This window comes from Coregonus lavaretus (genome assembly GCF_964263955.1).
Source record: "Coregonus lavaretus genome assembly, contig: HAP1_SCAFFOLD_250, whole genome shotgun sequence".
Taxonomy (NCBI): domain Eukaryota; kingdom Metazoa; phylum Chordata; class Actinopteri; order Salmoniformes; family Salmonidae; genus Coregonus; species Coregonus lavaretus.
In genome coordinates, this window is record NW_028161097.1 from 471,232 (window position 1) to 543,320 (window position 72,089).

The 72,089-nt window shown below is 45.9% G+C and overlaps 2 protein-coding genes across 2 annotated transcripts; one reads left to right on the forward strand and one right to left on the reverse strand.

Annotated features, from left to right (window-relative positions):
• Positions 1-1,513: 1,513 nt before the first annotated feature.
• On the reverse strand, positions 1,514-33,391 carry LOC311121107 (3-hydroxyacyl-CoA dehydrogenase type-2-like). Its single transcript, XM_084195638.1, has 7 exons — positions 33,312-33,391; positions 25,531-25,695; positions 11,288-11,452; positions 9,364-9,492; positions 8,814-8,922; positions 2,390-2,430; positions 1,514-2,014 (listed from the first exon to the last, which is right to left on the reverse strand). Exons 1-7 carry the CDS (start codon positions 33,333-33,335, stop codon positions 1,865-1,867), a joined length of 783 nt encoding a protein of 260 aa, XP_084051764.1. The 5' UTR covers positions 33,336-33,391; the 3' UTR covers positions 1,514-1,864.
• Positions 33,392-56,963: 23,572 nt separating this feature from the next.
• Positions 56,964-69,004, forward strand: LOC311121099 (V-type proton ATPase subunit S1-like; the record flags this gene model as incomplete). The annotated part of the gene is made up of 6 exons (XM_084195628.1): positions 56,964-57,106; positions 65,289-65,415; positions 65,512-65,780; positions 65,955-65,995; positions 68,794-68,879; positions 68,978-69,004. The coding sequence occupies 6 exons, from the start codon at positions 56,964-56,966 to the stop codon at positions 69,002-69,004; spliced, it is 693 nt and encodes a 230-aa protein (XP_084051754.1).
• Between the last annotated feature and the right edge of the window lie 3,085 nt (positions 69,005-72,089).

The following is a 72,089-nucleotide window of genomic DNA, read 5'->3' on the forward strand; positions in this document are numbered from 1 at the left end:
GACAACACGCACACAGACAACACGCACACAGAGACAACACGCACACAGAGAGACAACACGCACACAGACAACACGCACACAGAGAGACAACACGCACACAGACAACACGCACACAGAGACAACGTGCACACAGACAATGTGCACACAGAGACAACACGCACACAGAGAGAGAACGCGCACACAGAGAGACAACGCGCACACAGACAACACGCACACAGAAAGACAACACGCACACAGAGACAACACGCACACAGAGAGACAACACGCACACAGACAACACGCACACAGACAACACGCACACAGAGACAACGTGCACACAGAGACAACACGCACACAGAGACAACACGCACACAGACAACGTGCACACAGAGACAACACGCACACAGAGACAACACGCACACAGAGAGACAACACGCACACAGACAACACGCACACACAGAGACTCACATGGCCTCTCCTATCATTGCTACGCAGACGACACACAATTAATCTTCTCTCGCATCTCTGCATGTCTGGCAGACATATCAGTGTGGGTGTCGGATCACCACCTCAAGCTGAACCCTGGCAAGACGGAGCTGCTCTTCCTCCCGGGGAAGGACTGCCCGTTCCATGATCTCGCCATCACGGTTGACAACTCCGTTGTGTCCTCCTCCCAGAGTGCAAAGAACCTTGGCGTGACCCTGGACAACACCCTGTCGTTCTCCGCCAACATCAAGGCGGTGACCCGATCCTGTAGGTTCATGCTCTACAACATTCGGAGAGTACGACCCTGCCTTACACAGGAAGCGGCACAGGTCCTAATCCAGGCACTTGTCATCACCTGCCTGGATTACTGCAACTCGCTGTTGGCTGGGCTCCCTGCCTGTGCCATTAAACCCCTACAACTCATCCAGAATGCCGCAGCCCGTCTGGTGTTCAACCTTCCCAAGTTCTCTCGCGTCACCCCGCACCACCGCACACTCCACTGGCTTCCAGTTGAAGCTCGCATCTGCTACAAGACCATGGTGCTTGCCTACGGAGCTGTGAGGGGAACGGCACCTCCGTACCTTCGGGCTCTGATCAGTCCCTACACCCAAACGAGGGCATTGCGTTCATCCACCTCTGGCCTGCTGGCTCCCCTTCCTCTACGGAAGCATAGTTCCCGCTCAGCCCAGTCAAAACTGTTCGCTGCTCTGGCACCCCAATGGTGGAACAAGCTCCCTCACGACGCCAGGACAGCGGAGTCACTCACCACCTTCCGGAGACATTTGAAACCCCACCTCTTTAAGGAATACCTGGGATAGGATAAAGTAATCCTTCTACCCCCCCCCAAAAAAATATATATATATATTAAAGTGGTTATCCCACTGGCTATAAGGTGAATGCACTAATTTGTAATTCGCTCTGGATAAGAGCGTCTGCTAAATGACGAAAATGTAAAATGTAAAATGTTCTATTGTTGCAGTGGCATCATTTCAGCTAAAGCTGTGGGAAAAACGTAACATGTTTGTATTGTTGGAGAGAAAGTCTGAAAAACAGGATGAGGATTTTTATTAGTTACAAAACCACAGGGAGCGTAGCGTAGTACTTCAGTGCTTTGGGTATGAAGAACAGAAACATACATGCATTCATTTGAGCTATAGTAGGGATATACGGGTTACAGTTTTACATTCCAGTTGGTGTCAAATGTCCCGTGTGGCTCAGTTGGTAGAGCATGGCACTTGCAACGCCAGGGTTGTGGGTTCAATTCCCACAGGAGACCAGTACCAATGAAAATGTATGCACTCACTAAGTGGCTCTGGATAAGAGCGTCTGCTAAATGTACTCCCCACTCCAACTACACACTCCCCCACTCCCTCACGTCCTCAGGGTAGCCCGTCCGTCCTCAGGGTTGCATGCGGATGCCTCCGTCCAGCCTGATGACCTCTCCGTTGATCATGGGGTTCTCAGCCAGTGATGTCACCAGGTGGGCAAACTCCGCAGGGTCTCCCAGGCGGGACGGGAAAGGCACCTGACGGGCCAGGAACGACTGCACCTGGGAGGGAGAGAGAAAGAGAGAGGTGAGAGTGGGGGTTAGACTGGATAGAGAGAGGTGTGGGGGGGGTTAGTACGGTGTGGGGGGGGGGGGGGGTTAGTATAGAGCGAGAGGTGGGGGGTTACTATGGAGAGAAAGGTGTGGGGTTACTATGGAGAGAGGTGTGGGGGGGGTTAGTACGGAGAGAGAGGTGTGGGGGGGGTTAGTACGGAGAGAGAGGGGTGGGGGGGGTTAGTACGGAGAGAGAGGGGTGGGGGGGGTTAGTACGGAGAGGGGGGTGTGGGGGGGGTTAGTACGGAGAGAGAGGGGTGGGGGGGGTTAGTACGGTCTGACCCCTGGACACCATGTGTCCTGTGTCTGTGTGAGTGAACGTACCTTCTCAGGCAGACCAGCCAGGAGAGGAGTAGCAAACAGACCTGGGGGATAGAGTTAACGTCTTACTCGTTAAATACTAATAAAGCTTGTTTCAATTTCAATTTGAGACACAGAAGGAAAGAGTTGGTATATAGTGTACTGTATAAAGTACTGTGTCTGTATATAGTGTACTGTATATAGTGTACTGTGTCTGTATATAGTGTACTGTATATAGTGTACTGTCTGTATATAGTGTACTGTATATAGTGTACTGTGTCTGTATATAGTGTACTGTATATAGTGTACTGTATATAGTGTACTGTGTGTCTGTATATAGTGTACTGTATATAGTGTACTGTGTGTCTGTATATAGTGTACTGTGTGTCTGTATATAGTGTACTGTGTGTCTGTATATAGTGTACTGTGTGTCTGTATATAGTGTACTGTGTGTCTGTATATAGTGTACTGTATATAGTGTACTGTGTGTCTGTATATAGTGTACTGTGTGTCTGTATATAGTGTACTGTGTGTCTGTATATAGTGTACTGTATATAGTGTACTGTGTGTCTGTATATAGTGTACTGTGTGTCTGTATATAGTGTACTGTGTGTCTGTATATAGTGTACTGTGTGTCTGTATATAGTGTACTGTGTGTCTGTATATAGTGTACTGTGTGTCTGTATATAGTGTATTGTGTGTCTGTATATAGTGTACTGTGTGTCTGTATATAGTGTACTGTATGTCTGTATATAGTATAATGTATGTCTGTATATAGTGTACTGTATATAGTGTACTGTGTGTCTGTATATAGTGTACTGTATATAGTGTACTGTATGTCTGTATATAGTGTACTGTATATAGTGTACTGTATGTCTGTATATAGTGTACTGTATAGTGTACTGTGTGTCTGTATATAGTGTACTGTATATAGTGTACTGTATGTCTGTATATAGTGTACTGTGTGTCTGTATATAGTGTACTGTATATAGTGTACTGTATGTCTGTATATAGTGTACTGTGTGTCTGTATATAGTGTACTGTGTGTCTGTATATAGTGTACTGTGTGTCTGTATATAGTGTACTGTGTGTCTGTATATAGTGTACTGTGTGTCTGTATATAGTGTACTGTGTGTCTGTATATAGTGTACTGTGTGTCTGTATATAGTGTACTGTATATAGTGTACTGTGTGTCTGTATATAGTGTACTGTGTGTCTGTATATAGTGTACTGTGTGTCTGTATATAGTGTACTGTATATAGTGTACTGTGTGTCTGTATATAGTGTACTGTGTGTCTGTATATAGTGTACTGTGTGTCTGTATATAGTGTACTGTGTGTCTGTATATAGTGTACTGTGTGTCTGTATATAGTGTACTGTGTGTCTGTATATAGTGTATTGTGTGTCTGTATATAGTGTACTGTGTGTCTGTATATAGTGTACTGTATGTCTGTATATAGTATAATGTATGTCTGTATATAGTGTACTGTATATAGTGTACTGTGTGTCTGTATATAGTGTACTGTATATAGTGTACTGTATGTCTGTATATAGTGTACTGTATATAGTGTACTGTGTGTCTGTATATAGTGTACTGTGTGTCTGTATATAGTGTACTGTATGTCTGTATATAGTGTACTGTATATAGTGTACTGTGTGTCTGTATATAGTGTACTGTATGTCTGTATATAGTGTACTGTGTGTCTGTATATAGTGTACTGTGTGTCTGTATATAGTGTACTGTGTGTCTGTATATAGTGTACTGTATATAGTGTACTGTGTGTCTGTATATAGTGTACTGTATATAGTGTACTGTGTGTCTGTATATAGTGTACTGTGTGTCTGTATATAGTGTACTGTATATAGTGTACTGTGTGTCTGTATATAGTGTACTGTATATAGTGTACTGTGTGTCTGTATATAGTGTACTGTGTGTCTGTATATAGTGTACTGTGTGTCTGTATATAGTGTACTGTATATAGTGTACTGTGTGTCTGTATATAGTGTACTGTATGTCTGTATATAGTGTACTGTATGTCTGTATATAGTGTATTGTGTGTCTGTATATAGTGTACTGTGTGTCTGTATATAGTGTACTGTATGTCTGTATATAGTGTGCTGTATATAGTGTGCTGTGTGTCTGTATATAGTGTACTGTATATAGTGTACTGTATGTCTGTATATAGTGTACTGTATATAGTGTACTGTATGTCTGTATATAGTGTACTGTATATAGTGTACTGTATGTCTGTATATAGTGTACTGTATATAGTGTACTGTATGTCTGTATATAGTGTACTGTATATAGTGTACTGTGTGTCTGTATATAGTGTACTGTATGTCTGTATATAGTGTACTGTATGTCTGTATATAGTGTACTGTATGTCTGTATATAGTGTACTGTGTGTCTGTATATAGTGTACTGTATGTCTGTATATAGTGTACTGTATATAGTGTACTGTATGTCTGTATATAGTGTACTGTATATAGTGTACTGTATGTCTGTATATAGTGTACTGTATATAGTGTACTGTATGTCTGTATATAGTGTACTGTATATAGTGTACTGTATGTCTGTATATAGTGTACTGTATATAGTGTACTGTATGTCTGTATATAGTGTGCTGTATATAGTGTACTGTGTGTCTGTATATAGTGTACTGTATGTCTGTATATAGTGTACTGTATGTCTGTATATAGTGTACTGTATGTCTGTATATAGTGTACTGTGTGTCTGTATATAGTGTACTGTATGTCTGTATATAGTGTACTGTATATAGTGTACTGTGTGTCTGTATATCGTGTACTGTGTGTCTGTATATAGTGTATTGTGTGTCTGTATATAGTGTACTGTGTGTCTGTATATAGTGTACTGTGTATAGTGTACTGTGTGTCTGTATATAGTGTACTGTATATAGTGTACTGTATGTCTGTATATAGTATAATGTATGTCTGTATATAGTGTACTGTATATAGTGTACTGTGTGTCTGTATATAGTGTACTGTATATAGTGTACTGTATGTCTGTATATAGTGTACTGTATATAGTGTACTGTGTGTCTGTATATAGTGTACTGTGTGTCTGTATATAGTGTACTGTATATAGTGTACTGTGTGTCTGTATATAGTGTACTGTGTGTCTGTATATAGTGTACTGTGTGTCTGTATATAGTGTACTGTATGTCTGTATATAGTGTACTGTATGTCTGTATATAGTGTACTGTATATAGTGTACTGTATGTCTGTATATAGTGTACTGTATATAGTGTACTGTGTGTCTGTATATAGTGTACGGTGTCTGTATATAGTGTACTGTGTGTCTGTATATAGTGTACTGTGTGTCTGTATATCGTGTACTGTGTGTCTGTATATAGTGTACTGTGTGTCTGTATATAGTGTATTGTGTGTCTGTATATAGTGTACTGTGTGTCTGTATATAGTGTACTGTATGTCTGTATATAGTATAATGTATGTCTGTATATAGTGTACTGTATATAGTGTACTGTGTGTCTGTATATAGTGTACTGTATGTCTGTATATAGTGTACTGTGTGTCTGTATATAGTGTACTGTATATAGTGTACTGTGTGTCTGTATATAGTGTACTGTGTGTCTGTATATAGTGTACTGTATGTCTGTATATAGTGTACTGTGTGTCTGTATATAGTGTACTGTATATAGTGTACTGTGTGTCTGTATATAGTGTACTGTGTGTCTGTATATAGTGTACTGTGTGTCTGTATATAGTGTACTGCGTGTCTGTATATAGTGTACTGTGTGTCTGTATATAGTGTACTGTGTGTCTGTATATAGTGTACTGTGTGTCTGTATATAGTGTACTGCGTGTCTGTATATAGTGTACTGTGTGTCTGTATATAGTGTACTGTGTGTCTGTATATAGTGTACTGTATGTCTGTATATAGTGTACTGTATATAGTGTACTGTGTGTCTGTATATAGTGTACTGTGTGTCTGTATATAGTGTACTGTGTGTCTGTATATAGTGTACTGTGTGTCTGTATATAGTGTACTGTGTGTCTGTATATAGTGTACTGTATATAGTGTACTGTGTGTCTGTATATAGTGTACTGTATGTCTGTATATAGTGTACTGTGTGTCTGTATATAGTGTACTGTGTGTCTGTATATAGTGTACTGCGTGTCTGTATATAGTGTACTGTGTGTCTGTATATAGTGTACTGTGTGTCTGTATATAGTGTACTGTGTGTCTGTATATAGTGTACTGTATATAGTGTACTGTGTGTCTGTATATAGTGTACTGTGTGTCTGTATATAGTGTACTGTGTGTCTGTATATAGTGTACTGTGTGTCTGTATATAGTGTACTGTGTGTCTGTATATAGTGTACTGTATATAGTGTACTGTGTGTCTGTATATAGTGTACTGTGTGTCTGTATATAGTGTACTGTATATAGTGTACTGTGTGTCTGTATATAGTGTACTGTGTGTCTGTATATAGTGTACTGTGTGTCTGTATATAGTGTACTGTATATAGTGTACTGTATATAGTGTACTGTGTGTCTGTATATAGTGTACTGTGTGTCTGTATATAGTGTACTGTGTGTCTGTATATAGTATAATGTATGTCTGTATATAGTGTACTGTATATAGTGTACTGTGTGTCTGTATATAGTGTACTGTGTGTCTGTATATAGTGTACTGTGTGTCTGTATATAGTGTACTGTGTGTCTGTATATAGTGTACTGTATATAGTGTACTGTGTGTCTGTATATAGTGTACTGTGTGTCTGTATATAGTGTACTGTGTGTCTGTATATAGTGTACTGTGTGTCTGTATATAGTGTACTGTGTGTCTGTATATAGTGTACTGTATATAGTGTACTGTGTGTCTGTATATAGTGTACTGTGTGTCTGTATATAGTGTACTGTATATAGTGTACTGTGTGTCTGTATATAGTGTACTGTGTGTCTGTATATAGTGTACTGTGTGTCTGTATATAGTGTACTGTATATAGTGTACTGTATATAGTGTACTGTGTGTCTGTATATAGTGTACTGTGTGTCTGTATATAGTGTACTGTGTGTCTGTATATAGTATAATGTATGTCTGTATATAGTGTACTGTATATAGTGTACTGTATATAGTGTACTGTGTGTCTGTATATAGTATAATGTATGTCTGTATATAGTGTACTGTATATAGTGTACTGTATGTCTGTATATAGTGTACTGTATGTCTGTATATAGTGTACTGTGTGTCTGTATATAGTGTACTGTGTGTCTGTATATAGTGTACTGCGTGTCTGTATATAGTGTACTGTGTGTCTGTATATAGTGTACTGTGTGTCTGTATATAGTGTACTGTGTGTCTGTATATAGTGTACTGTATATAGTGTACTGTGTGTCTGTATATAGTGTACTGTGTGTCTGTATATAGTGTACTGTGTGTCTGTATATAGTGTACTGTGTGTCTGTATATAGTGTACTGTGTGTCTGTATATAGTGTACTGTATATAGTGTACTGTGTGTCTGTATATAGTGTACTGTGTGTCTGTATATAGTGTACTGTATATAGTGTACTGTATATAGTGTACTGTGTGTCTGTATATAGTGTACTGTGTGTCTGTATATAGTGTACTGTATATAGTGTACTGTGTGTCTGTATATAGTGTACTGTGTGTCTGTATATAGTGTACTGTGTGTCTGTATATAGTGTACTGTATGTATATAGTGTACTGTATATAGTGTACTGTATGTCTGTATATAGTGTACTGTGTGTCTGTATATAGTGTACTGTGTGTCTGTATATAGTGTACTGTATATAGTGTACTGTGTGTCTGTATATAGTGTACTGTATGTCTGTATATAGTGTACTGTATGTCTGTATATAGTGTACTGTATGTCTGTATATAGTGTACTGTGTGTCTGTATATAGTGTACTGTGTGTCTGTATATAGTGTACTGTATATAGTGTACTGTGTGTCTGTATATAGTGTACTGTGTGTCTGTATATAGTGTACTGTGTGTCTGTATATAGTGTACTGTATATAGTGTACTGTGTGTCTGTATATAGTGTACTGTGTGTCTGTATATAGTGTACTGTATGTATATAGTGTACTGTATATAGTGTACTGTGTGTATATAGTGTACTGTATATAGTGTACTGTGTGTCTGTATATAGTGTACTGTGTGTCTGTCTGTATACAGTGTGTGTGTGTGTCTGTGTGTCTGTATACAGTGTGTGTGTGTGTCTGTCTATATACAGTGTGTGTGTGTCTATGTCTGTATACAGTGTGTGTGTGTGTGTGTGTGTGTGTATGTCTATGTCTGTATACAGTGTGTGTGTGTGTGTGTGTGTGTGTGTGTGTGTGTATGTCTGTATACAGTGTGTGTGTGTGTGTGTGTGTGTGTGTGTGTGTGTGTGTGTGTATGTCTGTATACAGTGTGTGTGTAAACAGTGTGTGTACCGACCGGGTGCTATAGTAACCACTCTGATGCCCATGGGTGCCAGGTCTCTAGCGATGGGTAGAGTCATTCCTACGATGCCTCCTTTAGACGCAGAGTACGCTGCCTGGCCCACCTGGGGGGAGAATGGTCAATGCTGTCTAGCTTTCATGTCAGTGATTGTTAGCATGCTCATGTTGCTAGTACAGGTGTATCTACCTGTCCATCATAGGCTGTTAGCATGCTCATGTTGTTAGTACAGGTGTGTCTACCTGTCCATCATAGGCTGTTAGCATGCTCATGTTGCTAGTACAGGTGTATCTACCTGTCCATCATAGGCTGTTAGCATGCTCATGTTGTTAGTACAGGTGTGTCTACCTGTCCATCATAGGCTGTTAGCATGCTCATGTTGTTAGTACAGGTGTGTCTACCTGTCCATCATAGGCTGTTAGCATGCTCATGTTGCTAGTCCAGGTGTATCTACCTGTCCATCATGCTCATGTTGTTAGTACAGGTGTATCTACCTGTCCATCATAGGCTGCTAGCATGCTCATGTTGTTAGTACAGGTGTGTCTACCTGTCCATCATAGGCTGCTACACTAGCGGTGTTGATGATGCAGCCTCTGTGTCCGTCTGCGTCCGGTTCGTTCTTCCCCATCTCACCAACAGCCAATCGGATCACATTAAAGGTCCCCGCGATGTTCACCTACACACACACACAGAAAGTTTGTATGTGAAATTTAAAAAATGGGTATGCTTTTAAAATATATCTCTAAAGCTTTGTTCACACTGCAGGCCTTAATGCTCAAATCAGTTTGGTTTCTCAAATCCGTTGTGGAATACAGAATGCCCAAACAAGTTAGAAGTGAACAAAATCAGATGTGTGTGTTCAGACAGCAGTCATTTGCTGGCATGGCTAAGCTAGTTCTCATGGTAACGACGGGTGTGTGCGCAGTGGTAGGTTGATTGGTGGTGGTGCTCCTGCTTCCCGTCACTCAGAAGTTATGCAGCCAGCTAAGGTGACAATGCCTGCCATGGACGTTCCCCAGTTACTTTGAATGTTCTAAATCATAGTGTTAGAACTATTTTAAAGCCTCAAAGGATAAGATGATCCAACTTTCAGTTATTTTTGTCTAGCCACAGCAGTCAACTAGCTAGCGGTTTAGCTTACTAGCACATTCACCAATCAACAAGCTAGTTGGCTACCACATCCTCTTGTCAGACTGTCAGAGTCGCTAGCAAGCAACAAGATATGACAATAAAAACCACTTGAGGGCAAATCAATCAGATTTGACCGTTCAGACAAGTCACATGGAAAGGATTCAGATTTGTATCGGCTTTCAAACCACCTACGAAGGTCCTTTGAAATTTCTGATTCCATGTGCATTTTTTTTTTTTGGAGTCTCTTCAAACTGCCAATGTGAACAAGGCTTTAGATGTTAAGTCCCCTATTTGGATGGCTTTGAACGGTTCCGACTGTGAACGTCGTAGGGTCCCGTGTCTTATAGTGTCAGAAAGGCCAACCTGTCTGCTCTCCCCTGGAGAGGAGTGTCTGGTTTCACACGCCACATTTGCATAGGGAGTGACGTGTCACATTTTCTGGCCAATCCAGACAAAAGGAACAATTTTCTGTGTCTGTGAAACTCAGCTGCGCCTCAAATAGCGCATATGAAAACGGGAGAGTCCAGCGGATGCAACAATACTATACTGAACAAAAATATAAAACGCAACATGCAACAATTAACGATTTTACTAAGTTAGTTCATATGAGGAAAACAGTCATTTGAAATCAATTCATTAGGCCCTAATCTATGGATTTCACATGACTGGGCAGGGACGCAGCCATGGGTGGGCCTGGGAGGGCATCGGCCCACCCACTTGGGAGCCAGGCCCAGCCAATCAGAATGAGTTTTTCCCCACAAAAGGCTTAATTACAGACAGAAATACTCTGGAGTTTCATCAGCTGTCTGGGTGGCTGGTCTTAGACGATCCCGCAGGCGAAGAAGCCGGATGTGGATGTTCTGGACTGGCGTGGTTACACCTAGTCTGCGGTTGTGAGGCCGGTTGAACGTACTGCAAAATCCTCTTGCACAAAGCGAGGTCCATACAGAAACGGTTTGTCGAGATCGGTGTGATAGAACTTTACTGGCCTGCACAGATCCCTGACCTCAACCCCATCAAACACCTTTGGGATGAATTGGATCGCCGACTGCGAGCCAGGCCTAATCGCCCAACATCAGCGCCCGACCTCCCTAATGCTCCTGTGGCTGAATGGAAGCAAGTCCCCGCAGCAATGTTCCAACATCTAGTGGAAAGCCTTCCCAGAAGAGTGGAGGCTGTTATAGCAGCAAAGGGGGGGGGACCAACTCCATATTAATGCCCATGATTTTGGAATGAGATGTTGGACGAGCAGGTGTCCACATCCTTTTGGTCATGCAGTATATACTACATCATGTTTTAATAACCAGTCTAACTAGTAGGTGCAGCAGGCAGTGTCTTACAGTGATGACTCTAGTGAAGTCTTCTAGACTGTGGGGAACATCCTTTTTGAAGTTATAAGTCTTGACGGCAACGGCGATGCCAGCACAGTTCACCGCCAGGTCCAGCTTCCCAAACCGCTGCCGGGCCAGCTCCACCGCAGAACGCACATCTGCCTCTGACGTTACCTAGGCAACCAGGACACACAGAGGGGCGGGGTTTAGAAGTTTCCCAAACTGAGCAAAGTACTCCTGAAAGACGAGTAGGGGGTAAAGAGTACAGAGTAGGGGGTAAAGAGTAGGGGGTAAAGAGTAAAGAGTAGGGGGTAAAGAGTAGGGGGTAAAGAGTAGGGGGTAAAGAGTAGGGGGTAAAGAGTACAGAGTACGGGGTAAAGAGTAGGGGGTAAAGAGTACAGAGTAGGGGGTAAAGAGTACAGAGTAGGGGGTACAGAGTAGGGGGTAAAGAGTACAGAGTAGGGGGTAAAGAGTACAGAGTAGGGGGTAAAGAGTACAGAGTAGGGGGTAAAGAGTACAGAGTAGGGGGTAAAGAGTACAGAGTAGGGGGTAAAGAGTACAGAGTAGGGGGTAAAGAGTACAGAGTAGGGGGTAAAGAGTACAGAGTAGGGGGCAAAGAGTACAGAGTAGGGGGCAAAGAGTACAGAGTAGGGGGTAAAGAGTACAGAGTAGGGGGTAAAGAGTACAGAGTAGGGGGTAAAGAGTACAGAGTAGGGGGTAAAGAGTACAGAGTAGGGGGTACAGAGTAGGGGGTAAAGAGTACAGAGTAGGGGGTAAAGAGTACAGAGTAGGGGGTAAAGAGTAGGGGGTAAAGAGTACAGAGTAGGGGGTAAAGAGTACAGAGTAGGGGGTAAAGAGTACAGAGTAGGGGGTAAAGAGTACAGAGTAGGGGGTAAAGAGTACAGAGTAGGGGGTAAAGAGTACAGAGTAGGGGGCAAAGAGTACAGAGTAGGGGGCAAAGAGTACAGAGTAGGGGGTAAAGAGTACAGAGTAGGGGGTAAAGAGTACAGAGTAGGGGGTAAAGAGTACAGAGTAGGGGGTAAAGAGTACAGAGTAGGGGGTACAGAGTAGGGGGTAAAGAGTACAGAGTAGGGGGTAAAGAGTACAGAGTAGGGGGTAAAGAGTAGGGGGTAAAGAGTACAGAGTAGGGGGTAAAGAGTACAGAGTAGGGGGTAAAGAGTACAGAGTAGGGGGTAAAGAGTACAGAGTAGGGGGTAAAGAGTACAGAGTAGGGGGTAAAGAGTACAGAGTAGGGGGTAAAGAGTACCGAGTAGGGGGTAAAGAGTACAGAGTAGGGGGTAAAGAGTACAGAGTAGGGGGTAAAGAGTACAGAGTAGGGGGTAAAGAGTACAGAGTAGGGGGTAAAGAGTAGGGGGTAAAGAGTAAAGAGTAGGGGGTAAAGAGTAGGGGGTAAAGAGTAGGGGGTAAAGAGTACCGAGTAGGGGGTAAAGAGTACAGAGTAGGGGGTAAAGAGTACAGAGTAGGGGGTAAAGAGTACAGAGTAGGGGGTAAAGAGTACAGAGTAGGGGGTAAAGAGTACAGAGTAGGGGGTACAGAGTAGGGGGTAAAGAGTACAGAGTAGGGGGTAAAGAGTACAGAGTAGGGGGTAAAGAGTACAGAGTAGGGGGTAAAGAGTACCGAGTAGGGGGTAAAGAGTACCGAGTAGGGGGTAAAGAGTACCGAGTAGGGGGTAAAGAGTACCGAGTAGGGGGTAAAGAGTACAGAGTAGGGGGTAAAGAGTACAGAGTAGGGGGTAAAGAGTAGGGGGTAAAGAGTACAGAGTAGGGGGTAAAGAGTACAGTGTAGGGGGTAAAGAGTACAGAGTAGGGGGTAAAGAGTACCGAGTAGGGGGTAAAGAGTACCGAGTAGGGGGTAAAGAGTACCGAGTAGGGGGTAAAGAGTACCGAGTAGGGGGTAAAGAGTACCGAGTAGGGGGTAAAGAGTACCGAGTAGGGGGTAAAGAGTACCGAGTAGGGGGTAAAGAGTACCGAGTAGGGGGTAAAGAGTACCGAGTAGGGGGTAAAGAGTAGGGGGTAAAGAGTAGGGGGTAAAGAGTAGGGGGTAAAGAGTACCGAGTAGGGGGTAAAGAGTACCGAGTAGGGGGTAAAGAGTACCGAGTAGGGGGTAAAGAGTACCGAGTAGGGGGTAAAGAGTAGGGGGTAAAGAGTACAGAGTAGTGGGTAAAGAGTAGGGGGTACAGAGTAGGGATAAACAGTAGAGTAGGGGGCAGGGAATACAGAGTGGGGGGGGAGAATAAGGGGTGAAGAACAGGGGGTAAAGAGTAGGGGGTAAAGAGCAGGGGGTAAAGAGCAGGGGGTAAAGAGTAGGGGGTAAAGCGTACAGAGTAGGGGGTAAAGAGTACAGAGTAGGGGGTACAGAGTAGGGGGTAAAGAGTACAGAGTAGGGGGTAAAGAGTACAGAGTAGGGGGTAAAGAGTAGGGGGTACAGAGTACAGAGTAGGGGGTACAGAGTAGGGGGTAAAGAGTACAGAGTATGGGGTAAAGAGTACAGAGTAGGGGGTAAAGAGTACCGAGTAGGGGGTAAAGAGTACAGAGTAGGGGGTAAAGAGTACCGAGTAGGGGGTAAAGAGTACCGAGTAGGGGGTAAAGAGTACCGAGTAGGGGGTAAAGAGTACCGAGTAGGGGGTAAAGAGTACCGAGTAGGGGGTAAAGAGTACCGAGTAGGGGGTAAAGAGTACCGAGTAGGGGGTAAAGAGTACCGAGTAGGGGGTAAAGAGTAGGGGGTAAAGAGTACAGAGTAGGGGGTAAAGAGTAGGGGGTACAGAGTAGGGATAAACAGTAGAGTAGGGGGCAGGGAATACAGAGTGGGGGGGAGAATAAGGGGTGAAGAACAGGGGGTAAAGAGTAGGGGGTAAAGAGCAGGGGGTAAAGAGCAGGGGGTAAAGAGTAGGGGGTAAAGAGTAGGGGGTAAAGAGTAGGGGGTAAAGAGTACAGAGTAGGGGGTACAGAGTAGGGGGTAAAGAGTACAGAGTAGGGGGTAAAGAGTAGGGGGTACAGAGTACAGAGTAGGGGGTAAAGAGTACAGAGTAGGGGGTAAAGAGTACAGAGTAGGGGGTACAGAGTACAGAGTAGGGGGTAAAGAGTACCGAGTAGGGGGTAAAAGGTAAAGAGTAGGGGGTAAAGAGTACAGAGCAGGGGGTAAAGAGTAGGGGGTACAGAGTACAGAGCAGGGGGTAAAGAGTAGGGGGTACAGAGTAGGGGGTAAAAGGTAAAGAGTAGGGGGTACAGAGTACAGAGCAGGGGGTAAAGAGTAGGGGGTACAGAGTAGGGGGTAAAAGGTAAAGAGTAGGGGGTAAAGAGTAGGGGGTAAAAGGTAAAGAGCAGGGGGTACAGAGTAGGGGGTAAAAGGTAAAGAGCAGGGGGTAAAGAGTAGGGGGTAAAGAGTAGGGGGTAAAGAGCAGGGGGTAAAGAGCAGGGGGTAAAGAGCAGGGGGTAAAGAGCAGGGGGTAAAAGGTAAAGAGCAGGGGGTAAAGAGTAAAGAGCAGGGGGTAAAGAGCAGGGGGTAAAGAGCAGGGGGTAAAGAGCAGGGGGTAAAGGGTAAAGAATAGGGGGTAAAGAGTACAGAGTAGGGGGTAAAGAGTACAGAGTAGGGGGTAAAGAGTACAGAGTAGGGGGTAAAGAGTACAGAGTAGGGGGTAAAGAGTACAGAGTAGGGGGTAAAGAGTACAGAGTAGGGGGTAAAGAGTACAGAGTAGGGGGTAAAGAGTACAGAGTAGGGGGTAAAGAGTACCGAGTAGGGGGTAAAGAGTACAGAGTAGGGGGTAAAGAGTACAGAGTAGGGGGTAAAGAGTACAGAGTAGGGGATAAAGAGTACAGAGTAGGGGGTAAAGAGTACAGAGTAGGGGGTAAAGAGTACAGAGTAGGGGGTACAGAGTAGGGGGTAAAGAGTACAGAGTAGGGGGTAAAGAGTACAGAGTAGGGGGTAAAGAGTAGGGGGTACAGAGTACAGAGTAGGGGGTACAGAGTACAGAGTAGGGGGTAAAGAGTACAGAGTAGGGGGTAAAGAGTACCGAGTACGGGGTACAGAGTAGGGGGTAAAGAGTACAGAGTAGGGGGTAAAGAGTACAGAGTAGGGGGTAAAGAGTACCGAGTAGGGGGTAAAGAGTACAGAGTAGGGGGTAAAGAGTACAGAGTAGGGGGTAAAGAGTACAGAGTAGGGGGTAAAGAGTACAGAGTAGGGGGTAAAGAGTACAGAGTAGGGGGTAAAGAGTACAGAGTAGGGGGTAAAGAGTACAGAGTAGGGGGTACAGAGTAGGGGGTAAAGAGTACAGAGTAGGGGGTAAAGAGTACAGAGTAGGGGGTAAAGAGTAGGGGGTACAGAGTACAGAGTAGGGGGTACAGAGTACAGAGTAGGGGGTAAAGAGTACCGAGTAGGGGGTAAAGAGTACCGAGTAGGGGGTACAGAGTACAGAGTAGGGGGTACAGAGTACAGAGTAGGGGGTAAAAGGTAAAGAGTAGGGGGTAAAGAGTACAGAGCAGGGGGTAAAGAGTAGGGGGTACAGAGTACAGAGCAGGGGGTAAAGAGTAGGGGGTACAGAGTAGGGGGTAAAAGGTAAAGAGTAGGGGGTACAGAGTACAGAGCAGGGGGTAAAGAGTAGGGGGTACAGAGTAGGGGGTAAAAGGTAAAGAGTAGGGGGTAAAGAGTAGGGGGTAAAAGGTAAAGAGCAGGGGGTACAGAGTAGGGGGTAAAAGGTAAAGAGCAGGGGGTAAAGAGTAGGGGGTAAAGAGCAGGGGGTAAAGAGCAGGGGGTAAAGAGCAGGGGGTAAAGAGCAGGGGGTAAAGAGCAGGGGGTAAAGAGCAGGGGGTAAAGAGCAGGGGGTAAAAGGTAAATAGCAGGGGGTAAAGAGTAGGGGGTAAAGAGTACAGAGCAGGGGGTAAAGAGTAGGGGGTAAAGAGCAGGGGGTAAAGAGCAGGGGGTAAAGAGCAGGGGGTAAAAGGTAAATAGCAGGGGGTAAAGAGTAGGGGTAAAGAGCAGGGGGTAAAGGGTAAAGAATAGGGGGTAAAGAGCAGGGGGTAAAGAGCAGGGGGTAAAGAGCAGGGGGTAAAAGGTAAATAGCAGGGGGTAAAGAGTAGGGGGTAAAAGGTAAAGAGTAGGGGGTAAAGAGCAGGGGGTAAAGAGCAGGGGGTAAAGAGTAGGGGGTAAAGAGCAGGGGGTAAAGAGCAGGGGGTAAAGAGCAGGGGGTAAAGAGTAGGGGTTAAAGAGCAGGGGGTAAAAGGTAAAGAGTAGGGGGTAAAGAGCAGGGGTTAAAGAGCAGGGGGTAAAAGGTAAAGAGTAGGGGGTAAATAGTAGGGGGTAAAGAGTAGGGGTTAAAGAGCAGGGGGTAAAAGGTAAAGAGTAGGGGGTAAAGAGCAGGGGGTAAAGAGCAGGGGTTAGAGAGCAGGGGGTAAAGAGTAGGGGGTAAAGAGTAGGGGGTAAAAGGTAAAGAGTAGGGGGTAAAGAGTAGGGGGTAAAAGGTAAAGAGCAGGGGGTAAAAGGTAAAGAGTAGGGGGTAAAGAGTAGGGGGTAAAGAGCAGGGGTTAAAGAGCAGGGGTTAAAGAGCAGGGGGTAAAAGGTAAAGAGCAGGGGTTAAAGAGCAGGGGGTAAAAGGTAAAGAGCAGGGGGTAAAGAGCAGGGGGTAAAGAGTAGGGGTTAAAGAGCAGGGGGTAAAAGGTAAAGAGCAGGGGGTAAAGAGCAGGGGGTAAAGAGTAGGGGGTAAAGAGTAGGGGGTAAAGAGCAGGGGGTAAAGAGCAGGGGGTAAAGAGCAGGGGGTAAAAGGTAAAGAGCAGGGGGTAAAGAGTAGGGGGTAAAGAGCAGGGGTTAAAAGGTAAAGAGTAGGGGGTAAAGAGCAGGGGGTAAAGAGTAGGGGTTAAAGAGCAGGGGGTAAAGAGCAGGGGGTAAAGAGCAGGGGTTAAAGAGCAGGGGGTAAAGAGTAGGGGGTAAAAGGTAAAGAGCAGGGGGTAAAGAGTAGGGGGTAAAGAGCAGGGGGTAAAGAGCAGGGGGTAAAGAGTAGGGGGTAAAGAGTAGGGGGTAAAGAGCAGGGGTTAAAAGGTAAAGAGTAGGGGGTAAAGAGTAGGGGTTAAAGAGCAGGGGGTAAAAGGTAAAGAGCAGGGGGTAAAGAGTATGGGGTAAAGAGTAGGGGGTAAAGAGCAGGGGGTAAAGAGCAGGGGTTAAAGAGCAGGGGGTAAAAGGTAAAGAGTAGGGGGTAAAAGGTAAAGAGTAGGGGGTAAAGAGCAGGGGGTAAAAGGTAAAGAGTAGGGGGTAAAGAGTAGGGGGTAAAGAGCAGGGGGTAAAGAGTAGGGGGTAAAGAGTAGGGGGTAAAGAGCAGGGGGTAAAGAGCAGGGGGTAAAGAGCAGGGGGTAAAGAGCAGGGGTTAAAGAGCAGGGGTTAAAGAGCAGGGGGTAAAGAGTAGGGGGTAAAAGGTAAAGAGCAGGGGGTAAAAGGTAAAGAGTAGGGGGTAAAGAGTAGGGGGTAAAGAGTAGGGGGTAAAGAGCAGGGGTTAAAGAGCAGGGGGTAAAAGGTAAAGAGCAGGGGGTAAAGAGTATGGGGTAAAGAGTAGGGGTTAAAGAGCAGGGGGTAAAGAGTAGGGGGTAAAAGGTAAAGAGCAGGGGGTAAAAGGTAAAGAGCAGGGGGTAAAGAGCAGGGGGTAAAGAGTAGGGGTTAAAGAGCAGGGGGTAAAGAGTAGGGGGTAAAGAGTAGGGGGTAAAGAGCAGGGGGTAAAGAGCAGGGGGTAAAAGGTAAAGAGCAGGGGGTAAAGAGTAGGGGGTAAAGAGTAGGGGTTAAAGAGCAGGGGGTAAAGAGCAGGGGGTAAAGAGCAGGGGGTAAAGAGTAGGGGGTAAAGAGTAGGGGGTAAAGAGCAGGGGTTAAAAGGTAAAGAGTAGGGGGTAAAGAGCAGGGGGTAAAGAGTAGGGGTTAAAGAGCAGGGGGTAAAAGGTAAAGAGCAGGGGGTAAAGAGTATGGGGTAAAGAGTAGGGGGTAAAGAGCAGGGGGTAAAGAGTAGGGGGTAAAGAGCAGGGGTTAAAGAGCAGGGGTTAAAAGGTAAAGAGCAGGGGGTAAAGAGTAGGGGGTAAAGAGTAGGGGGTAAAGAGCAGGGGGTAAAGAGCAGGGGGTAAAGAGCAGGGGTTAAAAGGTAAAGAGTAGGGGGTAAAAGGTAAAGAGTAGGGGGTAAAGAGTAGGGGGTAAAGAGCAGGGGGTAAAAGGTAAAGAATAGGGGGTAAAGAGTAGGGGGTAAAGAGTAGGGGGTAAAGAGCAGGGGGTAAAGAGCAGGGGGTAAAAGGTAAAGAGCAGGGGGTAAAGAGTAGGGGGTAAAGAGCAGGGGTTAAAAGGTAAAGAGTAGGGGGTAAAGAGCAGGGGGTAAAGAGTAGGGGTTAAAGAGCAGGGGGTAAAGAGCAGGGGTTAAAGAGCAGGGGTTAAAGAGCAGGGGGTAAAAGGTAAAGAGCAGGGGGTAAAGAGTAGGGGGTAAAGAGCAGGGGGTAAAGAGCAGGGGGTAAAGAGCAGGGGTTAAAGAGCAGGGGGTAAAGAGTAGGGGGTAAAGAGCAGGGGGTAAAGAGCAGGGGGTAAAAGGTAAAGAGTAGGGGGTAAAGAGTAGGGGGTAAAGAGCAGGGGGTAAAGAGTAGGGGGTAAAGAGCAGGGGTTAAAGAGCAGGGGGTAAAGAGTAGGGGGTAAAGAGCAGGGGGTAAAAGGTAAAGAGTAGGGGGTAAAGAGCAGGGGGTAAAGAGCAGGGGTTAAAGAGCAGGGGGTAAAGAGTAGGGGGTAAAGAGCAGGGGTTAAAGAGCAGGGGGTAAAGAGCAGGGGGTAAAGAGCAGGGGGTAAAAGGTAAAGAGTAGGGGGTAAAGAGTAGGGGGTAAAGAGCAGGGGGTAAAGAGTAGGGGGTAAAGAGCAGGGGTTAAAGAGCAGGGGGTAAAGAGTAGGGGGTAAAGAGCAGGGGGTAAAAGGTAAAGAGTAGGGGGTAAAGAGTAGGGGGTAAAGAGCAGGGGGTAAAGAGTAGGGGGTAAAGAGCAGGGGGTAAAGAGCAGGGGTTAAAGAGCAGGGGTTAAAGAGCAGGGGTTAAAGAGCAGGGGTTAAAGAGCAGGGGGTAAAAGGTAAAGAGTACGGGGTAAAGAGCAGGGGGTAAAAGGTCAAGAGTAGGGGGTAAAAGGTAAAGAGTAGGGGGTAAAGAGCAGGGGTAAAAGGTAAAGAGTAGGGGGTAAAGAGCAGGGGGTAAAAGGTAAAGAGTAGGGGGTAAAATGTAAAGAGTAGGGGGTAAAAGGTCAAGAGTAGGGGGTAAAGAGTACAGAGTAGGGGTAAAGAGTAGGGGAGAGAAAGATTTGGGTTAGAGCTAGGGTTATGACAGGGCTAGGGTTATGACAAAGCTAGGGTTATGACAGGGCTAGGGTTATGACAGAGCTAGGGTTATGACAGGGCTAGGGTTATGACAGAGCTAGGGTTATGACAGGGCTAGGGTTATGACAGGGTTATGACAGAGCTAGGGTTATGACAGAGCTAGGGTTATGACAGGGCTAGGGTTATGACAGGGCTAGGGTTATGACAGGGCTAGGGTTATGACAGGGCTAGGGTTATGACAGGGCTAGGGTTATGACAGGGCTAGGGTTATGACAGGGCTAGGGTTATGACAGGGCTAGGGTTATGCTAGGGTTATGACAGGGCTAGGGTTATGGCAGGGCTAGGGTTATGACAGAGCTAGGGTTATGACAGGGCTAGGGTTATGACAGAGCTAGGGTTATGACAGGGCTAGGGTTATGACAGGGCTAGGGTTATGACAGGGCTAGGGTTATGACAGGGCTAGGGTTATGACAGGGCTAGGGTTATGACAGGGCTAGGGTTATGACAGAGCTAGGGTTATGACAGAGCCAGGGTTATGGCAGGGCTAGGGTTATGCTAGGGTTATGACAGAGCTAGGGTTATGACAGGGCTAGGGTTATGACAGGGCTAGGGTTATGACAGAGATTTGGGTTAGGAGCAATGTCCCTCTAATTTCTTGGGGCACTGAGCAAATTTTAAGTCTTGTGAGCGGAAACTTGAACATTGTGAGAATTTTGTGCAACTTCCAGCGCACGTTTTTCCAGTGAACACTGAGTCTGAACCCTGACAGTTTTAGACAGTAGCCAACAGGCTGTATCCTGACAGTTTTAGACAGTAGCCAACAGGCTGTACCCTGACAGTTTTAGACAGTAGCCAACAGGCTGTACCCTGACAGTTTTAGACAGTAGCCAACAGGCTGTATCCTGACAGTAGCCAACAGGCTGTATCCTGACAGTTTTAGACAGTAGCCAACAGGCTGTATCCTGACAGTTTTAGACAGTAGCCAACAGGCTGTACCCTGACAGTTATAGACAGTAGCCAACAGGCTGTATCCTGACAGTTTTAGACAGTAGCCAACAGGCTGTACCCTGACAGTTTTAGACAGTAGCCAACAGGCTGTACCCTGACAGTTTTAGACAGTAGCCAACAGGCTGTACCCTGACAGTAGCCAACAGGCTGTATCCTGACAGTTTTAGACAGTAGCCAACAGGCTGTACCCTGACAGTTTTAGACAGTAGCCAACAGGCTGTATCCTGACAGTTTTAGACAGTAGCCAACAGGCTGTATCCTGACAGTTTTAGACAGTATCCAACAGGCTGTATACTCCACAGAACAGCGCCGGGAAGATGGCTGCCGTTTTACAGCCCTCTAACCAATTGTACTATTATGTGTGTTTTTCCGCGTTATTTGTAATTTATTTTGTACATAATGTTTCTGCCATCGTCTCTTATAACCAAAAAGAGCTTCTGGATATCAGGACAGCGATTACTCACCTCGCATTGGACGAAGATTTTTTCTTCAACGAGGCGGTCGCGAAGGATATCCTACAGACACCCGACAAGGCCCAGATCCCCGTCATTCGCGTGAGGAAGAGACGGAGATATCGCGGACGCAGATCCGGGTGCCTTGTAAGGATCCGACGGCGAGCGAGTAAACTGCCTCTCCCATCAATCCTACTAGCCAACGTTCAATCTTTTGAGAATAAAATGGACGAGTTAAGATTACGGTTATCCTACCAACGGGACATTAAAAACTGTAATATGTTTCACGGAGTCGTGGCTGAACGACAACAATGATAACATTCAGCTAGCAGGCTATACGCTACATCGGCAGGACAGAACGTCTGACTCTGGTAAGACAAGGGGCGGCGGTCTGTGTATATTTGTAAACAACAGCTGGTGCACAAAATCAAATACTAAGGAAGTCTCGAGGTTTTGCTCGCCTGAGGTAGAGTATCTTATGATAAGCTGTAGACCACACTATTTACCAAGAGAGTTTTCATCTATATTTTTCATAGCTGTCTATTTACCACCACAAACCAATGCTGGCATTAAGATTGCACTGAATGAGTTGTACAAGGCCATTAATAAACAGGAAAACGCTCATCCAGATGCAGCGCTCCTAGTGGCCGGGGACTTTAATGCAGGGAAACTTAAATCCGTTCTACCTAATTTCTACCAGCATGTTAAATGTGCAACCAGAGGGAAAAAAACTCTAGACCACCTTTACTTCACACACAGAGACGCATACAAAGCTCTCCCTCGCCCTCCATTTGGAAAATCTGACCATAACTCTATCCTCCTGATTCCTGCTTATAAGCAAAAACTGAAGCAGGAAGCACCAGTGATTCGGTTAATAAAAAAGTGGTCAGATGACGCAGATGCTAAGCTACAGGACTGTTTTGCTAGCACAGACTGGAACATGTTCCGGGATTCTTCAGACAGCATTGAGGAGTACACCACATCAGTCACTGGCTTCATCAATAAGTGCATCGATGATGTCGTCCCCACAGTGACCGTACATACATACCCCAACCAGAAGCCATGGATTACAGGAAACATCCGCACTGAGCTAAAGGGTAGAGCTGCCGCTTTCAAGGAACGGGACTCTAACCCGGACGCTTATAAGAAATCCCGCTATGACCTCCGACGAACCATCAAACAGGCAAAGAGTCAATACAGGACTAAGATTGAATCATACTACACTGGCTCTGACGCTCGTCGGATGTGGCAGGGCTTGAAAACTATTACAGACTACAGAGGGAAGCACAGCCGCGAGCTGCCCAGTGACACAAGCCTACCAGACGAGCTAAACCACTTCTATGCTCGCTTCGAGGCAAGCAACACTGAAGCATGCATGAGAGCACCAGCTGTTCCGGATGACTATGTGATCACGCTCTCCGTAGCCGATGTGAGTAAGACTTTTAAGCAGGTCAACATTCACAAGGCCGCAGGGCCAGACGGATTACCAGGACGTGTACTCCGAGCATGTGCTGACCAACTGGCAAGTGTCTTCACTGACATTTTCAACATGTCCCTGACTGAGTCTGTAATACCAACATGTTTCAAGCAGACCACCATAGTCCCCGTGCCCAAGAACTCTAAGATAACCTGCCTAAATGATTACCGACCCGTAGCACTGACGTCTGTAGCCATGAAGTGCTTTGAAAGACTGGTCATGGCTCACATCAACAGCATAATCCCAGAAACCCTAGACCCACTCCAATTTGCATACCGCCCCAACAGATCTACAGATGATGCAATCTCTATCGCACTCCACACTGCCCTTTCCCACCTGGACAAGAGGAACACCTACGTGAGAATGCTATTCATTGACTACAGCTCAGCATTCAACACCATAGTGCCCTCTAAGCTCATCACTAAGCTAAGGATCCTGGGACTAAACACCTCCCTCTGCAACTGGATCCTGGACTTCCTGATGGGCCACCCCCAGGTGGTAAGGGTAGGTAACAACACATCTGCCACACTGATCCTCAACACGGGGGCCCCTCAGGGGTGCGTGCTCAGTCCCCTCCTGTACTCTCTGTTCACCCATGACTGCATGGCCAGGCACGACTCCAACACCATCATTAAGTTTGCCGACGACACAACAGTGGTAGGCCTGATCACCGACAACGATGAGACAGCCTATAGGGAGGAGGTCAGAGATCTGGCCGTGTGGTGCCAGGACAACAACCTCTCCCTCAACGTGACCAAGACAAAGGAGATGATTGTGGACTACAGGAAAAAAAAGAGGACTGAGCACGCCCCCATTCTCATCGACGGGGCTGTAGTGGAACAGGTTGAGAGCTTCAAGTTCCTTGGTGTCCACATCACCAACGAACTATCATGGTCCAAACACACCAAGACAGTCGTGAAGAGGGCACGACAAAGCCTATTCCCCCTCAGGAGACTAAAAAGATTTGGCATGGGTCCTCAGATCCTCAAAAAATTCTACAGCTGCACCATCGAGAGCATCCTGACTGGTTGCATCACCGCCTGGTATGGCAACTGCTTGGCCTCTGACCGCAAGGCACTACAGAGGGTAGTGCGTACGGCACAGTACATCACTGGGGCAAAGCTCCCTGCCATTCAGGACCTCTATACCAGGCGGTGTCAGAGGAAGGCCCTCAAAATTGTCAAAGACTCCAGCCACCCTAGTCATAGACTGTTCTCTCTGCTACCGCACGGCAAGCGGTACCGGAGTGCCAAGTCTAGGTCCAAAAGACTTCTCAACAGCTTCTACCCCCAAGCCATAAGACTCCTGAACAGCTAATTATGGCTACCCGGACTATTTGCACTGCCCCCCCACCCCATCCTTTTTACGTTGCTGCTACTCTGTTAAGTATTTATGCATAGTCACTTTAACTCTACCCACATGTACATATTACCTCAACTACCTCAACTAGCCGGTGCCCCCGCACATTGACTCTGCAACGGTACCCCCCTGTATATATAGCCTCCCTACTGTCACTTTATTTTACTGTATATATAGCCTCCCTACTGTCACTTTATTTTACTTCTGCTCTTTTTTTGTTGTTGTTTTATTCTTACTTTTTTTTGTTTTAAATAAATGCACTGTTGGTTAAGGGCTGTAAGTAAGCATTTCACTGTAATGTCTGCACCTGTTGTATTCGGCGCATGTGACCAATAAAATTTGATTTGATTTGATTTGACAGTTTTAGACAGTAGCCAACAGGCTGTACCCTGACAGTTTTAGACAGTAGCCAACAGGCTGTATCCTGACAGTTTTAGACAGTAGCCAACAGGCTGTATCCTGACAGTTTTAGACAGTAGCCAACAGGCTGTATCCTGACAGTTTTAGACAGTAGCCAACAGGCTGTATCCTGACAGTTTTAGACAGTAGCCAACAGGCTGTACCCTGACAGTTTTAGACAGTAGCCAACAGGCTGTATCCTGACAGTTTTAGACAGTAGCCAACAGGCTGTATCCTGACAGTTTTAGACAGTAGCCAACAGGAAGTACCCTGACAGTTTTAGACAGTAGCCAACAGGCTGTACCCTGACAGTAGCCAACAGGCTGTACCCTGACAGTTTTAGACAGTAGCCAACAGGCTGTATCCTGACAGTTTTAGACAGTAGCCAACAGGCTGTATCCTGACAGTTTTAGACAGTAGCCAACAGGCTGTACCCTGACAGTTTTAGACAGTAGCCAACAGGTTATTGTGGCTATCTGAGCATAATGTACACCTACCAACCAAACCAATGGAGCAAATCCCATTACATTTTCACATGGAAATAGCTTTTGATTTCTATGATCTAGCCGACAGTAGCCTATATGTGGTGTTCAGTGCAGGCCTATATTGCATGAGACTTCTTAAAATGATGAAGGGCTTGACATTAATTAACGCTTTTTACTTGGTCTGTAACAGCAGGGGCCAAATAGCTGACTGTATGATGCAAGAAACCACTTTACAAAATAAAGTTAATTATTACCATACAGAGAATTAGACCATGTAGGCTAACCCTCTGCCTATTGGCTTATTTGCATATTCAAGCCTTAATCAAAACACAACACTGCCCCTTTAATTAAGACATAAGCATTTTACCTGACTGGCTTTTCAAAGACAGCTTGAAATGTAGCCTCCACGTTTTGTTCTCTTGTAGGAAACAGTAACTCCCCATTGCTGACCTATACTTATCTACAGTATAATTGGGCTAATAACTCACTAACTAGTAAAGACTATCAACGAATGTGCACACGCGCGGCTCCGAACTGATCTGAAAAGCGCATTCACCCCCCCCCCCCCCCCGTCAATAGAATGATACTCTGTTGCGCTCTGGCTCTGCCTACAACACAATACCAGACTCAATCTTGTAAAGTTAGATTTGTTTTGGTTTGTTGCATTGAAAAGGGGCTGATATAATGTTGATTCCTGGAGGAGGTGCGCAACTTAAGAGTGAACATTGGTTAGGGGTGAAAGGTCAGACTCACGTCAGCGGGGGCGAAGGCGCAGCGTTCTCCGAGGCTGGCTGCAAGGTTGTGTCCGTCTGAAGAGGGAAGATCCAGAATCACAGCACACGCCCCCTGCTGCACCAACCGCTCCACGGTGGCCCGGCCCAGCCCTGACGCACCGCCTGTCACCAGGCCGACCATACCCTGGGGGTGACATGGTTTAGGTCAGGGGGACAGAGACGTAGACAGACACAAACACACAGGGTAGGGCGTCCAATCAAAACACACAGGGTAGGGCGTCCAATCAAAACACACAGGGTAGGGCGTCCAATCAAAACACACAGGGTAGGGCGTCCAATCAAAACACACAGGGTAGGGCGTCCAATCAAAACACACAGGGTAGGGCGTCCAATCAAAACACACAGGGTAGGGCGTCCAATCAAAACACACAGGGTAGGGCGTCCAATCAAAACACACAGGGTAGGGCGTCCAATCAAAACACACAGGGTAGGGCGTCCAATCAAAACACACAGGGTAGGGCGTCCAATCAAAACACACAGGGTAGGGCGTCCAATCAAAACACACAGGGTAGGGCGTCCAATCAAAACACACAGGGTAGGGCGTCCAATCAAAACACACAGGGTAGGGCGTCCAATCAAAACACACAGGGTAGGGCGTCCAATCAAAACACACAGGGTAGGGTGTCCAATCAAAAACACATATTTTGACCAATGGGTAAAATGTTATGTTGTGTAGATAATCCTCTAGGAAAACCAATGGTTAAAACCTCATGTCTCTTTCATCATCTGTTCAAAAGGGATTGGAGGTTCTACCCTTGTAGGATGGCAAGCATTATAGTGACTAGATCAATGGAGGCCAGAGGGAAAGAAAGTGGTAAGAAATCTGGAAAATAGCACCACGTCAGCTGGGCTGGGCTACTGGCTAACGGACCGGCTCACTTTCCCGATGAACTAGTCATCTTTCTTCTCCAATCCACAGGAAGATGTGATGGAAACCCATTTCACTTGTATTTTTTTATAACCGTAAAAGTTATTTTTATGTGCACCAAGTCATCAGACACAGCCTTTTATCCACAAGTCAATTTGATGGAAACATCTCTGGCGGGAAAATTATTTTATGAAGATTTTAGAATAGTCACATGAAAATCTGTAGCCAATTGGATGGAAACCTAGTTTATGACTGAGATCGGGAATAACAGATTACAAAAAAAACGAACTCATTCGTTACCAGCTAAAATATTGTAATCAGATTACAGATACTTTAGAAAAACGATATGATCCAATCCAGGAAGACTTTAGATTCAGATGTTCCTTTGTTCTTAATGACATTCAAATCAGAGCTGAAAAAATGGGCTATTTACATTTGTTCCACCTGAGGGAGTCTGACCACCAATCAGAGACCACTATGATGACTCACCAAATGATGACCACCAATCAGAGACCACTATGATGACTCACCAAATGATGACCACCAATCAGAGACCACTATGATGACTCACCAAATGATGACCACCAATCAGAGACCACTATGATGACTCACCAAATGATGACCACCAGTCAGAGACCGCTATGATGACTCACCAAATGACCACCAATCAGAGACCACTATGATGACTCACCAAATGATGACCACCAATCAGAGACCACTATGATGACTCACCAAATGATGACCACCAATCAGAGACCACTATGATGACTCACCAAATGATGACCACCAGTCAGAGACCGCTATGATGACTCACCAAATGATGACCACCAATCAGAGACCAATATGATGACTCACCAAATGATGGCCACCAGTCAGAGACCACTATGATGACTCAACAAATGATGGCCACCAATCAGAGACCACTATGATGACACACCAAATGATGGCCACCAGTCAGAGACCACTATGATGACTCACCAAATGATGGCCACCAGCCAGAGACCACTATGATGACACACCAAATGATGGCCACCAGCCAGAGACCACTATGATGACACACCAAATGATGGCCACCAATCAGAGACCACTATGATGACGCACCAAATGATGGCCACCAATCAGAGACCACTATGATGACACACCAAATGATGACCACCAGTCAGAGACCACTATGATGACTCACCAAATGATGACCACCAATCAGAGACCACTATGATGACTCACCAAATGATGACCACCAGTCAGAGACCACTATGATGACTCACCAAATGATGACCACCAGTCAGAGACCACTATGATGACTCACCAAATGATGGCCACCAGTCAGAGACCACTATGATGACACACCAAATGATGACCACCAATCAGAGACCACTATGATGACTCACCAAATGATGGCCACCAGTCAGAGACCACTATGATGACACACCAAATGCGTTTGATGGATCGTGGGAAAAGAGCAGTAATAGGCTTTTGCAGCCTACAGTCCAACCTGTCTTCCAATGGTGCGGCTGCTGTCGGGATACAAAGATTATCCAACTTCAATAAACGCTAGGAGGTTAAGGACATAGCTTACAGGCGATACGGATATCACTTACTATTGACATAGCACATTGATGTGAATCCCACCGCTGGTCTATCATTTAGATGTTATTATTGATATCTCCATTAATTTCTATGCCCCCAGCCTCTGGAATAGCCTGCCAGAGAACCTGAGGGGGGCTGAAACTGGGGACATATTTAAAAGAGATCTTAAAACACCTTCTTAGTTTTGCTTCTCCTCAGGAGGCTTTTTAGTCCTTCAGTTTTTATTCTTTTTCTTTTGTGTTTGTTGTGAAATTAATATTGTAGTTTTTATTTATTTTTATTTGTTTGTTTCCTGTGTAGCACATTGTGTTGCATTCCATGTCTGAAGTGTGCTGTATAAATAAAGCTTGATTTGATGCGTTGTTGCCTACCCCCACCCCCTGGGCCCCTCAGGGGTGCGTGCTCAGTCCCCTCCTGTCCTCCCTGTTCACCCATGACTGCGTGCTCAGTCCCCTCCTGTCCTCCCTGTTCACCCATGACTGCGTACTCAGTCCCCTCCTGTCCTCCCTCTTCACCCATGACTGCGTACTCAGTCCCCTCCTGTTCACCCATGACTGCGTACTCAGTCCCCTCCTGTCCTCCCTGTTCACCCATGACTGCGTACTCAGTCCCCTCCTGTCCTCCCTGTTCACCCATGACTGCGTACTCAGTCCCCTCCTGTTCACCCATGACTGCGTACTCAGTCCCCTCCTGTCCTCCCTGTTCACCCATGACTGCGTGCTCAGTCCCCTCCTGTCCTCCCTGTCCACCCATGACTGCGTACTCAGTCCCCTCCTGTTCACCCATGACTGCGTACTCAGTCCCCTCCTGTCCTCCCTGTTCACCCATGACTGCGTACTCAGTCCCCTCCTGTCCTCCCTGTTCACCCATGACTGCGTACTCAGTCCCCTCCTGTCCTCCCTGTTCACCCATGACTGCGTACTCAGTCCCCTCCTGTTCACCCATGACTGCGTACTCAGTCCCCTCCTGTCCTCCCTGTTCACCCATGACTGCGTGCTCAGTCCCCTCCTGTCCTCCCTGTCCACCCATGACTGCGTACTCAGTCCCCTCCTGTTCACCCATGACTGCGTACTCAGTCCCCTCCTGTCCTCCCTGTTCACCCATGACTGCGTACTCAGTCCCCTCCTGTCCTCCCTGTTCACCCATGACTGCGTGCTCAGTCCCCTCCTGTCCTCCCTGTTCACCCATGACTGCGTGCTCAGTCCCCTCCTGTCCTCCCTGTTCACCCATGACTGCGTGCTCAGTCCCCTCCTGTCCTCCCTGTTCACCCATGACTGCGTACTCAGTCCCCTCCTGTCCTCCCTGTTCACCCATGACTGCGTGGGGGTGCCAGGACAACAACCTCTCACTCAAAGTGGACAAGACAAAGGAGCTGATCGTAGACTACAGGAAATGGAGGGCCGAACACGCCCCCATTCACATCGACGGGGCCGTAGTAGAGCGGGTTGAGAGCTTCAAGTTCCTTGGTGTCCACATCACTAAGGACTTATCATGGTCCAAACACACCAACACAGTCGTGAAGAGGGCACGACAAAGCCTATTCCCCCTCAGGAGACTGAAAAGATTTGGCATGGGCCCTCAGATCCTCAAAAGGTTCTACAGCTGCACCATAGAGCGCTTCTTGACTGGATCACCGCTTGGTATGGCAACTGCTCGGCATCCGATCGCAAGGCACTACAGAGGGTAGTGTGTACGGCCCAGTACATCACTGGGATCAAACTACCTGCTATCCTCGACCTCTATACCAGGCGGTGCGAGTGGAAGGCCCTAAAAATAGTCAAAAGACTCCTGCCACCCAAGTCACAGACTCTCTGCTACCGCACGGCAAGCGGTACCGGAGCGCCAAGTCTGTGACCAGAATGCACATGAACAGCTTCTACCCCAAAGCCATAAGAGTGCTGAACAGTTAATCAGTTACCCTAACCCTAATCAGTTACCCTAACCCTAACCCTTTATAATGTACGGTCATGGTCAAAAGTTTAGAGAATGACACAAGTATTGGTCTTCACAAAGTTTGCTGCCTCAGTGTTTTTAGATATTTTTTGTCAGATGTTACTATGGTATACTGAAGTATAATTACAAGCATTCCATAAGTGTCAAAGGCTTTTATTGACAATTACATTAAGTTTATGCAAAGAGTCAATATTAGCAGTGTTGACCCTTCTTTTTCAAGACCTCTGCAATCCGCCCTGGCATGCTGTCAATTAACTTCTGGCCCACATCCTGACTGATGGCAGCCCATTCTTGCATAATCAATGCTTGGAGTTTGTCAGAATTTGTGGGGTTTTGTTTGTCCACCCGCCTCTTGAGGATTGACCACAAGTTCTCAATGAGATTAAGGTATGGGGAGTTTCCTGGCAATGGACCCATAATTTCGATGTTTTGTTCCCCGAGCCACTTAGTTATCACTTTTGTCTTATGGCAAGGTGCTCCATCATGCTGGAAGAGGCATTGTTCATCACCAAACTGTTCTTGGATGGTTGGGAGAAGTTGCTCTCGGAGGATGTGTTGGTACCATTCTTTATTCATGGCTGTGTTCTTAGGCAAAATTGTGAGTGAGCCCACTCCCTTGGCTGAGAAGCAACCCCACACAGGAATGGTCTCAGGATGCTTTACTGTTGGCATGACACAGGACTGATGGTAGCGCTCACCTTGTCTTCTCCTGACAAGCTTTTTTCTGGATGCCCCAAACAATCGGAAAGGGGATTCATCAGAGAAAATGACTTTACCCCAGTCCTCAGCAGTCCAATCCCTGTACCTTTTGCAGAATATCAGTCTGTCCCTGATGTTTTTCCTGGAGAGAAGTGGCTTCTTTGCTGCCCTTCTTGACACCAGGCCATCATCCAAAAGTCTTCGCTTCACTGTGTGTGCAGATGCACTCACACCTGCCTGCTGCCATTCCTGAGCAAGCTCTGCACTGGTGGTGCCCCGATCCCGCAGCTGAATCAACTTTAGGAGACGGTCCTGGCGATTGCTGGACTTTCTTGGGCGCCCTGAAGCCTTCTTCACAACAATTGAACCTCTCTCCTTGAAGTTCTTGATGATCCGATAAATGGTTGATTTAGGTGCAATCTTACTAGCAGCAATATCCTTGCTTGTGAAGCCCTTTTTGTGCAAAGCAATGATGACGGCACGTGTTTCCTTGCAGGTAACCATGGTTAACAGAGGAAGAACAATGATTTCAAGCACCACCCTCCTTTTAAAGCTTCCAGTCTGTTATTCTAACTCAATCAGCATGACAGAGTGATCTCCAGCCTTGTCCTCGTCAACACTCTCACCTGTGTTAATGAGAGAATCACTGACATGATGGCAGCTGGTCCTTTTGTGGCAGGGCTGAAATGCAGTGGAAATGTTTTGGGGGGGATTAAGTTCATATTCATGGCAAAGAGGGACTTTGCAATTAATTGCAATTCATCTGATCACTCTTCATAACATTCTGGAGTATATGCAAATTGCCATCATAAAAAATGAGGCAGCAGACTTTGTGAAAATTAATATTTGTGTCATTCTCAACTTTTGACCACGACTGTATTTATTTATCTTAATTGTTTTGCACTGACTCTATGCACACCCACTAGACTCTACCCACACACACACTACACTGACACTCCAACACACACGTTGCTGCTACTCTTTATTATCTATCCTGATTGCCTAGTCACTTTTACCCCTACACACATGTACATACTATATTACCTCTACCTCATACCCCTGCACATTGACTCAGTACAGGTATTCCTTGTATATAGCCTCATCGTTTTTATTGTGTTACTATTTTCTTTTTTATTTAGCAAATATTTGTCTTACTTTTTAACTCTGCACTGTTGGGAATGGGCTCGTAAGTCAGCATTTCACTGTATAGTCTACACCTGTTGTATTCGGCGCATGTTATCAATAAAATGTGATTATTATCTGTAGTAGCAAGCAATGGGTTGGTTAGAAGAAGCCTACATAACCAACCCATGAAGTAAAATGCAACATCCATTTATGGCCAGCTATGTAAACTCTAACATTGATTTATCCTGCAATAGGTGTTGTTCAATTGGAAATATTCATTTGTGTCTTCTTCTAATTCCTCTTAAGGGGAAAGTCATCTAAAAGTAACTGAAAGTAATCAGAATATGTTACTGAGTTTGGGTCATCCAAAAGTTATGTTACTGATTACAATTTTGGACAGGTAACTACACTGAACAAAAATATAAAAATGCAACATGTAAAGTGTTGGTCCCATGTTTCATGAGCTGAAATAAAAATAAAAATCCCATACATTTTCCATACGCACAAAATGCTTATTTCTCTCAATGTTGTGCACAAATGTGTTTTCATCCCTGTTAGCGAGCATTTCTCCTTTGCCAAGATCATCCATCCACCGGACAGGTGTGGCATATCAATAATCGGATTAAACAGAATGATCACTACACAGGTGCACCTTGTGCTGGGGACAATAAAAGGCCGCTTTAAAATATGCAGTCACACAAAACAAAAAAAGTGCACCGAACAGCCGAAAAACCCCTAACCAAAGTCCAAAACGAACAAACATCATCATAATATATGCAGGAACTCTTCCAAACTGTTTCGGCTGGGAAGCATGTGGACATCTTTATCCATAATAATCTCATGTAGACTAGCCTGTAGACATCTTTATCCATAATAATCTCATGTAGACTAGCCTGTGGACATCTTTATCCATAATAATCTCATGTAGACTAGCCTGTAGCCTATCTGCGAACTGTTGTCTAGAGCGCAAGTGCCAAGACCATTCCGTACATAAAAACTTAAGCGAAAATGTACTTTGTGCGCACTACGTCATCACGCACTGAAGTCCATTTAGTGAAAACATTCCACTGGTGTTAAAATGCCCACATTTTCTTTATGCGGATTCTAGAATATTCGCATAAAAATCTGTAGCCAATTGGATGGAAACCTAACTATAGCCTTCCATAACTGGGTAACTTGCTTTGCAACTCACTAGCTCACAACATGCAAACCTAACTTGCAATAAATAACCTTTATACAGAGTAGGACTGTACGTCAGTGTCAGCCAAGGCGGCAAGGGCAGCGACTGAGGGAGGGTGTTGTGCACGCTGGCGTTAACTAGCAACACAAAATAAACTTGTCAATGGAAGGACAATTAGTCCAACTGACAAACTTACAGTATCCTCCTCAATTCTACAACTAAACCCCCGCTAACATGTACCGCCTGATGTGACAGTTACACAGTGACAGAAGTTGAAAACACCAAATCATCGTAGTTAACAAGCTTTCTGCCATCGCTAGCTACTAACCTTGATACTTCGAATGTTCGCCATGTCTGCGAGCTCTGCACTGAAACTGGCCAACCCGGCCGCCGTTACCTTCTTCTTCTTCTTCTTCTTCAGTGGGGTTTATCGGCGGTTGGCATCCAACATTATGGCGCATTACCGCCACCTACCGTACTGGAATGTGGGCTAGAGACGGGGATAAACTAAATTCGACCTGCCAACCCCGTTTCTCTTAAAAAAGATAACAAAATATTTGAGACTATATCTAATGACGTTCTGCTCAATATACTCTTTAAACTAATTTCCTGTATCCCCTTCTACCTCATACTACATCTCATCCTCTCTCTTTCCCTCTGATACTGCCCACACTGTAGCAATACATGCTCCACGGTCTCTGTTTCCTGACAATAATCACACTTTCCTGATGGATGCTTTCCTATCACGTTTAATGTCTTATTCAACTGGCTGTGTCCCACCCTTAATCTTGTAAAAATAGCCTCCTCTCTTCTGTCCCTTCCTGCCGTCCTCCCCTCCCCGACTTTCCTCTGTACCTGAAATAAATGCCTTCCCTTATTATCTCTATTCCACTGCTCCTGCCATCTCTGCACCATCACTGTATATATCAATCTTTTTGCCTCTGCCTTGCTCATTGACACTTCAACATCAACATCCCCACTACTAAGTGCTTGTTTAGCCTGTTAATCTACCGCCTCGTTCCCCTCCACCCCCACATGGGCTGGGACCCAAGTAAATCTTATCTGAATACCCATCTGTTTAATCCTGCCATGGGTTTGTAGCACCTCATAAAGCAGGTCTTGTCTGCTACGTGAGCTAAAGGACTGGAGACTCATTAACACTGCACATGAATCAGAACAAATAACTACTCTGTCTGGCTTGACTTCCTCCACCCACTGCAAGGCCAACAGTATGGCCATCAGCTCCACCCACTGCAAGGCCAACAGTATGGCCATCAGCTCCACCCACTGCAAGGCCAACAGTATGGCCATCAGCTCCACCCACTGCAAGGCCAACAGTATGGCCATCAGCTCCGCCCACTGCAAGGCCAACAGTATGGCCATCAGCTCCACCCACTGCAAGGCCAACAGTATGGCCATCAGCTCCGCCCACTGCAAGGCCAACAGTATGGCCATCAGCTCCACCCACTGCAAGGCCAACAGTATGGCCATCAGCTCCACCCACTGCAAGGCCAACAGTATGGCCATCAGCTCCACCCACTGCAAGGCCAACAGTATGGCCATCAGCTCCACCCACTGCAAGGCCAACAGTATGGCCATCAGCTCCACCCACTGCAAGGCCAACAGTATGGCCATCAGCTCCACCCACTGCAAGGCCAACAGTATGGCCACCAGCTCCACCCACTGCAAGGCCAACAGTACGGCCATCAGCTCCACCCACTGCAAGGCCAACAGTATGGCCATCAGCTCCACCCACTGCAAGGCCAACAGTATGGCCATCAGCTCCACCCACTGCAAGGCCAACAGTATGGCCATCAGCTCCACCCACTGCAAGGCCAACAGTATGGCCATCAGCTCCACCCACTGCAAGGCCAACAGTATGGCCATCAGCTCCACCCACTGCAAGGCCAACAGTATGGCCATCAGCTCCACCCACTGCAAGGCCAACAGTATGGCCATCAGCTCCACGCACTGCAAGGCCAACAGTATGGCCATCAGCTCCACCCACTGCAAGGCCAACAGTATGGCCATCAGCTCCACCCACTGCAAGGCCAACAGTATGGCCATCAGCTCCACCCACTGCAAGGCCAACAGTATGGCCATCAGCTCCACCCACTGCAAGGCCAACAGTATGGCCATCAGCTCCACCCACTGCAAGGCCAACAGTATGGCCATCAGCTCCACCCACTGCAAGGCCAACAGTATGGCCATCAGCTCCACCCACTGCAAGGCCAACAGTATGGCCATCAGCTCCACCCACTGCAAGGCCAACAGTATGGCCATCAGCTCCACCCACTGCAAGGCCAACAGTATGGCCATCAGCTCCACCCACTGCAAGGCCAACAGTATGGCCATCAGCTCCACCCACTGCAAGGCCAACAGTATGGCCATCAGCTCCCCCCACTGCAAGGCCAACAGTATGGCCATCAGCTCCACCCACTGCAAGGCCAACAGTATGGCCATCAGCTCCACCCACTGCAAGGCCAACAGTATGGCCATCAGCTCCACCCACTGCAAGGCCAACAGTATGGCCATCAGCTCCACCCACTGCAAGGCCAACAGTATGGCCATCAGCTCCACCCACTGCAAGGCCAACAGTATGGCCATCAGCTCCGCCCACTGCAAGGCCAACAGTATGGCCATCAGCTCCACCCACTGCAAGGCCAACAGTATGGCCACCAGCTCCACCCACTGCAAGGCCAACAGTATGGCCATCAGCTCCGCCCACTGCAAGGCCAACAGTACGGCCATCAGCTCCACGCACTGCAAGGCCAACAGTATGGCCATCAGCTCCACCCACTGCAAGGCCAACAGTATGGCCATCAGCTCCACCCACTGCAAGGCCAACAGTATGGCCATCAGCTCCGCCCACTGCAAGGCCAACAGTATGGCCACCAGCTCCACCCACTGCAAGGCCAACAGTATGGCCATCAGCTCCACCCACTGCAAGGCCAACAGTATGGCCATCAGCTCCACCCACTGCAAGGCCAACAGTATGGCCATCAGCTCCACCCACTGCAAGGCCAACAGTATGGCCATCAGCTCCACCCACTGCAAGGCCAACAGTATGGCCACCAGCTCCGCCCACTGCAAGGCCAACAGTATGGCCATCAGCTCCGCCCACTGCAAGGCCAACAGTATGGCCACCAGCTCCACCCACTGCAAGGCCAACAGTATGGCCACCAGCTCCGCCCACTGCAAGGCCAACAGTATGGCCATCAGCTCCGCCCACTGCAAGGCCAACAGTATGGCCACCAGCTCCGCCGTATATACAGCCAGATGATCTGTAATACGTTTCCTGATGTCCACCACCCACTGCAAGGCCAACAGTATGGCCACCAGCTCCACCCACTGCAAGGCCAACAGTATGGCCATCAGCTCCGCCCACTGCAAGGCCAACAGTATGGCCACCAGCTCCACCCACTGCAAGGCCAACAGTATGGCCATCAGCTCCACCCACTGCAAGGCCAACAGTATGGCCATCAGCTCCACCCACTGCAAGGCCAACAGTATGGCCATCAGCTCCACCCACTGCAAGGCCAACAGGATGGCCACCAGCTCCACCCACTGCAAGGCCAACAGTATGGCCATCAGCTCCGCCCACTGCAAGGCCAACAGTATGGCCACCAGCTCCGCCCACTGCAAGGCCAACAGTATGGCCACCAGCTCCGCCCACTGCAAGGCCAACAGTACGGCCATCAGCTCCGCCCACTGCAAGGCCAACAGTATGGCCATCAGCTCTGCCGTATATACAGCCAGATGATCTGTAATACGTTTCCTGACTTCCACCCCACACTCCTGCACTACAAATGATGACCCAGTACGTCCTGTCCTTGGATCTTTTGAACCATCTGTGTAAATGGCCACAAAATCCTGATACACAGTATCCAGACGTCTCTTAAAGAAATCAGCTGGATCAACCCCCTCCCTATCTTTCTGTAGTCTCTCCAACACTTCTAGATCAACTACTGGAGGCGGGAGTAGCCATGGTGGATTTACAGGAATAACTACTGTTGGACTAAACTCCCTTCCATCCAGTCCCATCTCCTTCGCCTGGGTATTACCCACCCGCCCCTGTATGACATCTAGCCTTTCCAGTGAGGCCCGGTCTGCCGAACCATATGCTATACTGCCATAGTCTATTACAGATCGGATCAATGCAACATACATGGTCTTCAATGAGGAACGCCCAGCCCCCCACTCCTTCCCCGCCAGACAGCGCATCACATTTAGCACCTTCTTACACTTTCCCACCACTCTCTCAATGTGTTTTGCCCAGGTCAGTCTAGTATCAAAGTATACCCCAAGGAACCTGAAGGTCCCCACCCTCTCCAAGTTTCTCCCATATAACCTCAAACATACCTCATCTCCCACCTTCCTCCTGGTAAAGAACACTGTTTGCGTTTTCTCTACAGAGAACCTGAATCCCCACATTAATGCCCACCGCTCTACCTCATCAATTGCTTCCTGTACCTTCCTGACTATGTATGGCACATTTCTTCCCCTCTTCCATAAGGCACCATCATCTGCAAATAACGACCTCCCTATATCTGGCTGTACCTGTGAGTTAAACATCATTGATCATGATTGAGAACAGACCGCCGTAATCACTGTGTCATGAACAACATAAGCGTGAGCAAAGATAGTGTGATCGGCGGTTCACCTTCAAAATAAAAGTCACCCTTTGAAACTGTACATACAATAGACTGACTGGAAAGGTGATTTCCCACAGTCAGTCCTGCAATGAGAGCTAAGACGCTCATATTTGTGTAAACTCTACATACTGTAGTTCTATTCATTATCAACTCCAACTGTGGCATGTTTTTAACATTTGTATCCGTTTGCATCAGTTTCAATAGGTAACTTTTATTTTGAAGGCGAACCGCCGATTCCTATTGCTGCTCACGCTAATGTTGTTCACGACACACACGTCCACTGACGTGCCGCCATTATGTTCTTTTGCCGCGTTCAAAACAACTGGTAACTCGAAAAATCTCGAGCGTTCATGACAACTCAAGGGAAAAAATGGCGCTCCGACTGGGAAAAATCGTCTTGAAAGGTCATCCAACTCGGAATTCCAGATCGGAAACAAGGGCATCTTTCTAGAGCTTCGACTTTTATCAATGTCTCGTCAGCAACACTAAAAAATTACACGGAATATCGGCTATTTTCTAAATAAAAAGTAATAGTACAAACATTTCAATAGCCTGTTTATTAATGATATACAGTTTGAACACACCTATTCATTCCAGGATTTTTCTATATTTTATCTATTTTCCACATTGTAGAATAATCTTGAAGACATCAAAACTATGAAATAACACATATGGAAATCATGTAGTAACCAAAAAAGTGTTAAACAAATCAAAATATATTTTATATCACTGTCAGTGATTTATTTAGAATTCAAGGCACACTAAACCTGCATGGCTACCACAGCATTCTGCAGCGATACGCCATCCCATCTGGTTTGCGTTTACATTTTACATTTTTGTCATTTAGCAGACGCTCTTATCCATAGCGACTTACAGTTAGTGAGTGCATACATTTTTATTTTTCATACTGGCCCCCTGTGGGAATCGAACCCACAACCCTGGCGTTGCAAACGCCATGCTCTACCAACTGAGCTACATCCCTGCCGGCCATTCCCTCCCCTACCCTGGACGACGCTGGGCCAATTGTGCGCTGCCCCATGGGTCTCCCGGTCGCGGCCGGCTACGACAGGGCCTGGATTAGTGGGACTATCATTTGTTTTTCAACAGGACAATGACCCAACACACCTCCAGACTGTGTAAGGGCTATTTGACCAAGAAGGAGAGTGATGGAGTGCTGCATCAGATGACCTGGCCTCCACAATCCCCCGACCTCAACCCAATTGAGATGGTTTGGGATGAGTTGGACCGCAGAGTGAAGGAAAAGAAGCCAACAAGTGCTCAGCATATGTGGGAACTTCTTCAAGACCGTTGGAAAAGCATTCCAGGTGATGCTGGTTGACAGAATGCCAACAGTGTGCAAAGCTGTCATCAATGCAAAGGGTGGCTACTTTGATGAATCTCAAATGTAAAAATATATTTTGATTTGTTTAACACTTTTTTGGTTACTACATGATTCCATATGTGTTATTTCATAGTTTTGATGTCTTCACTATTATTCTACAATGTAGAAAATAGTTCAAATAAAGAAAAACCCTTGAATGAGTAGGCGTGTCCAAACGTTTGACTGGTGTCACTTGTTGGCTTATCCCTTTGTACTGGTACAGATCTACTACATTTACATACACATTTAAGTCATTTAGCAGACGCTCTTATCCAGAGCGACTTACAAATTGGTGCATTCAACTTAGGATAGCCAGTGGGACAACCACCACTGGGGGAGGGGGGGGGGGGGGGGTGTAGAAGGATTACTGTTATACTATTCCAGGTATTCCTTAAAGAGGTGGGGTTTCAAGTGTCTCCGGAAGGTGGTCAGTGACTCCGCTGTCCTGGCGTCATGGGGGAGCTTGTTCCACGATTGGGGTGCCAGAGCAGCGAATAGCTTTGACTGGGCTGAGCGGGAACTGTGCTTCCGTAGAGGTAGGGGAGCCAGCAGGCCAGAGGTGGATGAACGTTGTGCCCTCGTTTGGGTGTAGGGTCTGATCAGAGCCTGAAGGTACGGAGGTGCCGTTTCCCTCACAGCTCCGTAGGCAAGCACCATGGTCTTGTAGTAGATGCAAGCTTCAACTGGAAGCCAGTGGAGTGTGCGGAGGAGCGGGGTGACGTGAGAGAACTTGGGAAGGTTGAACACCAGACGGGCTGCAGCATTCTGGATAAGTTGTAGGGGTTTAATGGCACAGGCAGGGAGATCAGCCAACAGCGAATTGCAGTAATCCATACGGGAGATGACAAGTGCCTGGATTAGGACCTGTGCTGCTTTCTGTGTAAAGTAGGGTCGTACTCTGGGAATGTTGTAGAGCATGAACTTGCAGGATCGGGTCATCACTTTGATGTTAGTGGAGAACGACAGGGTGTTGTCCAGGGTCACGCCAAGGTTCTTTGCACTCTGGGAGGAGGACACAATGGAGTTGTCAACCGTGATGGCGAGATCATGGAGCGGGCAGTCCTTCCCCGGGAGGAAGAGCAGCTCCGTCTTGCCGAGGTTCAGCTTGAGGTGGTGATCTGACATCCACACTGATATGTCTGCCAGACAAGCAGAGATGCGATTCGCCACCTGGTTATCAGAAGGGGGAAAGGAGAAAATGAATTGTGTGTCGTCTGCATAGCAATGATAGGAGAGACCATGTGAGGATATGACAGAGCCAAGTGACTTGGTGTAGAGGGAGAATAGGAGAGGGCCTAGAACTGAGCCCTGGGGGACACCAGTGGTGAGAGCACGTGGTGCGGAGACAGATTCTCGCCACGCCACCTGGTAGGAGCGACCTGTCAGGTAGGATGCAATCCAAGAGTGAGCAGCGCCGGAGATGCCCAACTCGGAGAGGGTGGAGAGGAGGATGTGATGGTTCACAGTATCAAAGGCAGAAGATAGGTCTAGAAGGATAAGAGCAGAGGAGAGAGAGTTAGCTTTAGCAGTGCGGAGAGCCTCCGTGACACAGAGAAGAGCAGTCTCAGTTGAATGACCAGTCTTGAAACCTGACTGGTTTGGATCAAGAAGGAGTTGGCTAGAGACGGCACGCTCAAGAGTTTTGGAGAGAAAAGAAAGAAGGGATACTGGTCTGTAGTTGTTGACATCGGAGGGATCGAGTGTAGGTTTTTTGAGGAGGGGTGCAACTCTCGCTCTCTTGAAGACAGAAGGGACATAGCCAGCGGTCAAGGATGAGTTGATGAGCGAGGTGAGGTAAGGGAGAAGGTCTCCGTAAATGGTCTGGATAAGAGAGGAGGGGTTAGGGTCAAGCGGGCAGGTTGTTGGGCGGCTGGCCGTCACAAGTTGCAAGATTTCATCTGGAAAGAGAGGGGAGAAAGAAGTCAAAGCTTAGGGTAGGGCAGTGTGAGCAGGACCAGCGGTGTCATTTGACTTAATAAGTGAGGATCGGATGTCGTTAACCTTCTTTTCAAAATGGTTAACGAAGACATCCACAGAGAGGGAGGAGGGAGGGGGAGGAGGATTCAGCAGGGAGGAGAAGGTGGCAAAGAGCTTCCTAGGGTTAGAGGCAGAGGCTTGAAATTTAGAGTGGTAGAAAGTGGCCTTAGCAGCAGAAACAGAGGAAGAGTCTAGTTTTCCTCCATTTCCGCTTGGCTGCCCAGAGCCCTATTCTGTGAGCTCGCAATGAGTCGTCAAGTACTCCTGAGTGGCGCAGTGGTCTAAGGCACTGCATCGCAGTGCTAACTGTGCCACTAGAGATCCTGGTTTGAATCCAGGCTCTGTCGCAGCCGGCCGCGACCGGGAGACTCATGGGCGGCGCACAATTGGCCCAGCGTCGTCCAGGGTAGGGGAGGGAATGGCCGGCAGGGATGTAGCTCAGTTGATAGAGCATGGCGTTTGCAACGCCAGGGTTGTGGGTTCGATATAAAAAAATATGTATTCACTAACTGTAAGTCGCTCTGGATAAGAGCGTCTGCTAAATGACTAAAATGTAAAATGTAAATGTAAGCCACGGAGCAGGAGGGGAGGACCGAGCCGGCCGGGAGGATAGGGGACATATAGAGTCAAAAGATGCAGAAAGGGAGGAGAGGAGGGTTGAGGAGGCAGAATCAGAAGATCGGAGGGAGAAGGATTTAGCAGAGGGAAGAGATGATAGGATGGAAGAGGAGAGAGTAGCGGGAGAGAGAGCGAAGGTTGCAATGGCACATTACCATCTGAGTAGGGGCAGAGTGAGTAGTGTTGGAGGAGAGCGAGAGAGAAAAGGATACAAAGTAGTGGTCGGAGACTTGGAGGGGAGTTGCAGTGAGATTAGTAGAAGAGCAGCATCTAGTAAAGATGAGGTCAAGCGTATTGCCTGCCTTGTGAGTAGGGGGGGACGGTGAGAGGGTGAGGTCAAAAGAGGAAAGGAGTGGAAAGAAGGAGGCAGAGAGAAATTAGTCAAAGGCAGATGTAGGGAGGTTAAAGTCACCCAGAACTGTGAGGGGTGAGCCATCCTCAGGAAATGAACTTATCAAGGCGTCAAGCTCATTGATGAACTCTCCAAGGGAACCTGGAGCACGATAAATGATAAGAATGTTAAGCTTGAATGGGCTAGTGACTGTGACAGCATGGAATTCAAATGAGGAGATAGACAGATGGGTCAGGGGGAAAAGAGAGAATGTCCACTTGGGAGAGATGAGGATTCCTGTGCCACCGCCGCACTGACCAGATGCTCTCGGGGTATGCGAGAACACATGATCAGACGAGGAAAGAGCAGTAGGAGTAGCAGTGTTTTCTGTGGTAATCCATGTTTCCGTCAACGCCAAGAAGTCGGGGGACTGGAGGGTAGCATAGGCTGAGATGAACTCTGCCTTGTTGGCCACAGAACGGCAGTTCCAGAGGCTGCCGGAGACCTGGAACTACACGTGGGTCGTGCATGCAGGGACCACCAGGTTAGAGAGGCAGCAGCCACGCGGTGTGAAGCGTTTGAATGTTCTGTGCAGAGAGGAGAGAACAGGGATAGACAGACACATAGTTGACAGGCTACAGAAAAGGCTACAATAAAATTAACTAAACATCTGGGGAAGTGAGAGAGCGGGGCCTCCCTCACTTACCTTTCACTGAAACACTCAAATATAACTCTCCCAACTTCTACTTTAGAAATTATAATTGTTGTAAACTACAGCGGTTCAATGTTTCTAGGAATAGACTCTAACTTACTTTATTCAGCTAGCTAACTTGGTACAGTATTCTTCCATGAAAACCGCCCAGGGAACCGTATCCTATGACGCCATAGCTAACTAGCATGCTAGCATCCAATAACACACGGTTTAGCACCAATACTCGGTTACAACAAACTACCAATAGTGTGTTAACACACTAAACAGATCATTCGTGTCCGTGTCTAGTTCCTTTCATAATGCAGAAATAATTAAACGTTGGCTAGCTAGCACCAAATCAGTCATGCTAGCTACACAAGTGGACTACCCATCTCGAATGTTCAGAAAGTGAAGCTTTGCGTTGCAAAATTCTCATTGACTAAAATGATATTGTATTTAGTTGCCACAGTACTGCTAGCTGGTAGTGTTGGCTAAATAGCAATGACTGCGGTGTTGACTTTGTTTGAAAAAACGGCGTCGCTGCGAACGAATGTAGCTGGCTAAAATGATATTGTATTTAGTTGCTACAGTACTGCTAGTGTCACGGATTCTGCCGAGGCTGCTCCTCCTCCTTGCTCGGGCAGGCTTCGGCGTTCGTCGTCCCCGGAGTACTAGCTACCGCCGATCGATGTTTCGGTGTTTGTCTTGTTTTGTCTGGAGTAGTACACCTGTTGTCTATTATGTTTGATTGTTTAGCCTATAATTTCCCTTGTACATTTAGTAAAGTAGTCTACCTGAATCTCAGTGTCCTGCGTCTGACTTCACTCGCCGCGTACACATCACCATCTGACAGAATAACACACCACCATGGAGTCAGCAGGATCAGCGGTACCGACGGGGTCATTGGAGGAGCGCGTCAGCAGCCAAGACGCCATGATCCAGAGACTCGGCACCGCCATGCAGGATGTAATGGACACTTTGAGCCGATGGGAAAGAGGAGGTTTGCCCACACCTCCTCCAACAATACCACCACCATCGGCCAGACCCATCGTTCCATCTCCGGAGTCCAGTGGGATTCGGCTCTCGCTCCCGAGGGCTTATGATGGCACCGCGGCCGGGTGTCAGGGGTTCCTGCTCCAAGTAGAGCTCTACCTGGCAACCATTCACCCGGCGCCCTCGGGATACGAGAGCGTTTCCGCCCTCATCTCCTGTCTGTCCGGCAAGGCCTTGGAGTGGGCCAATGCCGAATGGAGGGGAATAGACGCCGCCACCGTCAGTTATGCGGAGTTCTCCCGCCGCTTCAGGGCGGTTTTTGATCATCCCCCAGAGGGGAAAGCGGCGGGGGAGCGTCTGTTCCACCTCAGACAGGGGAAGAGGAGCGCGCAGGAATTCGCACTGGATTTCCGGACTCTGGCGGCCAATGCGGGATGGAATGAGAGGGCCCTCATCGACCACTATAGGTGCAGCCTACGGGAGGACGTTCGCCAAGAGTTGGCCTGCAGGGACACCAACTTAAGCTTCGACCAGTTGGTGGACATGTCGATCCATCTGGATACCCTGCTGGCTACCCGCGGACGTCCGGAGCTGGGGCCGTCCATTCCATCCCCCAGCACCTCCGAGCCAAGCCCTATGGAGCTCGGAGGTGCTGGTGCTAGAGAGAGGAGGAGAGAGACCCGGAGAGAGGCCGTCCCCTGCACCAACTGTGGCCGTAGAGGACACACTGCGGTTCGGTGCTGGGGAGGGTCTCCTGAGAATCGAGGCAGCAGGTCACGCACTGATGAGTCATTCCAGGTGAGTACGCGCCCAACTCACCCAGAGCTCTCTGTTGTCCACTTGTGTATCCAAGTTGTGTTTCCCCAGGTGTCTTCTCACTCCCAGCATAAGGCGCTAGTCGATTCAGGCGCAGCTGGGAATTTTATTGATCATAGTTTCTGTTATAGATTAGGGATTCCCCTCATACCAGTTGATGTGCCCTTCCCTATCCATGCCCTAGATAGCCGCCCTTTGGGGTCGGGATTGATTAGGGAGGTCACGGCGCCACTTAAGATGAAGACGCAGGGGGGTCATGAGGAAATTATACAATTGTATTTGATCGACTCTCCTGCGTTTCCCGTGGTGTTGGGGCTTCCTTGGTTAACTTCTCATGACCCCAACATTTCGTGGCAACAGGGACTGATCAGTGTGTAGGGCGGTGTATAGGTGTTTCCGTAGGGGCGACAACGGTAGAAAAGTCCGAACCAAATGCCCGCACTGCACATTCCTCCTGAGTATAATGATTTGGCACTCGTCTTCAGTAAGAAGAGGGCGACTCAATTACCACCTCATAGACAGGGGGATTGTGCGATAGACCTCCAGGCAGGCGCTGCACTTCCGCGTAGTCATGTGTATCCTCTGTCTCAAGAGGAGACGGCAGCTATGGAGACATACATCGCCGAATCTCTGGGACAGGGATACATACGGCCCTCCACTTCTCCTGCGTCCTCGAGTTTCTTTTTTGTGAAGAAGAAAGATGGAGGTCTGCGCCCGTGTATTGATTACCGTAGTCTCAATCAGATTACCATTAAATACAGTTACCATCTCCCTCTGATTGCGAGTATGACGGAGTCATTACACGGAGCGCGCTTCTTCACAAAATTGGATCTCAGGAGAGCTTACAACCTGGTGCGCATTAGGGAAGGAGATGCATTTAGTACCACCTCGGGTCACTATGAGTATCTCGTCATGCCATACGGGTTAATAAATGCTCCTTCAGTCTTCCAATCATTTGTGGACGAGATTTTCCGGGATTTGCATGGACAGGGTGTAGTGGTGTATATTGACGACATTCTAATATACTCTGCTACACGAGCCGAGCATGTGGCCCTGGTACGTCGGGTGTTGGGTAGGCTGTTGGAGCATGACTTGTATGTGAAGGCGGAGAAATGCCTGTTTTTCCAGGAGTCCATTTCCTTCCTGGGACATCGGTTGTCCGCGTCAGGGGTGGAGATGGAGATTGACCGCGTTTCAGCCGTGCGTAATTGGCAGACTCCTACCACGGTTAAGGAGGTGCAGCGGTTTTGGGGTTTTGCCAATTACTACCGGAGGTTTATCCAGGGTTTTGGACAGGTAGCAGCTCCCATCACCTCCCTGCTAAAGGGGGAACCGGTGCGTTTGCAGTGGTCGGCTGAGGCGGACAGGGCGTTTAGACATCTGAAGGACCTGTTCACCTCGGTTCCGGTGCTGACACATCCGGACTCCTCTTTGGCGTTCCAAGTGGAGGTGGACGCGTCAGAGGCGGGGATTGGGGCTGTACTGTCTCAACACTCGGGGCACGCCTCCTAAACTCCGTCCCTGTGCCTTTTATTCTAAGAAGCTCAGCCCGGCGGAACGTAATTATGACGTGGGGGACAGGGAGCTGCTAGCGGTGGTTCAGGCCCTAAAGGTGTGGAGGCATTGGCTTGAGGGGGCTCAACACCCTTTTCTCATTCTGACTGACCATCGTAACCTGGACTACATCTGGGCAGCTAGGAGACTGAACCCTCGTCAGGCTAGGTGGGCCATGTTTCTGGCTCGGTTTGTCTTTAAGCTCACGTACATACCAGGGTCCCAGAACGTTAAGGCAGATGCCCTGTCCCGGCGATATGACACAGAGGAGAGGCCCATTGAGCCCACTCCCATACTTCCGGAGTCTTGTCTGGTGGCACCGGTGGTGTGGGAGGTCGATGCGGAGATCGAGCGGGCGTTACGTACCGACCCTACTCCTCCAGAGTGTCCGGAGGGGCGGAAGTACGTGCCGCTCGAGATCCGTGATTGACTGATTTATTGGGCTCACACGTCACCCTCCTCTGGTCATCCTGGTATTGGCCGGACAGTGCACTGCCTTAGTGAGAAGTACTGGTGGCCAACCTTGGCTAAGGACGTGAGGGTTTATGTCTCCTCCTGCTCGGTGTGCGCCCAGTGTAAGGCGCCTAGACACCTGCCCAGGGGGAAGTTACAACCCCTGCCCGTTCCACAACAGCGTGGTCTCATCTATCGGTGGACTTTGTCACGGACCTTCCCCCCTCCCAGGGGAATACCACAATTTTGGTCGTTGTGGATCGGTTTTCTAAGGCCTGCCGTCTCATTCCCATGCCAGGTCTCCCTACTGCCCTACAAACTGCTGAGGCCCTGTTTACAGACGTCTTCCCGCACTACGGGGTACCTGAGGATATAGTGTCTGATCGGGGTCCCCAGTTCACCTCTAGAGTCTGGAGGGCGTTTATGGAACGCTTGGGGGTCTCGATTAGCCTTACCTCGGGTTTCCACCCTGAGAGTAATGGGCAGGTGGAGAGAGTAAACCAGGATGTGGGTAGGTTTCTGAGGTCCTATTGCCAGGACCGGCAGGAGGAGTGGTCGGGGTATATCCCCTGGGCAGAGATTGCCCAGAACTCACTTCGCCACTCCTCCACTAATCTGACTCCTTTTCAGTGTGTGTTGGGGTATCAGCCGGTTCTGGCACCCTGGCATCAGAGCCAGATCGAGGCTCCTGCGGTGGATGAATGGTTTCGGTGCTTGGAGGAAACATGGAACGCTGCGCATGTCCATCTGCAGCGGGCTATCCGTAGGCATAAGGCGAGCGCCGATCGCCACCGCAGTGAGGGTCCAGTTTATGCACCTGGAGATCGAGTCTGGCTCTCGACTCGAAACCTGCCCCTTCGCCTGCCCTGCCGGAAGCTGGGTCGGCGGTTTGTGGGGCCATTTAAAGTCCTGAGGAGATTGAACGAGGTATGTTACAGGTTACAACTGCCCAATGATTACCGCATTAACCCCTCGTTCCATGTGTCTCTCCTCAGGCCGGTGGTAGCTGGTCCACTCCAGGAGAATGAGATACGAGAGGCTCCTCCGCCCCCACTGGACATCGAGGGGGCTCCGGCGTACTCAGTCCGGTCCATCGTGGATTCGAGACGTCGGATGGGGGGTCTGCAGTATCTCGTGGAGTGGGAGGGGTACGGTCCAGAGGAACGGTGCTGGGTGCCTAGGAGGGACATCTTAGAACCCTCCCTCTTGACGGAGTTCCACCGGAGTCATCCAACTCGCCCTGCTCCGCGTCCTCCTGGCCGTCCCCGAGGCCAGGGTTGGCGCACGGCTGGAGCCGCGCGTCAAGAGGGGGTACTGTCACGGATTCTGCCGAGGCTGCTCCTCCTCCTTGCTCGGGCAGGCTTCGGCGTTCGTCGTCCCCGGAGTACTAGCTACCGCCGATCGATGTTTCGGTGTTTGTCTTGTTTTGTCTGGAGTAGTACACCTGTTGTCTATTATGTTTGATTGTTTAGCCTATAATTTCCCTTGTCTCACGTTTGCTATTTGTGTGTTATTGTTGTATGTCTAAGTCGATGTTCGGCATTTCTATTTTTCCATATTACGTATATGGTGTTTTCCCCTCCAGTGTTGGAGGCGTTTGTTTTGCACTTTACATTTAGTAAAGTAGTCTACCTGAATCTCTGTGTCCTGTGTCTGACTTCACTCGCCGCGTACACATCACCATCTGACAGCTAGCTGGTAGTGTTGGCTAGCTAGCAATGGCTGCGGTGTTGACTTTGTTTGAAAAACGGCGTCGCTGTGAACGAATGTAGCTGGCTAAAATGATATTGTATTTAGTTGCTACAGTACTGCTAGCTGGTAGTGTTGGCTAGCTAGTACAGCATGACTACTCACTCCAGGAGCCACCCATCATGCATCCCCCCCCCCCCCCTTGACCCATCGTCCTCTACTTTCTTCACTGGCTCAGCATATGACAATTTCTGCACTACTCCAACCCTGGAAACCTCAACCTGCTGGACATCCCCAGCCCCATGGGCACCCCATACAATTAACACATTCCACTACTTTCTCCAATGCTACACATTCCTTTGTCTCATGCCCTTCTGCACACTTCTCACACCTAGGAACCTCCCTCCTACACACTGCTGCCACATGCCCATAAGCATGACACCGGCACAAAAGCTTGTACGGGACAAATGTATATATCCTAACATCACTTTGTCGGGCAAAGACTCAACATCAAAACTCAAAAGAACAGACAACGACTCTTCTGTTTCACCATTCACACCACCCTGTCTGAGTCGCACCAAACACCGGGAATCTTCCCCTTCAGTTGGTCAACTTTGACATTTACCGCTACCCCAGTAATCACGCCTTTCAATGGCACCCTTTTCTTGAGAGCAAAACAATTCACCTCTCTTGTCTCCATTCGTTTAACACAGAGCGCCTGGTCCCTCTGACCAGCAGAAACACAAACAATTATCACCAGACCCCTTCTGGTTACCCTCACCAATTCCACAGCACCCAACTCTGTTTTCACCCATCCTGAAACCACAAAGGGATCAGCCAAAAGGCAAGGGTCCACTCTTTCCAAAAACTTCACTCCTACTGTCACAGACTCATCTTTATCTTGAACCTCGGTGCAAGCCTCGGGCTCCGAGTACTTCACCACACCTACCACCTCCGATACTTCGCCCTCATTCTCTTCCATTTCTCCTCCTGTCTTCAGCTCACTCTGCTTACATTTCCTACCATTCTTCTCTAACAAACCCTCTCCCTTTTTCCCGCCATTTTTAACCGACTCAAGCTCACCCTCTTCCTCCCTCTCTCTCTTAGACCTCCTCTGCCTCTCTTTTTCCCTCCATTCCTCCTCCGTATTCCAATTATACGTATCCTTAAGATAATACTGCACTTCTCCTGACATACATCTTGTTCTTGCCCTCTCAAGGGACGCCATTTATCTGGCTGTCACAATTTCCGTACAATCAGCACAAACCCCTGGGGATGTAGCGCTCAACAATGCAAGCTGCTTCGTCTTGATGTTCTTTTTTATCAATAGCTACCTCCACCCTTTTCCATTTCAAACAAGCTCACTCATCCAACCACATCCACCCTTAGACCTGTAACCCCATATCCACCCTTAGACCTGTAACCCCCATATCCACCCTTAGACCTGTAACCCCCACATCCACCCTTAGACCTGTAACCCCCACATCCACCCTTAGACCTGTAACCCCCATATCCACCCTTAGACCTGTAACCCCACATCCACCCTCAGACCTGTAACCCCCACATCCACCCTTAGACCTGTAACCCCCATATCCACCCTTAGACCTGTAACCCCCACATCCACCCTCAGACCTGTAACCCCCACATCCACCCTCAGACCTGTAACCCCACATCCACCCTCAGACCTGTAACCCCTACATCCACCCTCAGACCTGTAACCCCTACATCCACCCTCAGACCTGTACCTGTAACCCCACTTCCGGTCTATACTTCTTCTTCTTCTTTGGTCCTACCCCCTCGAAAAAGTTATGTAGCACTCTATTGGATCACTCCAATATGGTATCCTTCCGCCCCGATGGAAACATTCTGCCTTCTCGTGCCTAGGTGATGTATGGTGTCGACAACATCTGCTAGCTTAGCCTTCTCCTCAGGTAGGACAGCAGACTGCCACACGTCCTCCCCATTTGCTAGCTTAGCCTTCTCCTCAGGTAGGACAGCTTGGCAGACTGCCACACATCCTCCCCATCTGCCTCGGGAACTCCATACAGTCACTGATTCCACCGTCTGGAGTAGCTTTCGAGTTCCGCCATTCTTCTTCGGCAACAAGTTCATCTTTCCCTCCTCTTTTTCGACACGCTTTTCGAAGTGGGCGACCTTCTTGACATCCTTGATTTCCATGCACGCAAAGTCAACCGTTTTTTTTTTAAGCCCTCGATTTTCATTGCGTTGTCGCCGACCATTTTCTCTATGGCAACAGACCTTATATTGATCAGCCTGGAAAGAGTGGCAATAACGTCGTTATTGGCATCAGGGCCCAGTTCAAACATGCCTTTCTTGGAAGCTGGAGGTTTGATTGGGGTTATAGGCAAAGAAGGAAAATCCTCGTCTGTCAACGTAAGTGTCATACAGCGTTGCCATGTTCACGATTTTCTCGCCAAATTGGGCTACTTTGAAAACGATGTCGCGGGTGAAAATGTATTGTTTGCGGGTTTTTGGGCTATTTCTAAGTTGCACCGCGGACGCCATGGCATTTCTGTTAAAAATATCATTTATATATTTCACTGTGACCTGCTGCTGACTGTCAGTGTTGCCAATTTAGCGACTTTGTCGTTATATTTAGCGAGTTTTCAGACCCCTCTAGCAATACATTTTCAAAAAAGCGATTAGCAACAAATCTAGCGACTTTTTCTGGTGTTATTGGAGACTGTCACGACTTCCACCGAGGCTGCCTCCCCTCAGGTGTCGGCGTTCGACATCACCGGCTTACTACAGTGGGGAGAACAAGTATTTGATACACTGCCGATTTTGCAGGTTTTCCTACTTACAAAGCATGTAGAGGTCTGTAATTTTTATCATAGGTACACTTCAACTGTGAGAGACGGAATTAGCCAGCGCATGTCCAGGCCCGTCTGAAGTTTGCCAATGACCATCTGGATGATCCAGAGGAGGAATGGGAGATGGTCATGTGGTCTGATGAGACAAAAATAGAGCTTTTTGGTCTAAACTCCACTCGCCATGTTTGGAGGAAGAAGAAGGATGAGTACAACCCCAAGAACACCATCCCAACCGTGAAGCATGGAGGTGGAAACATCATTCTTTGGGGATGCTTTTCTGCAAAGGGGACAGGACGACTGCACCGTATTGAGGGGAGGATGGATGGGGCCATGTATCGCGAGATCTTGGCCAACAACCTCCTTCTCTCAGTAAGAGCATTGAAGATGGGTCATGGCTGGGTCTTCCAGCATGACAACGACCCGAAACACACAGCCAGGGCAACTAAGGAGTGGCTCCGTAAGAAGCATCTCATGGTCCTGGAGTGGCCAAGCCAGTCTCCAGACCTGAACCCAACAGAAAATCTTTGGAGGGAGCTGAAAGTCCGTATTGCCCAGCGACAGCCCCGAAACCTGAAGGATCTGGAGAAGGTCTGTATGGAGGAGTGGGCCAAAATCCCTGCTGCAGTGTGTGCAAACCTGGTCAAGACCTACAGGAAACGTATGATCTCTGTAATTGCAAACAAAAGTTTCGCTACCAAATATTAAGTTCTGCTTTTCTGATGTATCAAATACTTACAGTGGGGATAAAAAGTATTTAGTCAGCCACCAATTGTGCAAGTTCTCCCACTTAAAAAGATGAGAGAGGCCTGTAATTTTCATCATAGGTACACGTCAACTATGACAGACAAAATGAGAAAAAAAAAATCCAGAAAATCACATTGTAGGATTTTTTATGAATTTATTTGCAAATTATGGTGGAAAATAAGTATTTGGTCAATAACAAAAGTTTCTCAATACTTTGTTATATACCCTTTGTTGGCAATGACACAGGTCAAACATTTTCTGTAAGTCTTCACAAGGTTTTCACACACTGTTGCTGGTATTTTGGCCCATTCCTCCATGCAGATCTCCTCTAGAGCAGTGATGTTTTGGGGCTGTCGCTGGGCAACACGGACTTTCAACTCCCTCCAAAGATTTTCTATGGGGTTGAGATCTGGAGACTGGCTAGGCCACTCCAGGACCTTGAAATGCTTCTTACGAAGCCACTCCTTCGTTGCCCGGGCGGTGTGTTTGGGATCATTGTCATGCTGAAAGACCCAGCCACGTTTCATCTTCAATGCCCTTGCTGATGGAAGGAGGTTTTCACTCAAAATCTCACGATACATGGCCCCATTCATTCTTTCCTTTACACGGATCAGTCGTCCTGGTCCCTTTGCAAAAAAACAGCCCCAAAGCATGATGTTTCCACCCCCATGCTTCACAGTAGGTATGGTGTTCTTTGGATGCAACTCAGCATTCTTTGTCCTCCAAACACGACGAGTTGAGTTTTTACCAAAAAGTTATATTTTGGTTTCATCTGACCATATGACATTCTCCCAATCCTCTTCTGGATCATCGAAATGCACTCTAGCAAACTTCAGACGGGCCTGGACATGTACTGGCTTAAGCAGGGGGACATGTCTGGCACTGCAGGATTTGAGTCCCTGGCGGCGTAGTGTGTTACTGATGGTAGGCTTTGTTACTTTGGTCCCAGCTCTCTGCAGGTCATTCACTAGGTCCCCCCGTGTGGTTCTGGGAATTTTGCTCACTGTTCTTGTGATCATTTTGACCCCACGGGGTGAGATCTTGCGTGGAGCCCCAGATCGAGGGAGATTATCAGTGGTCTTGTATGTCTTCCATTTCCTAATAATTGCTCCCACAGTTGATTTCTTCAAACCAAGCTGCTTACCTATTTCAGATTCAGTCTTCCCAGCCTGGTGCAGGTCTATACTTTTGTTTCTGGTGTCCTTTGACAGCTCTTTGGTCTTGGCCATAGTGGAGTTTGGAGTGTGACTGTTTGAGGTTGAGGACAGGTGACTTTTATACTGATAACAAGTTCAAACAGGTGCCATTAATACAGGGAACGAGTGGAGGACAGAGGAGCCTCTTAAAGAAGAAGTTACAGGTCTGTGAGAGCCAGAAATCTTGCTTGTTTGTAGGTGACCAAATACTTATTTTCCACCATAATTTGCAAATAAATTCATTAAAAATCCTACAATGTGATTTTCTGGAGAAAAAAAATCTCAATTTGTCTGTCATAGTTGACGTGTACCTATGATGAAAATTACAGGCCTCTCTCATCTTTTTAAGTGGGAGAACTTGCACAATTGGTGGCTGACTAAATACTTTTTTTCCCCACTGTGTATATATATATAAAAAACATGGGGGATTGGAAGTGATGCAGACAATTACATTGATGGAAGCTACAATCTATCTGCAATATTAAGCTGATCCCCTAAAGTATATGGATATAATGGATGTATCCCAGTCTAGGGATGGGCGGCAGGTAGCTTAGTTGTTTATTGTGGAGGTTAGTGGAGCTCGGGTATCTGGTATCTGGTATCTGGTATCTGGTATCTGGTATCGACGGGAGTATTTTCCCGTGTGCCTTGTATTTTCCAGTGCGCCTGTTTTGTGCCCTGGAGTGTGTTTGACGCATTTCTGCGTAATCCTGTATTTTGCGGATTAAAGCCTGTTATTCTGTGATTTACCCTCCTGCGCCTGACTTCTTCAACACCACCTCATCACAGAGATTGTTATGGGGAAAAGTTCTCAATGAAACTGACATTAGGCTAAGTGTGGAGAACTATACATTTGCCTCTGTTGGCCATCAAGTAGCCTATCGCCTCGCTATTCATGTTGAATAAATTAGTCTGTTAATTTGAACTAAGCAAGCTGCTAAATCGTTCAGTTTACATCTTGCCTACATCTTGTCTAGTCTACTGTGGACTATCAGGGGCGATAGGCTACCTGCCTTTATCCAAACAAACTATGGCAACATTTAATTAGAATCATAAACCCAGATTTGAGTCTGTAGTCTATGTCTATTGAAATGACAAGTCAGTTTCGCAAATGGGCCATTTATAACGGGTTGTTGTCTTAACATCTGGCCATTTATAACGGTTTGTAGTCTTAACATCTGGCCATTTATAACGGTTTGTAGTCTTAACATCTGGCCATTTATAACGGTTTGTAGTCTTAACATCTGGCCATTTATAACGGTTTGTAGTCTTAACATCTGGCCATTTATAACGGTTTGTTGTCTTAACATCTGGCCATTTATAACGGTTTGTAGTCTTAACATCTGGCCATCTATAACGGTTTGTAGTCTTAACATCTGGCCATTTATAACGGTTTGTAGTCTTAACATCTGGCCATTTATAACGGTTTGTAGTCTTAACATCTGGCCATTTATAACGGTTTGTAGTCTTAACATCTGGCCATTTATAACGGTTTGTTGTCTTAACATCTGGCCATTTATAACGGTTTGTTGTCTTAACATCTGGCCATTTATAACGGTTTGTAGTCTTAACATCTGGCCATTTATAACGGTTTGTAGTCTTAACATCTGGCCATTTATAACGGTTTGTAGTCTTAACATCTGGCCATTTATAACGGTTTGTAGTCTTAACATCTGGCCATTTATAACGGTTTGTTGTCTTAACATCTGGCCATTTATAACGGTTTGTAGTCTTAACATCTGGCCATCTATAACGTTTGTAGTCTTAACATCTGGCCATTTATAACGGTTTGTAGTCTTAACATCTGGCCATTTATAACGGTTTGTAGTCTTAACATCTGGCCATTTATAACGGTTTGTAGTCTTAACATCTGGCCATTTATAACGGTTTGTAGTCTTAACATCTGGCCATCTATAACGGTTTGTAGTCTTAACATCTGGCCATTTATAACGGTTTGTAGTCTTAACATCTGGCCATTTATAACGGTTTGTAGTCTTAACATCTGGCCATTTATAACGGTTTGTAGTCTTAACATCTGGCCATTTATAACGGTTTGTAGTCTTAACATCTGGCCATTTATAACGGTTTGTAGTCTTAACATCTGGCCATTTATAACGTTTGTAGTCTTAACATCTGGCCATTTATAACGGTTTGTAGTCTTAACATCTGGCCATTTATAACGGTTTGTAGTCTTAACATCTGGCCATTTATAACGGTTTGTAGTCTTAACATCTGGCCATTTATAACGGTTTGTAGTCTTAACATCTGGCCATTTATAACGGTTTGTAGTCTTAACATCTGGCCATTTATAACGGTTTGTAGTCTTAACATCTGGCCATTTATAACGGTTTGTAGTCTTAACATCTGGCCATTTATAACGGTTTGTAGTCTTAACATCTGGCCATTTATAACGGTTTGTAGTCTTAACATCTGGCCATTTATAACGGTTTGTAGTCTTAACATCTGGCCATTTATAACGGTTTGTAGTCTTAACATCTGGCCATTTATAACGGTTTGTAGTCTTAACATCTGGCCATTTATAACGGTTTGTAGTCTTAACATCTGGCCATTTATAACGGTTTGTAGTCTTAACATCTGGCCATTTATAATGGTTTGTTGTCTTAACATCTGGCCATTTATAACGGTTTGTTGTCTTAACATCTGGCCATTTATAATGGTTTGTAGTCTTAACATCTGGCCATTTATAACGGTTTGTTGTCTTAACATCTGGCACATAATAACAGCACAATTGCCAGAAAATAGCCTACATTTTTTAAAATGTTCATCCAAGTGTTTCTTGCTGAGAGATTTTGAGATCCTCTGTCCAACTTTCATCACTCAAACGCTCCTGTCGGATTTACTATAGTTATGCACATGCACAAAGGGGATTTATTTACAATTATAAACCTGGTTCGAGCCCTGAATGCTGATTGGCTGAATGCCGTGGTATATCAGACCATATACCAGGGGTATGACATCATTACTTTTTACTGTTCTAATTACGTTGGTAACCAGTTTATAGTAGCAATAAGGCAACTCGGTTTGTGGTAAATGGCCAATATACCACGGCTAAGGGCTGTATCCAGGCACTCCGCGGTTTGTCGTGCTTAAGAACAGCCCTTAGCCATGGTATATTGGCCTCATTGCTTAATCATAGCAGACAAACAAGTTAAATCGCAATCCATTGATGGAAAATTATCTGGCGAGTTTAATAAGGGCGAATTATCTTTTCTCTTGCCACATATTCACATTTCTTTATCATGTCATGTCATAGCTTGCAATAATTATTCATTTGAGGAAACCCGAATGTTGCTTCTAAGGTCGTTACAAGTTACTAATAATTAATTGTCTCGATAATATTATGGAAAAGGCTTATTGTATAGATATGGAAACTCCTCTCTTGCTGTGAAAAAAAAAGCAATTAGGCTAGTTTTAAGGCCTTTTGGGTGGGTTTTGAGTGGTCATTGGGCTATAAATTTGAGCTTAACCTGGCAACCCTGGTGTCATAGAGTCTGCCAGCCCAGCATAGTTGTGGCAGTTGTCAATGAAAGCTTTTGCCTCCTGTATAACGACATTGGATGAAGCCTGAGCATTGCTAGCTGAGGAGGTAGCTATAAGATGTCTCTTTCTGTCAGCGCGCTGTGACATTTAGAAAAATACAATCTTAAATCATCAATGACCTGGTGTTTTTAGCAAGCAAAATATTAATTTGGTAGTTCAACATAATAAACTTTTCACTATCTTTCAAAAGTTGGTATGCAGAGGTCGAAACGTGTGCTCAGGCTGCCCCGGATCCCGGATAGCACTGTCGTCACTAGTTACCACAGCCACAAAGTCACAAACCCCGCCTATTTCTACAATTTCCCTTCTTAAAATGTGATTTTATCCCTTAACCCTAAATTGAACCACACTGCTAACCTTTTGCCTAATAATAACCTTAAATTAAGACCAAAAAGCTACATAATTTTTATGATGTAGCCAATTTGTACTTTGTGGCTGTGTTAACTAGTGACAACCAGTCCGCAGCGAGGACCTGGACCATCTCAAGATGGCGGCTGAGCGGAGGATGAGGATGAGGATGAGGATGATATCGGGTCGGGGCTGTGTGACTGTGTTTCTGGCCGTGTTGTGCACCTTCTCCTCCGGGACCTGCTACGAACAGGTGCCGTTGATGCTATGGACGAGTGAAGGGTAAGAGCCGTGTGTGTGGTTTTGGTCTGGGGATGCGCTTGTAGCCGTACAAGCTGGTTGACATCTTGTCATTCATATTCCTAGCGGGGATCTCGTCCTATTTGTTCGCCATCTGGCCACACTATATTTAGGCAATTTCATCTGTGAAGCCACTAGCCAGTAATGGATTTTTAAAAAATGTTACTCGACGTGTCATTAAAAAAAGTACCCCCCCCCCCCCCCCCAACACCAACACCAACACCAACACCAACACCAACATAAAAAATATTTTTACATGACCCTCCCCTTACACACCCTCCCCCCTCATAAAATGAACTCAAAAAAAATGATTGCTAGCAGAAATAACAACAGTTATAATAACCGTGTGTTTATAAATGTGGTTATCGACTTCACCCCTTCAGCATGGTTTTGTGGCAGTCTATGGGCCAGAAGGTTGAGCGTTCACCGACCACCACAAACCAGGTCACTCTCCCTGCCTGTCTCATTACACTACTATCATAGCCGGCTGCAAACAATTATCAGCTAGGGGGAAATTATATTTTCAATATTTGTATGCTATATTTATAATTATATTAAATATATGCAAATACTTTTCCACCAACAGGTTTCTTTGCCAATGCATAACTGCATATCGATTACCCAACCTGGTCTCAGAGCAATTCGTAAATCCGAGACACTCCATTTATGGTATGAATTAATTTGTGGGTGTCCATCATTCATTTCGTATGATATGTTACAAATTACAATTTGTATCAAACGAATTCGCAAATGTACAACTCGTTACGAATTTGAAAAACGTATGATATGTTTCGAATACCAATTGGTTGTGGCTAACGTTAGCTAAGAGGCTAACGCTAATGTTAGCTAGCTGGCTAACATTAGCTAGGTCAGTGGTTAAGGTTAGGGTTAAGGTTAGGAGTTAGGTTAAAGGTTTAGGGTTAGGGGAAGGGTTAGCTAAAAGGGTTAGGGGAAGGGTTAGCTAACATGCTAAGTAGTTGCAAAGGAGCTCAAAAGTAGTAAGTAGTTGAAAAGTTGCTAAAATGCGAATGTTTTCTGTGATGAGATTTGAAGAAACCTTTGGGTTGCTAGATGTTCGCGTTATATCTGCATATTGCACCTTTAAATACATTTTAAATGACAAATATTTAGGCTGAAAATAAGTTTACTTTTTCCAGATTTTGTTGTGTTACAGCCTGAATTTAAAATGTATTAAATTGCGATTTTGTGTCACTGGCTTACACACAATACTCTGTGTGCAATAATAGTGTTTAACATACTTTTTTTATGACTACCTCATCTCTGTACCCCACACATACAATTATCTGTAAGGTTCCTCAGTCAAGCAGTGAATTTTAAACACAGATTCAACCAAAAAGACCAGGGAGGTTTTCCAATGCCTTGCAAAGAAGGGCACCTATTGGTAAAAAAAAGCTGACATTGAATATCCCTTTGAGCATGGTAAAGTTACTAATTACACTTTGGAGGGTGTATCAATAAACCCAGTCACTACACAGATACAGGCGTCCTTCCTAACTCAGTTGCCGGAGAGGAAGGAAACTGCTCAGGGATTTCACCATGAGACCAATGGTGACTTAAAAACAGTTAGAGTTGAATGGCTGTGATAGGAGAAAACTGAGGATGGATCAAAAACATTGTAGTTACTCCACAATACTAACCTAATTGAAAGAGTGAAAAAAAGGAAGGCCTGTTCAGAATACATTTTTTCCAAACATGCATCATGTTTGCAAGGAGGCACTAAAGTAAAACTGCAAAATATGTGGCAAAGAAATTAACTTTATGTTCTGAAAACAAAGCATTATGTTTGGGGCAAATCCAACACAACACTTCACTGAGTACCTTCCAGTAGTCTTCCTGGGTTTCCGGCAGAAAAAATGTGGCGCCGGACATTTAACCGGCAACATTTTAATTTACCAGACATTTGAGAAATGTATCAGACCCATTTGCATTGGGTGCATAACCTGATTAGGGCATCCACCCACGGTGCTCAAAATGACCGAAATCACATTTCGAGTATGGTAATTCATATTAACAGAACATGCAAGTCGATGATGCAATGATGTGCGTTCCTTTTTACCGGATTCTGATGTGCACTTTGAACATGTTAGAATAACTGTCCACATTTACTTTTCCTCAGCCAACACGACGAGTAACGAACAGCAGAATCACCAGCCTATGTCAATCTACTATAATATGAAAAGTTTAGGCTACCTATTCTATTGGTCAGCTTGTCGAGAAAGAAATAGCCTATTCAAACAGACTCTGGGCAGTTGTTGGATCCCAAATACAATCAGTAGGTCTAGTCAGTAGGTCTAGTCAGTAGGTCTAGTCAGTAGGTCTAGTCAGTAGGTCTAGTCAGTAGGTCTAATCAGTAGGTCTAATCAGTAGGTCTAATCAGTAGGTCTAGTCAGTAGGTCTAGTCAGTAGGTCTAGTCAGTAGGTCTAGTCAGTAGGTCTAATCAGTAGGTCTAATCAGTAGGTCTAATCAGTAGGTCTAGTCAGTAGGTCTAATCAGTAGGTCTAATCAGTAGGTCTAGTCAGTAGGTCTAGTCAGTAGGTCTAGTCAGTAGGTCTAATCAGTAGGTCTAGTCAGTAGGTCTAGTCAGTAGGTCTAATCAGTAGGTCTAATCAGTAGGTCTAGTCAGTAGGTCTAGTCAGTAGGTCTAGTCAGTAGGTCTAGTCAGTAGGTCTAGTCAGTAGGTCTAGTCAGTAGGTCTAATCAGTAGGTCTAGTCAGTAGGTCTAGTCAGTAGGTCTAGTCAGTAGGTCTAATCAGTAGGTCTAGTCAGTAGGTCTAGTCAGTAGGTCTAGTCAGTAGGTCTAGGCTACATAAAAAAACAAAGTCACGTCTGATGTAACAGATCAGAACGTTTAGCTTAAAATGTTGATAAACTATTATTTCTTCAGCAATGTGCACAAGGCCACTTTACAATATATTTTGTATTTATTTTGTATTGAAAAAATATTTATATTTCTTTCTTTTGTATTTTTGTTCTTTTATTTTACTTTAAAAAAAATTTTTTTTTTTTTTTTTTTTTTTCATTGGGGTGGGGAAATGGGGGGGGGTAGAAGGATTACTTCATCCTTGAAATGTTTCTACAACTTGATTGGAGTCCACCTGTGGTAAATTCAATTGATTGGACAGGATTTGGAAAGGCACACACCTGTCTATATAAGGTCCCACAGTTGACAGTGCATGTTAGAGCAAAAACCAAGTCATGAGGTCGAAGGAATTGTCCATAAATGGAAGTGTTTGGAACCACCAAGACTCTTCCTAGAGCTGGCCGCCCGGCCAAACTGAGCAATTGGGGTATGCTTAATTGTTTTGTATCTTTAATATATTTGCAAAACTTTCTTAACCTGTTTTTGCTTTGTCATTATGGGGTATTGTGTGTAGATTGACGAACAAAATGTATTTAATCCATTTTAGAATAAGGCTAATTTAACAAAATGTGGAAAAAGTTGATGGGTCTGAATACTTTCCGAATGTACTGTACAGCATCACCATGGCAGCAGGGGGCGGTAATTCCCAGCAACAAATAAATGTGTATTCTGGTTTATGGACACATCGAGCTCAAATTTCTTGGGAACAGAAATATTTAAAGATTGGGACGCCATGAAATCCGATTTTACATACATTGAACAAAAAATATAAACGCAACATGTAAAGTGTTGGTCCCATGAGCTGAAATAAAAGATCCAATACATTTTCCATACGCACAAACGTTTGTGCACAAATTAGTTTACATCCCTCTTAGTGACCATTTCCCCTTTGCGAATATAATCCATCCACCTGACAGGTGTGGCATATCAAGAAGCTGATTAAACAGCATGATCATTACACAGGTGCACCTTGTGCTGGGGACAATAAAAGGCCACTCTAAAATGTTCTGTTTTGTCACACAGCACAATGCCACAGATGTCTCAGGTTTTAAGGGAGCGTGCAATTGGCATGCTGACTACAGGAATGTCCACCAGAGCTGTTGCCAGAGAATTGAATGTTCATTAAAATGTCGTTTTTAGAGAATTTGTCAGTACGTCCAACCGGCCTCACAACTGCAGACCACGCCAGTGCAGGATCTACACATATGGCTTCTTCACCTGCGGGATGGTCTGAGATCAGCCACCGGACAGCTGATGGAACTGTGGGTTTGCACAAACAAAATAATTTCTGCTCAAACTGTCAGTGCTGTTCACGGATGAATCATAACGGTACCTTGCAGATGGCAAACAGCATGTATGGCGTCATGTGGGCGTGCGGTTTTCTGATGTCAGCATTGTGAACAGAGTGCCCCATGGTGGCAGTGGGGTTATGGTATGGGCAGGCATAAGCTACAAACAACAAACACAATTGCATTTTATCTATGGCAATTTGAATGCACAGAGATACCGTGACGACATCCCATTGTCATGCCATTCATCCGCCGCCATCACCTCATATTTCAGCATGATATAGCTGAAAATGTCCCAGTTCTTCCATGGCCTGCCTATTCACCAGACATGTCACCCATTGAGCATGTTTGGGATGCTCTGGATTGATGTGTACGACAGCCTGTTCCAGTTCCTGCCAATATCCAGCAACTTCACACAGCCGTTGATGAGGAGTGGGACAACATTCCACAGGCCACAATCAACAGCCTGATCAACTCTATGTGAAGGAGGCAAATGGTGGTCACACCAGATACTGACTGGTTTTCTTTTTTTAAGGTATCTGTTACCAACAGATGCATATCTGTATTCCCAGTCATGTGAAATTTATAGATTAGGGCCTAATTAATTTATTTCAATTGACTAATGTCCTTATATGAACTGTAACTCAGTAAAATCTAAAAAATTGTTGCATGTTGCATTTTATATTGTTGTTTAGTGTATATACAGGTGTATTATCAGCCTAGTAGGCCACCTACAGTGCATTTGGAAAGTATTCAGACCACTTGACTTTTTCCACATTTTGTTAAGTTACATCCTTATTCTAAAATGTATTACATTATTTGTTTTCCTCATCAAACTACACAGAATACCCCATAATAAAAAAACAGAAATACCGTATTTACATACGTTTTCAGACCCTTTGCTATGAGACTCAATTGATTAGACATGATTTGGAAAGGCACACACCTGTCTATATAAGGTACCACAGTTGGCAGTGCATGTCAGAGCAAAAACCAAGCCATGAGGTTTAAGGAATTGTCAATAGAGCTCCGAGACAGGATTGTGTTGAGGCACAAATCTGGGGAAGGGTACCAAAAAATGTCTGCAGCATTGAAGGTCCCCAAGAATACAGTGGCCTCCATCATTCTTAAATGGAAGAAGTTTGGAACCACTTTCTAGAGCTGGCCGCCCAGCCAAACTGAGCAATCGGGCGAGAAGGGCCTTGGTCAGGGAGGTGACCAAGAACCCGATGGTCATTCTGAAAAAGCTCCAAAGTTCCTCTGTGGAGTTGGGAGAACCTAGCAGAAGGACAACCATCTCTGCAGGACTCCACCAATCAGGCCTTTATGGTAGAGTGGCCAGACGGAAGCCATTCCTCAGTAAAAGGCACATGACAGCCCGCTTGGAATTTGCCAAAAGGCACCTAAAGGACTCTCAGACCATGAGAAACAAGATTCTCTGGTCTGATGAAACCAAGATTGAACTCTTTGTCCTGAATGCCAAGCGTCACGTCTGGAGGAAACCTGGTACCATCCCTACGGTGAAGCATGGTGGTGGCAGCATCATGCTGTGGGGATGTTTTTCAGTGGCAGGGACTGGGAGACTAGTCAGGATCGAGGAAAAGATGAACGGAGCATAGTACAGAGAGATCCTTGATGAAAACCTGCTCCAGAGCGCTCAGGACCTCAGATTGGGGCGACGACCCTAAGCACACAGCCAAGACAACGCAGGAGTGGCTTCGGGACAAGTCTCTGAATGTCCTTGAGTGGCCCAGCCAGAGCCCGGACTTGAACCCGATCAAACATCTCTGGAGAGACCTGAAAATAGCTGTGCAGTGACACTCCGCATCCAACCTGACAGAGCTTGAGAGGATCTGCAGAGAAGAATGGGAGAAACTAAGTAAAGGGTCTGAGTACTTCTGTAAATGTGATATTTCAGTTTTTCAATTTTTTATACATTTGGAAATATTTCTAAAAACCTGTTTTTGCTTTGTCATTTTGGGGTATAATGTGTAGATTGATGAGAAAAACAAACAATTTAATCCATTTTAGAATAAGGCTGTAACCTAACAAAATGTGGAAAAAGTCAAGGGGTCTGAATACTTTCCGAATGCACTGTATATGCAGGTGTATTATCAGTGCCTGATTAGGATGTCATGACCAGTATGTCTTACTATCTGAGTAAACTATTATCTAACTCTCCGTCGTGAGTCATTCCCGTACACTTAAAAAAAACCACAAAAAAACAGGCAGCAGGTATCCTAGCGTCTAAGAGCATTGAGCCAGTTACCAAAAGGTTGTTGGTTCGAATCCTTGAACCGACTAGGTGAACAATCTGTAAGTCACTCTAGATAAGAGCGTCTGCTAAATGACTAAAATTGTAATAAAAAAAATTAACACCACACTAACAAAATGTTATATTCAGAATCATGGGAGGGTGGAGAACAATCAACTTTTTTTATTTATTTTATTGGGAATTCATTCTTCAAAGAAATCTATGATTCAAACAAAAAATGTGTTGATTGTTCTCCATCCACCCCTGATTCAGAATATAGACGTTTCATTGGCATGGCGTGCTAGCTATTGGCGATGGAGGACCAATACAAAACTCATTTTAATTCAGTACCAACCATATCCCTACCAGCTCTCTAATAATGGAATATCAACAATACTTTTCTGTGTATTTTGTGTCAAAAATGTAGAGCAGCTGAAGGACAAACCACAGTAGAATAAGTTTAAATGTAATTTTATTCAACATTCTGGCTTGTAAGGAACATTTTACAGGATTTTGCAGGCATGAGATTCAGGCTGTATATACTAACACATAATGGTGTATTACAGCCTGATTTAATCAGACTAACCCAAACCTAACCCTAACTAACCCAAAGGCTAGTTTTTACTTTAACCCTAACCCTATCTAACCCAAGGGCTAGTTTTTACTTTAACCCTAACTAACCCAAGGGCTAGTTTTTACTTTAACCCTAACTAACCCAAGGTCTACTTTCTACTTTAATCCTAACTAACCCAAGGGCTACTTTTTACTTTAGCAAGCAAGCAAGTTTATTTATATAGCACAATTCATACATCGAAGCAATTCAATGTGCTTTACAAAGATGTTTATCAAAAATTATGAAAACATAATAATAATAATAAAAATACAAAAAAAAAAAAAAAAAGATAAAAAATGTAATAATGGGATAAAACCATAGGAAGCTATAAGGCTAAACAGTGTGGTTCAGTTGAAGTGCTCAGTCGTAGGCACGTGAAAAGAGAAGTGTTTTTAACCTGGATTTAAAAATGGATACGTTTGGGGCACATCTAAGATCTTCTGGTAGTTTATTCCAGTTGTGTACAGTATCAGTGCTAAACGCAGGCTCTGGGCTCTACTAGCTGACCTGTGTTCATGGATCTAAGAGCCCTGCTTGGTTTATATTCTTCAAACATATCAGACATGTACTCGGGTCCTAAACCATTCAAAGATTTATAAACTAAAAGCACCACTTTGAAATCAATTCTGTAACTGCCTGGAAGCCAATGTAAAGATGTAAGAACCGGAGTGATGTGCTCCGTTCCCTTGGTCCTGGTTAACGTCCGGAGTGATGTGCTCCGTTCCCTTGGTCCTGGTTAACGTCCGGAGTGATGTGCTCCGTTCTCTTGGTCCTGGTTAACGTTCTAACAGCTGCATTCTGAATGAGCTGCAGCTGTTTTACAGGCTTTTCCTGGAGTCCTGTTAAGAGGCCATTACAGTAGTCGACCCTACTAGAGATGAAAGCATGGATGAGCTTCTCTTTATCTTTTTGGGACACCAAGCCTTTGATTCTGGCTATATTTTTTAGATGATAGAATGCTGTTTTAGTGACCGCTTTGATATGACTGTTAAATGCGATGGATAATGAAGTTGTATTGTGTTTTGCTCGTCAGGCAACATGGTGTAATAATGGGACATGCCAACCGTCCTCTTAGTTATTCCAGTTCCGTGTTTGGTAATGTTTTGGCCCTCCTGAACGGTTCCAGGTCTGGTCTGCCGTCTCAGGCGGTTCCTGCTGCTGGTCACGTAGTGGGTTTCAGTCAGCTGAGCTCATACCTGGAGACCGCCCTGGGGTCCGCCCCGCGCAACGTACTGCTCTTCCTGCAGGACAAGGTTATACACACACACCTACCTACCTTTGTAACCCATATATTAGTTAGCCTATGTCTTTTACTGTTTGTGTGAATCTTTCTCTCTCTCCCCCGCCAGATGAGCATTGAGGACTTCACCATGTACGGAGGGGCGTTTGGCAACAGGCAGGACAGTGCCTTCCCTAACCTAGAGGAGGCGCTCCTCTCCAGCCCTTCCCCATTGGTCCTGCCTGCCGTGGCCTGGCCAGCATCCAGTGCTGTGATTGGTCAGCTCCAGGATCAATTAGACACCTCTCCTCTCTACATGGAACCAGAGACCCTCAGCCAGCTACGACTAAATGCTTCTACCCCCGCCCTGCTAGTCTTCAGACTACCCTACAGCACCAAGTATAAACACACACACACACACACACACACACACACACACACACACACACACACACACACACACACACACACACACACACACACACACGATTCTGCTTTTCTCACTGGTCTGTTTTTTATGGGTGTGGTTTATACGAATATGGGTGTGGTTTACCTGATTGTGGTTTATAATAGGGCTGATCTGATGTCTGCTAAGGAAGTTCTCAATGGAAATGGTGAGTGTTCTAACGTTATACTGTTTTACTGGTCTACTGTTTTACTGGTCTACTGTTTTACTGGTCTACTGTTTTACTGGTCTACTGGTCTAATGGTCTAATGGTCTACTGGTCTACTGGTCTACTGTTTTACTGGTCTACTGGTCTACTGGTCTACTGTTTTACTGGTCTACTGTTTTACTGGTCTACTGTTTTACTGGTCTACTGGTCTACTGGTCTACTGGTCTACTGGTCTACTGTTTTACTGGTCTACTGTTTTACTGGTCTACTGGTCTACTGGTCTACTGTTTTACTGGTCTACTGGTCTACTGTTTTACTGGTCTACTGTTTTACTGGTCTACTGGTCTACTGTTCTACTGGTCTACTGTTTTACTGGTCTACTGGTCTACTGGTCTACTGTTTTACTGGTCTACTGGTCTACTGGTCTACTGTTTTACTGGTCTACTGTTTTACTGGTCTACTGGTCTACTGTTTTACTGGTCTACTGTTCTACTGGTCTACTGGTCTACTGTTTTACTGGTCTACTGGTCTACTGTTTTACTGTTTTACTGGTCTACTGTTTTACTGGTCTACTGGTCTACTGTTCTACTGGTCTACTGTTTTACTGGTCTACTGGTCTACTGTTTTACTGGTCTACTGGTCTACTGTTCTACTGGTCTACTGGTCTACTGTTTTACTGGTCTACTGTTTTACTGGTCTACTGGTCTACTGTTTTACTGTTCTACTGGTCTACTGTTTTACTGGTCTACTGTTTTACTGGTCTACTGGTCTACTGTTTTACTGGTCTACTGTTTTACTGGTCTACTGTTTTACTGGTCTACTGGTCTACTGTTTTACTGGTGTACTGGTCTACTGTTTTACTGGTCTACTGTTTTACTGGTCTACTGTTTTACTGGTCTACTGTTTTACTGGTCTACTGGTCTACTGTTTTACTGGTCTACTGGTCTACTGGTCTACTGTTCTACTGGTCTACTGGTCTACTGTTTTACTGGTCTACTGTTTTACTGGTCTACTGGTCTACTGGTCTACTGGTCTACTGTTTTACTGGTCTACTGGTCTACTGTTTTACTGGTCTACTGTTTTACTGGTCTACTGTTTTACTGGTCTACTGTTTTACTGGTCTACTGGTCTACTGTTTTACTGGTCTACCAGTCTACTGGTCTACTGTTTTACTGGTCTACTGTTTTACTGGTCTACTGTTTTACTGGTCTACTGGTCTACTGTTTTACTGGTCTACTGTTTTACTGGTCTAATGGTCTACTGTTTTACTGGTCTACCGGTCTACTGTTTTACTGGTCTACTGGTCTACTGTTTTACTGGTCTACTGGTCTACTGTTTTACTGGTCTACCGGTCTACTGGTCTACTGTTTTACTGGTCTACTGGTCTACTGTTTTACTGGTCTACTGTTTTACTGGTCTACCGGTCTACTGGTCTACTGTTTTACTGGTCTACTGGTCTACTGTTTTACTGGTCTACTGGTCTACTGTTTTACTGGTCTACTGTTTTACTGGTCTACTGTTTTACTGGTCTACTGGTCTACTGTTTTACTGGTCTACTGTTTTACTGGTCTACTGTTTTACTGGTCTACTGGTCTACTGTTTTACTGGTCTACTGTTTTACTGGTCTACTGTTTTACTGGTCTACTGTTTTACTGGTCTACCGGTCTACTGTTTTACTGGTCTACTGTTTTACTGGTCTACTGGTCTACTGGTCTACTGTTTTACTGGTCTACCGGTCTACTGTTTTACTGGTCTACTGCTTTACTGCTTTACTGGTCTACTGGTCTACTGGTCTACTGTTTTACTGTTTTACTGGTCTACTGTTTTACTGGTCTACTGGTCTACTGGTCTACTGTTTTACTGGTCTACTGGTCTACTGTTTTACTGGTCTACCGGTCTACTGTTTTACTGGTCTACTGCTTTACTGGTCTACCGGTCTACTGGTCTACTGTTTTACTGGTCTACTGTTTTACTGGTCTACTGGTCTACTGTTTTACTGGTCTACTGTTTTACTGGTCTACTGTTTTACTGGTCTACTGGTCTACTGGTCTACTGGTCTACTGGTCTACTGTTTTACTGTTTTACTGGTCTACTGCTTTACTGGTATACTGGTCTACTGGTCTACTGTTTTACTGTTTTACTGTTTTACTGGTCTACTGTTTTACTGGTCTACTGGTCTACTGTTTTACTGGTCTACTGTTTTACTGGTCTACTGTTTTACTGGTCTACTGGTCTACTGTTTTACTGGTCTACTGTTTTACTGGTCTACCGGTCTACTGGTCTACTGTTTTACTGGTCTACTGTTTTACTGGTCTACTGGTCTACTGGTCTACTGTTTTACTGGTCTACTGTTTTACTGGTATACTGGTCTACTGGTCTACTGTTTTACTGGTCTACTGTTTTACTGTTTTACTGTTTTACTGGTCTACTGCTTTACTGGTATACTGGTCTACTGGTCTACTGTTTTACTGTTTTACTGTTTTACTGGTCTACTGTTTTACTGGTCTACTGGTCTACTGGTCTACTGTTTTACTGGTCTACTGGTCTACTGTTTTACTGGTCTACTGTTTTACTGGTCTACTGTTTTACTGGTCTACTGGTCTACTGTTTTACTGGTCTACTGTTTTACTGGTCTACTGGTCTTTTCTACAGTATTATTCTACTGTTCTAGTAGTGTGTTCTACTGTTCTGCTGTACCGTGGCTCTGCTGGGACAAACATCACCTGCATTCACTGTGTTCCTTATTACAGTATGGTGCAGATCGCTGAAGACTAACTTGGTGTGTCTGTGTGTGTTAGATGAGGTGATTGGACAGGTGATGAGCATTATGAAGAGCCAATCAGTCCCCTACACTGCCATCTACACTGCAATGAGACCCTCACGGGTAAGTGTGTGTGTGTGTGTGTATGTGCGTGTGTGTGTGTGTGTGTGTGTGTGTGTGTGCATGTGTTAATCCCATTTCTGTGTATTTGTGTGTCATAGATATGGAAAGATGGGCCAGAGGTATAGATATGGAAAAATGGCCCAGAGGTATAGATATGGAAAGATGGCCCAGAGGTATAGATATGGAAAGATGGCCCAGAGGTATAGATATGGAAAGATGGCCCAGAGGTATAGATATGGAAAGATGGCCCAGAGGTATAGATATGGAAAGATGGCCCAGAGGTATAGATATGGAAAGATGGCCCAGAGGTATAGATATTGTTAGAAATTGCGTAATTCAAATCTAGTATTGGAATAAGAATCAAGAGATCTTCAATCCAAGCTTAATTTATTATATGCAAAATGTATGTATGATAAGTATGAAGGTTCGTATACGGGCTCACTGAAAAACCACGCAGGGCCGACAGAGAACTGATCCATTGTTCTAAGTTCTTCTTCAAATACTCTGACAGAAAGCCTCCACTTCTTCTGTTGGCCAACCAGAGCAAAGGACTGAGTGTGGTCCAGACTCCATTTCAGCCAATCCGTTCCATTTGTTGCCAGGCATAGTTGCTATGATAATAACCTGCGGAGTCAGCACCGAAAATACACAAATCCACTGTAGCCATGTTCAAGGACAGTTTCACAGACAACAAAGAGAGAGTGTTCTTATCAGCCTGTTATGTGAAACAATCCATATCAGTACAGTGCTCCTCATTAATGCATTCCTTCCAAGCTATTCATCACATACAGATCCAATAAAAAAAATAAAACCCAACAATATGGAAAGATGGCCCAGAGGTATAGATATGGAAAGATGGCCCAGAGGTATAGATATGGAAAGATGGCCCGGAGGTATAGATATGGAAAGATGGGCCAGAGGTATAGATATGGAAAGATGGCCCAGAGGTATAGATATGGAAAGATGGCCCAGAGGTATAGATATGGAAAGATGGCCCAGAGGTATAGATATGGAAAGATGGCCCAGAGGTATAGATATGGAAAGATGGCCCAGAGGTATAGATATGGAAAGATGGCCCAGAGGTATAGATATGGAAAGATGGCCCAGAGGTATAGATATGGAAAGATGGCCCAGAGGTATAGATATGGAAAGATGGCCCAGAGGTATAGATATGGAAAGATGGCCCAGAGGTATAGATATGGAAAGATGGCCCAGAGGTATAGATATGGAAAAATGGCCCAGAGGTATAGATATGGAAAGATGGCCCAGAGGTATAGATATGGAAAGATGGCCCAGAGGTATAGATATGGAAAGATGGCCCAGAGGTATAGATATGGAAAGATGGCCCAGAGGTATAGATATGGAAAGATGGCCCAGAGGTATAGATATGGAAAGATGGCCCAGAGGTATAGATATGGAAAGATGGCCCAGAGGTATAGATATGGAAAGATGGCCCAGAGGTATAGATATAAAGTTAGAAAAATTTATTAAACTTTCTAACTCTAAATCTTTCCATATATATGACGTATGTATGTATATATGCCACATGTTCCGTCCTTACAAATGGAACTGTCCATGCTATCCATCCAGAGCCCTCTGTCAATCTCTATGGTGTGTGGTTACCATCTCTCTCTGTCTCTATGGTGTGTGGTTACCATCTCTCTCTCTCTGTCTCTATGGTGTGTGGTTACCATCTCTCTCTCTCTGTCTCTATGGTGTGTGGTTACCACCTCTCTCTGTCTCTATGGTGTGTGGTTACCATCTCTCTCTCTCTGTCTCTATGGTGTGTGGTTACCATCTCTCTCTCTCTGTCTCTATGGTGTGTGGTTACCATCTCTCTCTCTCTGTCTCTATGGTGTGTGGTTACCATCTCTCTCTGTCTCTATGGTGTGTGGTTACCATCTCTCTCTCTCTGTCTCTATGGTGTGTGGTTACCACCTCTCTCTGTCTCTATGGTGTGTGGTTACCATCTCTCTCTCTCTGTCTATGGTGTGTGGTTACCATCTCTCTCTGTCTATGGTGTGTGGTTACCATCTCTCTCTGTCTCTATGGTGTGTGGTTACCATCTCTCTCTCTCTGTCTCTATGGTGTGTGGTTACCATCTCTCTCTCTGTCTCTATGGTGTGTGGTTACCATCTCTCTCTCTCTGTCTCTATGGTGTGTGGTTACCATCTCTCTCTCTGTCTCTATGGTGTGTGGTTACCATCTCTCTCTCTGTCTCTATGGTGTGTGGTTACCATCTCTCTCTCTGTCTCTATGGTGTGTGGTTACCACCTCTCTCTGTCTCTATGGTGTGTGGTTACCATCTCTCTCTCTGTCTCTATGGTGTGTGGTTACCATCTCTCTCTGTCTCTATGGTGTGTGGTTACCATCTCTCTCTCTGTCTCTATGGTGTGTGGTTACCATCTCTCTCTCTGTCTCTATGGTGTGTGGTTACCATCTCTCTCTCTCTGTCTCTATGGTGTGTGGTTACCACCTCTCTCTGTCTCTATGGTGTGTGGTTACCATCTCTCTCTGTCTCTATGGTGTGTGGTTACCATCTCTCTCTCTCTGTCTCTATGGTGTGTGGTTACCATCTCTCTCTGTCTCTATGGTGTGTGGTTACCATCTCTCTCTCTCTCTGTCTCTATGGTGTGTGGTTACCATCTCTCTCTCTCTGTCTCTATGGTGTGTGGTTACCATCTCTCTCTCTGTCTCTATGGTGTGTGGTTACCATCTCTCTCTCTCTGTCTCTATGGTGTGTGGTTACCATCTCTCTCTCTGTCTCTATGGTGTGTGGTTACCATCTCTCTCTCTGTCTCTATGGTGTGTGGTTACCATCTCTCTCTCTGTCTCTATGGTGTGTGGTTACCATCTCTCTCTGTCTCTATGGTGTGTGGTTACCATCTCTCTCTCTGTCTCTATGGTGTGTGGTTACCATCTCTCTCTCTCTGTCTCTATGGTGTGTGGTTACCATCTCTCTCTCTCTGTCTATGGTGTGTGGTTACCATCTCTCTCTCTCTGTCTCTATGGTGTGTGGTTACCATCTCTCTCTCTCTGTCTCTATGGTGTGTGGTTACCATCTCTCTCTCTCTGTCTCTATGATGTGTGGTTACCATCTCTCTCTCTCTGTCTCTATGGTGTGTGGTTACCATCTCTCTCTCTGTCTCTATGGTGTGTGGTTACCACCTCTCTCTGTCTCTATGGTGTGTGGTTATCATCTCTCTCTGT

Coding starts and splice junctions, on each gene's coding strand:
- LOC311121107 (XM_084195638.1), bottom strand. CDS start 33,335: ATGGCGAACATTCGAAGTATCAAG. Junction 11,453..25,530: donor GCGCCTTCGCCCCCGCTGAC/GTGAGTCTGACC, acceptor CTGGTTGCCTAG/GTAACGTCAGAGGCAGATGT. Junction 8,923..9,363: donor TAGCAGCCTATGATGGACAG/GTAGACACACCT, acceptor TTCTCCCCCCAG/GTGGGCCAGGCAGCGTACTC.